Below are 72,089 nucleotides of genomic sequence, written 5' to 3'. Positions count from 1 at the left end.
GTTACAAAGTTACAAAAAAATCCAATTACATACTTTAAGCTATTTTAAAATGTACAATTAAGTTTTTATTGACTTTAGCCACCCTTTTGTGCTATCAAATAGTAGGTCATATTTATTCTTTCTATTTTTTTGTAACCATTAATCATCCCCAGCTCCTCCCAAGTTTCCCAATACCCTTCACAGCTTCCAGCGACCATTCTTCTACTCACTACATTCATGAGTTCAATTGCTTTGATTTTTCGATCCCACAAATAAGTGAGAACATGCCATTTTTGTCTTTCTGTGCCTGGCTTATTTAACTTAATGTTATGATCTCCAGTTCCATCCATGTTGTTGTAAATGGATGGATTTCATCTTTTTTATAGCTGAATAGTACTCCATTGTGTATATGTACCATATTTTCCTTATTTATTCTTCTGTTGATGGGCACTTAGGTTGTTTCCAAATCTTAGCTATTGTAAACACTGCTACAGCAAATGTAGGAGTGGAGATACCTCTTCAATATACAAATTTATTTTCTTTGGGGTATATACCCAGCAGTGGGATTACTGGATCATATGGTAGCTCAGTTTTTAGTTTTTTGAGCCACCTCCAAACTCCATAGTGATTGTATTAATTTACATTCTCACGAACAGTGTACAAGGGTTCCCTTTTCTCTACATTCTTTCCAGCATTTGTTATCTTTTTGATATGAGCCATTTTAGTGGGGGTAAAGTTATATCTCATTGTAGTTTTGATTTGTATTCCTCTGACCAATGATGTTGAGTACCTTTTAATATGCCTATTTGCCATTTGTATGTTTTCTTTTGAGAAAATTCTATTCAAATATTTTGCCCATTTTTGATCAAATTATTAGATTTTTTTCCTATGGAGTTGGTTGAGCTCCTTAAATATTCTGGTTATTAATCCCTTGTCAGAGGGGTGGTTTGTAAGAATTTTCTCTCATTCTGTCTGTTATCTCTTCACTTATTGATTGTTTCATTTGCTGTGCAGAAGCTTTTTAGCTCAATGTGATCCCATTTGTCCATATTTGCTTTGGTTGCCTATGGTTATGAGGTATTACTCAAGAAATCTTTGCCCACTCCAATGTCCTTGAGAGTTTCTTCAATGTTTTCTTGTAGTAATTTTATAGTATGATGTCTTAGATTTAAGTGTTTCATCCATTTTGATTTGATTTTTGTATATGGCAACACATAGAGACCTAATTTTATTTTTTTGCCTATGGAAATCTGGGTTTTGCAGCACCATTTATTGAAGAGACTGTCTTTTTCCCAGTATGTGGTCTTGGCAACTTTGGTAAAAATAAATTCACTATAGTTGTACGGATCTGTTTCTGGGTTCTCTATTCTGTTCTATTGATCTACGTGTCTGTTTTTATGCCAGTATCATGCTGCATCAGTTACTATAGCTCTGTAGTATAATTTGAAGTCATGTAGTATGATTTATCCCGTATTGTTCTTTTTTTGCTTAGGATAGCTTTGCCTATTCTGGATCTCTTGTTATTCCATATAAATTTTAGGATAGTTTTTTTTATTTCTGTGAAGAATGTCATTTGACATATTAATAAGAATTGCATTTAATCTGTGAATTGCTTTGTGTACTATGGACATTTTAATAGTATAGATTCTTCCAATCCATGAACATGAAATGTTTTTCCATCTTTTGGTGTCCTCTTCAGTTTCTTCCATCATTGTTTATAATTTTCATTATAGATATCTTTTCTTCTTTGGTAAATTCTAAGGCATTTGATTACATTTGTGGTTATTGTAAATGGGATTACTTTTTAAATTTATTTTTCACATTATTCACTGTTGACTTATAGAAATGCTACTGATTTTTGTATTTTGATTTTGTTTCCTGAAACTTTACTAAATTTGTTGATTACTTCTATCATTTTCATGTGGAATCTTTGATGTTTCTGAATATAAGATCGTATCATCAGCTAACAAAGACAATTTGAATTCTTTCTTTCCAATTTGGATGCCCTTTTTATATTTCTCTTGTCTGATTGCTCTATCTAGGACTTCCAAAACTATGTTGAACATTGGTGACACTGGGTAGCCTTGTTGTGTTCTATATTTTAGAGGAAACTCTTTCAGTTTTTCCCCGTTCAGTATGATAGGAGCTGTGTGTCTGTTGTATATCAGTTTTATTATGTTAAGGTATGTTCCCGCTAAGCCCATTTTTTGAGGATTTTTATCGTAAAGACATGTTGAAATTTATCAAATGTATTTTCAGCATCAATTTATAAGATGATGTGGTTTTTATCCTTTATTCTGTTGATATGATGTATCACATTGATTGCTTTGTGAATGTTGTACCATCCTTGCATCCCAGGGATAAATGCCACCTGGTCATGAATTATCTTTCTAATGTATTGTTGAATTTGGCTTGCTAGTATTTTGTTGAGAATGTTTGCATGAATATTCATCAGAAATGTTGGCCAGTAGTTTTCTTTATATGATGTGTCCTTGTCTGGTTTTGGTATCAGAGTAATACTGGCCTTGTAGAATAAGTTTGAAAGTATTCTCTCCTCTTCAATTTTCTGAAACATTTTGAGTATAACTGGTGTTAGTTCTTCTTTAAATGTTTGGTAAAATTCAGCAATGAATCCATTGGATCTTTAGTTTTTCTTTACTTGAAGACATTTTATTATGGCTTTGATCCTGTTACTTCTCATTGGTCTGTTCAGGTTATGCATTTCTTCCTGAATCAATCTTGGTAGGTTTTATGTATCTCAGAATTAGTCCATTTCTTCTAGATTTTGCAATTTATTAGCACATAATTGTTCTTAGTAACCACAAATGATCCTTTGAATTTCTGCAGTATCAGTTGTATTGTCTCCTTTTCATTTCAGATTTTATTTATTTGGATCCTCTCTTTATTCCTTAGTCTGGCTAATGGTTTGTCAGTTTTGTTTAACTTTTCAAAAAAAAAAACAAACAAAACACCCAACTTTTTGTTTTATTGATCTTTTGTATTTTTTATTTCAGTTTTATTTATTTCTTCTCTGATCTTCATTATTTCTTTTCTACTTATTTTGGGCTTGGTTTGATCTTACCATTGTAGTTTTTAAAGATGAGTCATTAGATTGTTTATTTGAAGTTTTTCCTTTTTGTAATTTAAACACTTATGACTATAAACTTCACCCTGATTACTGCTTTTGCTGTATCCCATAGGTTTAGATATGTTGTTTTTCCATTATCATTTTTTTCAAGAAACTTTGCAATTTCGTTCTTAATTTCTTCATCGACCCACTGATTATTCTGGAGGATATTGTTTAATTTGCATGTATTTGTAAAGTTTCCAAAATTCTTCTTAATATTAATTTTTATTCTTATTCCATTGTGGTCAGAGAAGATGCTTGCCGTTATTTTAATTCATTTGAATGTTTGAAGATTCTTTTTGTGACCTAACATATGGTCTATCCTTGAGAATAATCCATGTCCTGAGCAAAAGAATGTGAATTCTACAGCTGTTGGATAAAATGTTCTATAAATATTTATTAGATCCATTTGGTCTGTAGTGCAGATTAAGTTTGATTTTTCTTTGTTGATTTTCTGTCTGGAAGATCTTTCCAATGCTGAAAGTGGGATGTTGAAGTCTCAGCTATTATTGTACCAGGGCCCATCTCTTACTTTAGCTCTAATAATATTTCCTTTATATGTCTGGGTGCTCCATTGTTGGGTGCATATATATTTAAAATTGTGATATCTTTCTGAATTGACCCCTTTATCATTATACAGTGACCTTCTTTGTAGCGTCTTATAGTTTTTGCTTTGAGATCTATTTTGTCTAAGCACAGTGAATCTTGCTATTTTTTCTTTTTGAATTCCATTGCAATGCAATATCTATTTTCATCTCTTTATTTTCAGTCCATGTGTGCCTTTATAGGTGAAGTGTGTTTCTTAAAGGCAACAAATCCATGGCTCTTTCTTCATTCATTCAGCTTCTCTATGTCTTTTGATTGGAGAGTTTAGTCCATTTACATTCAATGTTATTATTGATAAATAAGGACTTTCATTTGCCATTTTTATTTGTTTTCTGGGTTTTTTTTTTGTGATCTTCTCTTCCGTCTTTTTTTCTTTCTTGTCTTTGTTTAGTGAAGGTGATTTTCTCTGGTAACACGATTTAGTTTCTTACTTTTTATTTTTCTGTATTCGTTGTATGTTTTTTGGTTAGAGGTTACCATGAGGTTTGCAAATACTATCTTATAAGATTAATTTAATCTAATAAAACCTTAGCACTTTGCACAATAAAACAAATAAAAAGAAATTTAAAAAATGTATGCTTTAACTTTGTTCCACCCCAATTGTTAACTTTTTGTTCTTTCTATTTCTATCTTATCATACTGACTAAATCTTGAAAACTTGTTGAGGTGATTATCTTTTATTGGTTCATTATTTAGTCTTTTTACTTAGGATAAGAGTAGTTTACACACCACAGTTACAGTGTTATTATTATTATTACATATTATTATTAAAACACATTCTGTGTTTTTCTGTGTACTTACTATTACCAGTAAGTTTTGTATCTTTGTGTGATTATTTATTGCTCAATAATGTCCTTCTCTATCTGACTGAAATACTCCCTTTAGTATTTCTAGTATTTCTTGTAGGCCAGATCTGGTATTGATGAAATTATTCAGCTTTGGTGTGTCTAGGAAAGTCTGTATTTCTCCTTCATGTTTGAAGGATATTTTCACTACATATACTATTCTGGGGTTACTTTTTTTCCTTCAGCACTTTAAATATGTCATGCCACTCACTTCTTGACTGTAAGGTTTCCACTGAAAAGTCTGCTGCCAGACATATTGGAGATCCATTGCTTGTTATTTGTTTCTTTTCTCTTGCTGCTTTTAGGATTATTTCTTTTTCCTTGACCTTTGGGAGTTTGATTATTAAATACCTTGAAGCAGTAATCTTTGGGTTAAATCTGCTTGGTGTTCTATAACCTTCTTGCACCTGTATCTTGATGTCTTTTTTGAAATTTTGCAGTTCTCTGCCATTTTCCCTTTGAATAAACTTTCTACCCTAGTTTTTTCTCTATGTTCCCTTTAAGTCCAATAACTCTTAGATTTGCTATTTTTAGGTTATTTTATCGATCCTCTAGGCATGCTTCATTGTATTTTATTCTTTTTTCTTTTCTGACTGTGTATTTTCAAATAGCTTGCCTTCAAGCTCACTCTTTCTTCTTCTTGACCAATTCTGCTGTTAGAGAACTCTGATCCATTCTTCCATTAGCCAATTGCAGTTTTCAGATCCAGAATTATTGCTTGATTCTATTTAATTATTTTAATCTCTTTGTTAAATTTATCTGATAGAATTCTGAATTCCTTCTATTTGTTATATTGAATTTCTTTGAGTTTCCTCAACACAGCTATTTTGAATTCTCTGTCTGAAAGGTCACATATCTCTGTTTCTCCAGAATTAGTTGCTTGTGTCTTATTTGGTTCATTTAATGAGGTAATGTTTTCCTGGATGGTGTTAATGCTAGTATATGTTCTTCAGTGTCTAGGCATTGAAGAGTTCAGTATTTATTGTAGTCTTCACTCCATGGGCTTATTTGTCGCCATTTTCCTTGCGAAGGCTTTTCAGATATTTAAAAGGACTTGGATATTGTGATCTAAAGTTTATGTATTTTAGGGAGCACCTCAAAAATGGTAACATTGTGATTTTTACAGACTGATAAAGGTACCACCATGATGGTCCTGAATATGACCCGGGAGAATTATCTGGATTACCAGGGAAAGACTCTCGTTCTCATTCTTTACTTTCTCCCAAATGTACAGTGTCTGTCTATGTTCTCAGTCACCAAAAGCTGGGGGTAGGGTGACACAGGCACCTCTGTGTCCCACACAACTAGGACTGCACTGAGTCAGATCAGAAGCCACCGCAGAACTGGGTCTACTCCAAGGCCTGCTGTAACCACTCTCTGGGTACTGCCTATGTTCATTAAAGGCCCTGCTGCTCTACAATCAGATCACAGCAGAGCCAGCCAGCCCTGTGTTCTACCCTTCATGGTGGCAAGGTCCTCCAAGTCCTTGGTGAGGGGTCCAAAAGTGCTGTCCAGGTGTCAGGGGCTAGAGTAAAAAAATCTTAGAAGTTTACCTGGTGTTCTATTGTGTTGCGGCTTAACTGGCACTCAAACCACATAATGCAGCACTTCCTTCTATTCTTTCCCCTTTCCAAAGGTAGAGACACCTCATCCCATAGCCACCACCACCTCAGGCCACAAGTTGTACTGCCAGAATACCACTGATGTTCACGTAAGGCTCAAGGTCTCTTCAGTCAGCTTGTCATGAATTCTGCTTGGCCTGGGACTCACCCTTCAAGGCAGCGGACTTGTCTCTGGCCTGGGGAAGTTCCAAAATGCCATCTGTATTAGTTTATTCCCACATTGCTATAAAGAACTGATTTGGACTGGGTAATTTTAAAGGAAAGAGGTTTAATAGACTCACAGTTCCACATGGCAGGGAGGCCAAAGGAAACTTACAATCACGGCAGAGGGGAAGCAAGCACATCTTTCTTCACATGATCCAGGAAGGAGAATTGCCAGGCAAAGAAGGAAAAGCCTTTTATAAAACCAACAGATCTCATGAGACCTCATTCACTATCATGAGAACAGCAGCATGAGGTAAACTTCCCCATGATTCAATTACCTCCTATTGGCACCCTCACGTGACTCATGGGGATTATGGGAACTACCACTCAAGATGAGATCTGGGTAGGGACACAGCTAACCCACATTATTCTGCTCCTGGCCACTCCCAAATCTTATGTCCTCACAATTCAAAACACAATCATGCCCTTCCAACAGTCCCCTAAAGTCTTGACTCATTCTAGCAATTTGTGAAGAAAAGAGGTCTAATTGACTCACAGTTCTGCAGGCTTAACAGGAAGCATGACTGGGAGGCCTCAGGACATTTAGCATCTTCTTTCATGGTAGCAGGAGAGAGAGGGGGAAGTGCTACACACTTTTAAAACATCGGATCTTGTGATAACTTACTCACTATCATGAGAACAGCATGGAGAAATCTACTGCCATAATTCAATCACCTCCCACCAGCTCCCCACAACTAGCATTGGGAAATACCATTCAGCATTAGATTTGGGTGGATACACACAGACAAATGATATCACTTTACCCCTGCCCGCTCCCAAATCTCATACCCTTTTCAGTTTCAAAACACAATCATGCATTCCCAACAGTAGCCCAAAGTCTTAACTCATTCCATCATTAACCCAAAACTCCAAGTCCAAAGTCTCATCTGAGACAAAACAAGTCCTTTCTGCCTATGAGCCTGTAAAATCAAAAGCAAGGTAGTTACTTGTTAGATACAATGGGGGTACAGGCATTGGGTAAATACACCTGTTCCAAATGGGAGAAGTTGGCCAAAACAAAAGGGTTACAGGCCCCATGAAAATCCAAAATCAAGTAGGCCAGTCATTAAATGTTAAAATTCCAAAATAATATCTTTTGACTCCATGTCTCACATCCATGTCATACTGATGCCAGAGGTGGCCTCCCATAGGCCCTGTAGCTTTGCAGGGTACAGTCCCCCTCCTAGCTGCTTTAACAGGGTGGTGTTGAGTGTTTGTGGCTTTTCCAGGTACATCTTGCAAGCTGTCAGTGAATTTACCATTCTGGGGCCTGGAGGATGGTGGCACTCTTCTCACACCATTAGGCAGTGCCCCAGTGGGGACTCTGTGTGGGGGCTCTAGTCCCACATTTTCCTTCTGCACTGCGCTAGCGGAAGGCTCTGCCCCTGCAGCAAACATCTGCTTGGATATCCAGGGGTTTCCATACATCCTCTGAAATCTATGCGGAAGTTCCCAAACCTCAACTCCTGACTTCTGTGCACCCACAGGCTCAACACCACATGGAAGCTTCCAAGGCTTGGGGCTTGCACCCTCTGAAGTAACAGTCTGAGATGTATACTGGCCCCTTTTAGACATGGTTAGAGCTGAAGCAGCTGGGATGCAAGGCACCATGTCCCAAGGCTGCATACAGCAGGGGTCTGTGAGTCCAGCCCAGGAAACCATTTTTCCCTAGTAGACCTCCTGGCCTGTAATGGGAGGAGCTGCTGAGAAGGTCTCTGACATGCCCTAATGACATTTTCACCATTGTCTTGGTGATTAACATTCAGTTCTTCATTACATATGCAAATTTCTGCAGCAGGCTTAAATTTTTCCCCAGAAAATGGATTTTTCTTTTCTATCACATCATCAGGCTGCAAATTTTCCAAACTGAATGCTCTGCTTCCCTTTTAAACATAAGTTCCAATTCCAAACCATATCTTTGTGAATACATAAAACTGAATGCTTTTAACAGCACCCAAGTCACATCTTGAATTCTTTGCTTCCTAGAAATTTATTCTGCCAGGTACCCTAAATCATCTCTCTCAAGTTCAAAGTTCCACAGATCTCTAGGGCAGGGGAAAATGCTGCTAGTCTCCTTGCTAAAACATAGCCAGAGTCACCTTTATTCCAGTTCCCAACAAGTTTCTCATCTCCATCTGATACCACCTCAACCTGGAATTCTTTGTCCATATTACCATCAACATTTTGGTCAAAGCCATTCAAGAAGTCTCTGGGAAGTTCTAAACTTTTCCACATCTTCCTGTCTTCTTAGCCCTCCAAACTGTTCCCAACTTTTCCTGTTACTCAGTTTCAAAGTTGCTTCCAAATTTTTGTGTATCTGTACAGCAGCACCCCACTAGCCAGTACCAATTTACTGTATTAGTCCATTCTCATGCTGTTATAAAGAACTGTTCAAGACTAGGTGATTTATAAAGGAAAGAAGTTTAATTGACTCACAGTTCTGCATGTCTGGAGGAGGCCTCAGAAACTTACAATCATGGCAGAAGGGGGAGCAATTATGTCCTTCATATTATGGCAGGACGAAGTGCCAAGCACAGAGGGAAAAGCCACCAATAAAACCATCAGATCACATAATAACTCACTCACTGTCACAAGAACAGCTGCATGGGGGTAACTGCCCCCATGATTCAATTACCTCCCTCTAGGTCTCTCCCACAACATGTGGGGATTATGGGAACTACAAGTCAAGATGAGATTTGGGTGGTCCACAGCCAAACCATATCACCATCCAAGAGTCGAGTTTTAGAATCAGGGACCCAAAGATCCCACTTGGTTCTTTATCACCCTGTGGCTGTGCTGGTACCTAAGATACAAGGCAAAGTCCCTTTTGCTTTTCTCTCTGCTTTCCTCAGTCTGAAGGAATTTTGCCTTGTAGCTACCACAGTTGGAAATATCCCAAGTCTCACCTGAATCCAGTGAGTCTCAGAGATTCACCTAAGGGCCTCAATGTAATATCCATATATCACTGCTGTTTCTTCAGGGACAAAGCTCTCTTCAGTTAGCAGGTGATGAATGCTGCCAGGACTGGGTTTGTTCTTAAAAGGCATCAGTTTTTCTTCTGGCTCAGGATGTTTCTAGAAATTTCATCTGGGAGCTAGGGCTTGGAATGGGGACTTCACAGTTGACCAGTGCCCTATCTTGCTGTGGCTGGGCTGGGATCCTAGAGGTGTACCACATTCTTCCCCATTCTTCCCTCTCTCCTCCTGGAGCAGAAGGAAGGGGTGTCTTTTGGAGCTGTGATTTGTGCAGCCTGGGCTTAGGAGAGGGGTGATGCCAGCACTCCCCTGAATACCCTAGCTGGTGTCTCATTATGTCATGTGCTCCCATATTCCACTATCTCTGCACCTACTTGAGTACTAGGAATCACCTAAGACTTGTAGTCCTTATGGTTTAGACTGCCTTTATATTTTACTTTTAGGCATATAGTGCCATAGCCCTTGGTGGCAAGGTTGGCAGGCACCCAAGTTCGGATGACTGGGATCAGTAATTCCCCTCAGGTGAGGGCTGGTTTAAGTGTTTACTCCATGGGTGAGCATCAGCTGAATTTGGTCCAGTTTCTTTTTCTGCTCTAACAGGACAGTGCTGAATTCATTGCATCACAATTGCTGTGCTCTCCCTCACCCAGCACCCGGATATGCTCTCTGCACCATGCTGCCACTGCTGCCAGGTACAGGGGAGAGATGGCATTGGTGATTCATAACTGTTGTTTTTTATTTTTATCTCATCTTCCAATGAGAATAATATCAGTACAAATTTTAAGAGATTAGAAAAAGAAACGGATAAATTTCTGGACACATACAACCTCCCAAGATTGAACCAGGAAGAAATTGAATTTCTGAACACACCAATAACAAGTTCTGAAATTGAGGCAGTAATAAATAGCCTATCAACCAAAAAAATCCCAGGACCAGAAAGATTCACAACTGAATTCTACCAGATGTACAAAAAACAGCTGGTACCATTCCTACTGAAACAATTCCAAAAAATCGAGGAGGAGGGATTCCTCCCTAACTCATTCTATGAAGCCAGCATCATCCTGATACCAAAACCTGGCAGAGATACAACAAACAACAACAACAACAACAACAACAACAACAACAAAACTTCAGGCTAATACCTTTGATGAAGATTGATGCAAAAATCCTCAACATAATACTGGCAAACTAAATCCAGCAGCACATCAAAAGGCTTACCCACCACGATCAAGAGGGCCTACTCCCCAAGATGCAAGGTTGGTTCAACATATGCAAATCAGGAAATATGATTCATCATAGACACAGAAATAAAGAAAAAAACATATCATCTGAATAAATGCAGAAAAAGCTTTCAAAAAATTCAACATCCGTCCATGTTAAAAACTCTCAATAAACTGGGTACTAAAGGAACATACCTCAAAATAATAAGAGCCGTATGTGACAAACCCACAGCCAACATCATACCAAATGGGGAAAAGCTGGAAGCATTTTTCTTGAAAACCAATACAAGACAAGAATACCCTCTGTTACCACTCCTATTCAACATAATATTGAAAGTTCTGGCCAGGGCAATCAGGCAAGAGAAAAAAAAAAGACACTTAAATAAGAGAGGAAGGACATTTAAATGAGAGAGGAAGTCAAGCCGTGTTTTTTTCTGGATGACATGAATATACAATATATATATACACATATGTATTAGCCACAAAATTCTTAAGCTGATAAACAACTTCAGCAAAATCTCAGGATACAAAATCAATGTTCAAAAATTGTTAACATTCCTACATACCAACAATACTCAAGCCAAGGACCAAATCGTGAACAAACTCCCATCACAATTGCCAGAAAAAATAAAAAAATACCTAGGAAGATGGCTAATAATGAAGGTGAAAGATCTCTACAATGAGAACTACAAACCACTGCTCAAAGAAATCAGAGATAAGGCAAACAAATGGAGAAACGTTTCATCCTCATGGATAGGAAGAATCAACATTGTTAGAATAGCCATAGTGCCCAAAGGAATTTATAGATTCAATGCTATTCCCAACAAACTACTATTGGCATTCTTCACAGAACTACAGAAAACTACTTTGAAATTCATATGCAACCAAAAAAGAGCCTGAATAGCCAAAGCAATCCTAAGCAAAAAGAACAAAGTTGTAGGCATCACCCTACCTGACTTCAAACTATACTACTGGGCTACAGTAACTAAAACAGCATGGTACTGGTACAAGAACAGCACATAAACCAATGGAACAGAATAGAGAACCCAGAAATAAGACCACACACCTGTAACTATCTGATATTTGACAAACCTGACAAAAACAAGCAATAGGGAAATGATTCCATATTCAATAAAGGTGCTGGGATAACTGGCTAGCCATGTGCAGAAAATTAAAACTGGACCACTTCTGTATACTATTTACAAAAATTAACTCAAGATGGATTAAAGACTTAAATATAAAACCCAAAACTATAAAAACCCTGAATGTTAACCTAAGCAATACCATTCAGGACATAGGAACAGACAAAGATTTTATGACGAAGTCACCAAAAGAAATTGCAACAAAAACAAAAATTCACAAATGAGATCTAATTAAACTAAGGAGCCTCTGCACACCTAAAGAAACTATCAACAGAGTAAACAGACAACTTACAGGATGGAAAAGAATTTTTGCAAACTATGCATCTGGCAATGGTCTAATATCCAGCATCTATAAGGAATTTAAACAAATTTATAAGGATAAAACAACCCCATGAAAAAGTGGGCAAAGGACATGAACAGACAGTTTTCAAGAGAAGACATACATGTGGCCAATAATGATATGAAAAAAATATATGATCAACATCACTGATCATTAGAGAAATGCAAATTAAAATCACAATGAGATACCATCTCACATCAGTCAGAATGGCTATTACTAAGAAGTCAAAAAATAACAGATGCTAGTGAGGATGTGGATAAAAAAGAATGCTTATACACTATTGGTGTAAATGTAAATTAGTTTGACCATTGTGGAAGACAGGGTATAGATTCCTCAAAGACCTAAAGATAGAAATACCTTGCAACCCGGCAATCCCATTACTGGGTATATAGCCAGATAATATAAAATCATTGTATTATAAAGACACATGCAGTGTATGTTCATTGCAGTACTATTCCCAGTAGCAAAGACATGGAATCAACCTAAATCTCCATCACTGATGGACTGGATGAAGAAAATGTTGTACCTATACACTATTAAATACCATGCAGCCATAAAAAAGAACAAGATCATGTCCTTTGCAGCAACATGTATGGGGCTGGAGGCCGTTATCCTCAGCAAACTAATGCAGGTATAGGAAACTAAATACCACCTATTCTCACTTATAAGTGGGAGCTAAATGATGAGAACACATGGACACATAGATGAGAACACCACACACTTGGGCTTATTTGAGGGTAGAGGGAGAGGATCATGAAATATAACTAACAGGTTCTAGGCTTAATACCTGGGTGTTAGTTTTTCAATGTGTTTTATACATTTATGTGCTCTGACATTGAGTATATACATAGTTATAATTGTCTTATCTTCCTGTCATTATATAATATCCTTCTTTATCTTTGGGAGTTTTGACTTAAAGCCTATGTTTTTCTGATGTAACTATGGCCACTATTGCTCTGTTTTGTGCACCATTTGCATAAAATGTCATTTTCAATCCTTGTACCTTCAGCCTATACGTGTCCTTACATCTGAAGTGACTCTCATGTAAACAGCATGTAGTTAGATTATGTTTTATTGTTCATCCAGCCACTCTGTCTTTTGATTGGGTTAGTCAATTTTCATTTAAAGTGATTATTGATAGGGAAAGACTTACAACTGCCATTTTGATAATTGTTTTCTGTTTATATTGTAGGCCTTTTGTCCCCCTTTGCTCTCTTTCTGTCTTATTTTGTACTTCATTGATTTTTTTGTAACATGATTTTGTTCATTTTTCATTTTTATTTGTGTATCTTCTATTTGGTTTTTCTTTGTAAGTACCACATGGCTTATGTAAAATATGTTGTAGTTGTTCTATTTTTAGCTAATAACAACTTCAATTGCATATAAAAACTCTACACTTTTACTTCACCCCAAACATTTTATGTTATTGATATAATACATTATATCTTTTTATATTCTGTATTAATACATTTTTATAATTATTTTTTCTTGCATTTGCCTTTTACCTTCTAAACCAGAATTAAAAGTGATTTACATACCACTATTGTATTATTACAATATTCTGTATTTGTCTATATATTCAACTTAACTAGCCAGCTTTATATTTTCATATGCTTTTGTGCTGCTTATTAGTATCTTTTTATTTCAACTTGAAAGACTTCCTTTAGCATTTCTTATAATGCAGATCTGGAAATGATGAAGTTCCTCAGCTTTTGTCTGTCTGAGGAAGTCTTTATGTCTGCTTCATTTTAAAGGACAATTTTGTCAGGTATAGTATTCTTCACTGACAGAGTTTTTTATTAGCAATTTGAATATGTTATCCCAACTGTTTCTGGCATTCAATGTTTCTTTTGCAAAATCTGCAGATAGTCTTATGATGATTCCCTTGTCCTCTTTCAGTTTTGACAAATTTATTATAATGTTTCTCAGTGCGTACTACTTTGGTTTCATTGTATTTGGAGGAGTTCTTGGGAGGTTTGTTCATTATTTCTTTCAATAGGTGTTCTGCTCCCTTTCTCATTTTCCTTCTGTTATTTTCCTAATGTTTATATTTGTTCACTTGATAATACCCCATAAGCCCTTCAGGATTTCTTCACATTTTTTTTTCCTTTTGCTCTTATGACTGGGTAATTTCCAATAACCTGTCTTCAAGTTTGCTAATTTTCTTCAGCTTGGTCAAATCTGCTGTTGATCCTTTCTAGTGAACTTGTTAGTTCATTTATTGCATTCTTCAGCTTCGAAATTTCTGTTTGGATCTTTTAAATATTTTTATCTCTGTTGAAATTCTCATTTTGTTTATGCATCATTTTACTGAGTTCATTGATCATCTTTATAAAGGTTATCTAGAATTCTTTGTCAGGTAATTCATATGCATCTATTTTTTAGTGTTAGTGTTGGAGATTTATTTTGTTCTTTAGATTAGATCATTTCTCCCTGTTTCATCAGGTTTCTCAGAATTTTGTGTTGGTATTAATGCATTTGAAGAACATCCTCCTCTCAGTCTTTATAGACGATCTTCTCCCTACTGGAAAAGCCTTTACCAATCAGCCTGGCTAGAGATTCTGGGGGCCTTTCAAAACTTTTCTGTGGATATGTATTATCTGAGATCATGTACGTAGATTCCTAGTTAGAGGGACTTGCTGATTTCTTTTCTTTCAAGTGCATATAGTCTCTTTTTCCCTCTGGTGTCTGCTGTATGTCAGCTCCTCTAAAGCTGTAGCACATGACCTAGCTCTTTTTCTCAGCTGCCCTTAGACATCTAGGCTATACTGGGTCCTATCAGTGCCCGGAGTTGGGTTAGATAGGAACTATTTCCTCAGGCTGCCCCCTAAAAACCTGATACATTGGCTACATATTGCACTCTTTTCTCTCCTGCTGAGGGAGGGGCCCCAAATCTGTATCAGCTTCTGTCTACTTATTCTACGGGTCTTCTGAAATAGCAGTACACCAAATAGCTATTTTTATATTGTTCTTAGCACCCCCACTCCAAGTCATCTAGAATAATTAGATCCCATCAGCACTTCCAGACAGGCAAGACACCAACGAGTACCCCAGGCAGTTCCCACCCCCTAGAAAGTCAGAATATTAAACATATGGTGTAGTCTTTTCTTTCCCTCCCAAGGGAGAGGCCAGGAACCTGGAATTTTCTCCCAGTTGTGTGGTGCTGTTGAGGGTGGACTAACATGAGAGGGTGCCACAAAATTTATTTCTGGATTTGTGATTATTGTCTCCATACAAGGAAAGAGAGGCTCAGGCTTTCTATTTTGCCATCCTGCTGACTTACTTGTAGCCATTTTAATCAGCCTTAAAAACTGATAATCATGTGTTAATGTGTGACAGTAAAATGAAGTCTTCATTAGTTTTTAAAAATTGCTTATATTTTTCAGTTTTTGCCTTACATAGTTTGATGCTAAGTGTTTTGGATCAGTAAGATTCATTGTAGAATTGAATTTTTAGCTACATAAAATGACCATAAAACTAAATGTCTTATTTAGTTTCATCTTATGTTTTACTTTGTAAACTATTAATATTTTAAGTATTTTTCTTTTTGTCATTGCCTAGTGTATATTTTTCTATTTGTTAATTTATAATCTTTCTAAATTTTTTCATAATCTTCAGTTTTATCTTATAAAGAGCACAGAGTCATAACTTTTTTCTATTTTAGAGCATTTACATTTCAATAGAGGTTTATCCTCCTTATATTTATTTTCACAACTAATATACTGGATTATACTTTGTATTTTGAAATCAGAATAAATCCTTTCATAGTATACCTTTTCACAATGTTTAGTTCTTGAATTCTAATTTTTGTCTCAGCTGTCAATTGCCTTTGAGATATTTCTCATACATTCTCTGAAATATGCCATAACAAAAGTGATTTGTGTTGCTTTTTTATGTTTGACTTGATATAGTGTTGTTATTGACTTCTATTCTCAAAATTTTGTAAAAAACATGTTTTTACATAGTTATACATGGACCTAGGGAACCACCGGCTGGCTTCAAAGGAGTCAATTTTTGAAATTATATAGAAGAGTATATAATATGAATATATGTTTATGAATAATTATTTTATTAACTTCTGAAACATGACCACAATCCCCAAGATATTAAGAATTACTGCTCAAGGTATTGTGTCAATGTCTTCTTGCTTCTTGTATGAGGAATGTTCTTCATCTTACTGATTTGATTTTATCCTGTGTCTATTCTGTTCATATTGCATCTATTTGCTACCTATAATACGAATTTTAAAATTTCTGTTATAATTTGTACTTCCCTGTATTATTTTACTATTTTAGTCAAATTTCTTTGCCTTTCTACTTTAATGTTGGTCTATTCTCTTCTTAAATCTCTCTAATAAACTCTATTTTATTGTCTACCACTGAGGATAATAAGCATATATATATTCTAAAACATTCATGCACTGCTTATCACAAAAATATTTTGAGATCTATGTTTTCTTCTGAGTTATGGTAAAGTTTCCTTTCTCTCTTGCTTCCAGATCTTTTCAGAAGCTCCATATCAGTTTTTAAAAATTCATGCTTGGTTCAGTAGATGTGAATCTAAGCATGATGTTTATTAGAAGATACAATAAGTGTGGTTTCTCTAATTTCCTTTACTGTCTACTTAGGGGCTGGCATCTTTCTCATTTCACAACTAGACAAGAAATTCAGTTCAATCAGGCCATAGATCAATTTGCAATTTATTTATTTATTTGGATCATATTCAAATAAATTTGGATAATATCTAGTTACAGCTCTCATTTTTTTTTTTTTTACTAAACTTGAGAATAAGATGTCATTTTAAATTGAAGTGTTTGCAAATCTTCATCCACAATACAAAGTCTCCCAGTGTTCTTCCAATCTTCTTCCTTGTTTACAATATTCTCCTTATAATCACATTCCAGTATGCACTTACCTTAATCCATTTCTCCTGTACTTCCCCAAACAACATTCCGGTATATGCGGGTTCTGAATGAAAGTAGAAACTAACTGGGGCTTGGCACAAGGGAACTCTAGCTCTGATTAGCTTAAAATATACTTTCCATACAACTGGAAAATAACTACCTGCATTTCTGGTCAGTTTAGTACTTCTTCCCCAGAGTTAGGTGAGTCAAATTTCTCTCCTCTCTCTGTGTGTGTGTGTGTGTGTGTGTGTGATCTCCAATGTCTGTTCCAGGTGGTTGAGAGTAAGGTATTGGTTACTTTTAGCTCATTCCCATTAATAACATAGTTAATTGAAAGTATGTCTAGACTGTGACCAAGGCTCTTGTATTTCTCTTTATCATTTGATTTTCTTCCATTTGTGTTAATAATGTTTCGATGGTGTAACTAGGCATAATTACCTTATTGCTATGCAAACATAAAACTTTTCCTGAAATGTCTCTGATTATCATTCCATTTATGTTATTTAATTTGTATCTGTCATTTTGTTTTGAATGTATATATGTTAAGCCTCAAGTCTTTATGTTGGAGATCAATTTAGCCATTAATGCTGTACTGCAGTTTGTAAAATCTCTTAATTTTTTATCTTCTTAAATCTTGTCATTAAGTTCTTGAGATATTTCAGATTATTTATGTTTCCATGTGAAATAATACTTTACAATTAGTTCTCCATTTTTCTGGAATTCCCACAACCTTGTTTTTGACAACTTTCAGAATGACTTATTTGTTTATACATCATTAGCTGATTTATTGGTCCATGAGGACTACTCCAACCCACTCCAAAACCTAAAAACAGAAATAAAACCTACAAAACAACCATAAAATAATAACAACAAAATGCCAAATTGGGTGATACTAAAAATGTGATAATAGCAACTTAGAGAGCATCTGCCTCTTGCCAAATAATAGACCTTATTTGATCATCATAGGCAATGTGTAAGGCAGGTACTATTATTGAGTACTTTACAGCCAAAGGGAGGTATAACAATATTAAGTACCCTTCCTCAGTTTATGCAGCAAGTGAATGACAGAACTATGATTCAGACTCAGATTGTGTGGTTCTTGAATCTACACTCTTAACCACTACAGTACACAGAGTCTCATTACATTTTATTTCTTCTCACTTTTCTGAGACTAAAAGTCTCAAATTTATAAAATAGCTACATAGAATATTATTTTATATAAGTTTTCCTTAGATATTTCATACACATAGATATGTGACGTGATATATGTCATTGCTGCTGTGTGATGGCATGGGGCAGGGCTGACACTGACTGGGATTTAAATAAATATGTAGTTCATTTTTGGAGTCCTATGGTATTTATATGAAATAAACCAATTAAAATGGTATCAGACATTGTGCTAGGCATTGGAGATTCACTTGTTTACCAAAAATGTATATTCCCTGATATTATGAAGCTTTTAGTCTTATAAAGTAGATATTGAGCAAATTGTTTTAAGTATTTTATAAAGTGAGTTCAAGGGCACAAAGTTATTATAAGTACTGGGTCTATACTTGTAAGTACTGGGTCTAAAGAAACCATTTAAAAAGGAAGACTACCTATCTGAGGGCTCAGGAAGATTTTCATCATGAAATGATGTCAATCATGAAAAGTGAGCAAGAGTTAATAAGGAGAATGTTGTGGAAGTTCCAAGTAAAGAGAACAGAATGTTCACAGTTCATGTCGCTGAAAAAAACATGATATATTCCAAAAACCATACAAAGATCACTATGGCCTGAGTGGAGAAAGCAAGATACAGAGAGGCCTAAAATACACTTCTGAAGATAGGAATTCTAATGTTTTGGGTCTTGCATGCCATGTTAAAAAATTTGACTTTATCCAGAGGGCAATGAGAAACATAGTCAGGCTGTAGGGAGAGAAATGGGGAATGATGCGTTAACATTTGTCTTTTGGAAAAACGGTCCTGTGAGATACTACAACTGTCACTAGTAAGAAGGAAGAAAGAGAAGTACCACAGGAACTGTTTGGGTCCTAGAAATACAACAAAGGTTATGCAACCATGGTTCAATTTTAGAGAACACAGAGAAAAATTTTTATGCCAAACGAAACTGTTCTAGTAAAATTGTAATTCTGCCCATGGATTTCAGGTAACATGCCAGTATCATGTGTAAATAATAAGCTACTGATATCCTTCTAGGAATGTAAGTAAACAGATATCATGTTACTGTCCATAGTGAAGATATAACTATAGCAGTGCCAAGTGAATAGTGAGGAGAAAATATGCTATAACTTTATGTAATCACTTACACATCGTTTATTTGGATGCAGTGGAGTCAAAAGTCAAAATTAAAATGTTGGTTACTAGGAGTTGACTGCACTCAGAACACATGTAGATCTTGTTAGCCTTCCATGTTTTTATTCCTGTACTCATCAAGCCAGAAGTTCAGTGGCTTAAAACCAGTTTTCTGTGTCAGCAATCCAGTCACATCTTGAGCAGTGAAACCTTAAATCTTCATGCTGCCTTCTACAGGTTCTCAAGGGACTTCATTACTTAGAATGATGCAATCATTCCGTCAAGCCCTTAGGAACTGAGAGTGATGGGGAAAAAATACCCAACTAACCTACTGAGTCCTTCTTATTCTTAGACTAGCACCATGAAATATTCCAGGTAGAATAACTGTCCTACTACCACAGAAACTTTACCACATTAACATTGTGAACTCAGCTGATATGAGGGCTAAAGGAAGTGGCTGTGCTTAATGTGTGGCAGCCAAAACTTTTAGATTCCCTCCTGAGAGTCCTCGATAATAGTAATAATTATAATGAAACTAGGCAACTATACATATAAATTCCTTCTGAGAAAAACTATAGATTTGTGTAAAATTATTCCTAGACATTTAACCATGTATGAGATAGAAATGTCTGACTATAATGATTTCTTATAGACATGATGGTAACTTTCAGCTAAGCAGTTAAGACTATATATTTCCCCAATGGCTTTTCTACATACTGTATATTGAAATGTATATTGAAAGTCAATCTTAGTTTATCAGCATCAGCAAAGAGGAATTGGCTATATTAAAAACCTGGTATCTTTCAGAGTTTATACTATGTTGAGTATAAGTCTCATTAAAATATGCATTGCCAATAACCTGATTGGGTACAGGCAGATACACATATTAAACACTAAGTACAGGAGGTCTGAAGTTGCCTGAGCAGTGCTTACATTTTTAAAAAAATTTTCTTTGTATTTTTAATACTTAGCATAGAGTCAGACAAATAGAAGACATTCAACAAAGTTTTGATGGACAGTACATGAATAATTGAACAAATAAATAAATGGACAAATAAAGAATTGAACTGCCTGAAATGATTTTCTGCATTCTCAAATGTCATTTTTAAACAAAATATAAGGAAAGATGTTGGAAGTTCAGTCCAGCTGGGCTGAGTCTAATAGATATGTTTTTCCTTTTTTCTGTTTTGTATCTTCTAACCTAAAAGATAATGGATGCAGCATAAATTGATGTGGAGGCTGGGAATTTGTGGCTGACAGAGAACAGGGAAGGAGGGCCTTAGTAATATTTTTATGCCTTTTGACATTATGTGACCACAGCAATATTTGAATCAATTCTAATTTTAAGTACATCAGCCAGAGCATGTTTTGGGGAATTAGAAAGCAGCACAAGTTCTCTCCCCTCCAATAAATCTACTTAGTGATGTGGGATGATCTCAGTATCACTTCTGTAAACTTGTTTTTATTATAAGTGAGGCTTTCCAAACTCATTTTTAGACAGGGATTCCCTTTTGGATTAGAAGAAAATTTTTAGCAGTCACCTCTAAAGCCTTTAACGTTATTTGATCTAGTACATCTATCTGACATCAACAAGGATAATAGAAAAAGCTTAAAAGATTCGCAGATTATTATGGAACACATTCTTAAAGTGTGATTTCTAAGGCAAAACTTATTATATGGATAGCATTGCCTTTTACCATATTTTACACACATGGAAGGCATTAATAAATATTTGTGATTTAAAATGTTGGTGTTTTCTGTTCATCATATGGTAAGATAGTACTTATGAAAGACAGAGTTTTAGGCTTTAGAAGATAATTGAATTGTGGCTACCTCAAAGTGAGTATGGTTCAAAGCATCCACACATTTGCTATCTAGGAAGTAGATGGGCTCTCTTCTCCCAATTTTGTCAGTTGATCCATGGATTAACCTTGTAGGGTCCACAAATAATATATCTTGGTGACTGTTAACCACATAGGACTTGAAGATGATCACAAATCTAGTCAGAGAACTCCCTGAGGAAACAGATTACATTTTTTGAGGTGTCATGTATTCAACCAGATGCAAAGTAGAGGCCATGGATTGGGATCTGCAACCCTTATTTCCCACAGAATGTTTTTAATTCATGGACTTATAAATTCAGGGACCGTGAGCAGTATTTGAGGCCCTTTGATCTGAGGCTGGAGCCAGAGCAGCTGGGATGTGGTAAGCAGTGTCCCAAGGCTGCACAGGACAGTTAGGCCCTGGGCCTGGCCCATGAAACCATATTTCCCTCCTAGGCCTCTGGTCCTGTAGTGGGAGGGGCTGTCTCAACAGTCTCTAAAATGCCTTGAGGTCTTTCCCATTGTCTTGGATATTAGCACTTGGCTCCCTTTTAGTTACGCAAATATATCTAGCAAGTGGTTGCTGGAGAGCTTGCTTTAATTCCTCTCCAAAAAAGTCTTTCTCTTATTCTATGGCAGACTGCAAATTCTCCAAACTTTTATACTCTGCTTCCCTTTTAAATATAAGTTCAAAGTTTAAGCCATTCCTTTGCTCTTGCATCTGAACATAGATTCTTAAAAGCAGGCAAGCCATATCTTGAACACTTTGCTGCTTAGAAATTTTTTCTGCCAGATACCCTAAATTATTACTATGGAGTTTAAACTTCCACAGATCCCTAGGGCATGAACAGAATGCAGCTATAACACATGTGAGCTTTGCTCCAATTCCCAATAAGTTCCTCATTTCCATCTGAGAGCTTGGCAGCCTGGACTTCACTGTTGACATCACTATCAGCATTTTGGTCACTACCATTGAACCAGTCTCTAAGAAGTTCTGAACTTAACTTAATCTTCCTGTGTTCTTCTGAGTCCACCAACCTCTGCTCATTACCCAGTTCCAAAGTTGCCTTCACATCGTCAGGTACCTTTACTGCAATTCCCTACTCCTCAGTACCAATTTTCTCTATTAGGTTGTTCTTGCACTGCTATAAAGGTGTATTAGTCCATTTTCACACTGCTGATAAAGACACACACAAGACTGGGAAGAAAAAGAGGTTTAATTGGACTTAAGTTCCACATGGCTGGGGAGGCCTCAGTGTCAGGCCTCTGAGCCCAAGCCTGCATGTATACATCCAGATGGCCTGAAGTAACAAGAATCACAAAAGAAGTGAAAATGGCCGGTTCCTGCCTTAACTGATGACATTATCTTGTGAAATTCCTTCTCCTGGCTCAGAAGCTCCCACACTGAGCACCTTGTAACCCTTGCCCCTGCCTGCCAGAGAACAACCCCCTTTGACTGTAATTTTCCACTACCTACCCAAATCCTATAAAATGGCCCCACCCCTATCTCCGTTCGCTGACTCTCTTTTCGGACTCAGCCCGCCTGCACCCAGGTGATTAAAAAGCTTTATTGCTCACACAAAGCCTATTTGGTGGCCTCTTCACATGGACGTGCGTGACACTCAGAATCATGGTGGGGGGCAAAAGGCACTTCTTACATGGCAGTGGCAAGAGAAAAATGAGGAAAAAGCAAAAGCAGAAGCCCCTGATAAACCCATGAGATCTTGTGAGACTTAATTCACTATCACAAGAATAACACAGGAAAGACCAGCCCCCATGATTCAATTATGTCCGCTTGGGTCCCTCATCCAACGTGTGGTAATTTTTGGAGATACAGTTCAAGTTGAGATTTGGGTGGGGACACAGCAAAACCATATCAAAAGGAATACCTGTGACTGGGTAATTTATAAAGAAAAGAGGATAAGTTGGCTTATGGTTCTGCAGGCTTTATAGGAAACATCGCGCTGGCATTGGCTTGGAATCTGGGGAGGCGTCAGGAAGCTTACAATTATGGTGGAAGGCAAGCGGGGAGCAAGCATATCACATGGCCAGAACAGAAGCAAGAGAGTGAAGAGGGAGGTGCCACACACTTTTAAATGACCAGATGTTGTATAAACTCAGAGCAAGAGCTCACTTATCATCAAGAGGATAGCCCAAGCCATTCATGAGAAATCCATTCCCATGATCAAAATACCTCTTGCTAGGCTCCATCTCCAACTCTGGGGATTACATTTCAACTTGAGATTTGGGCAGGGACAAATATTCAAACTATATCACCCAGCTGATTTTAAAAATTATTTTTTTTGTAGAGATGGTGTCTCACTATGTTGCCCAGGCTTGTCTTGACCTCCATATGTATGAGGCTCAAGTGATCCTCTCACCTTGGTGTCCCAGTATCATGGCATTACAGGCATGTGCCACTGCATCTGGCAGCCCTACATCCTAAGTGATGCTGCAGGATGTTGTTTTCAATGTTTTTATATCTGGTCCATGCTGAAGGTAGATAATGGTGAGAAGAATCTTATGTGCAAGGATATGTATTTGTGTGTAGGTGTATGTAAAGCAAACCATTGCATAAAACTATTTTGAACCTGAAAAGTATTATAAACATTTGAAAATAGAGAAATCCAAAGGAGAAAACTTGTGCATGCACACAGAGATTTTTGTTGTTATCGTAGCATGCAGAACTTCTATCTTAGAAATAGTTGTTTTTAAAAAGTCCTTTAGAAATATGAATTCTGGACAGCTGCTCTATAGCAATGATGGTGCTAAATTAAAATGACAATCTGAACACCCATTCACAAGACCCAGACCAAAATAGCATTGCAATGCAGAAACAGGAATGACTAAATGTTAGGAAAGCCAAATTTTCACATTTTGAGAAAAAAAAAAATTCATTATTTAGGAGCTGGTTTCTCTTGCCAGACTATGCCTCCTGAATCTTGTCTCTGAGGAGCATCTACAGAATCTGTGAAAGGTATATTGGGGCTTATTTTTGGTAGAGTGATAGAAAATTCAAAGGAATGTAAGGAATATGAATAAGGAAAACCTGGATTGGAATACATATTGAAATCTATGAACCTGAGTATAGGATACTCATAGATATCAGCTGAATGAAGGCAAAAGGAAAAGGATAGATGTAATATAAAAATGGTTGGATACTACAAGTCACCAGGCCAGATGAAGAAAATGCATAGTACATAAATGAAGATGACAAAACTAGCAGCAAGACATATTGGAGCCATAAGGGGGTACATGAATTGTCTGCATCTAATGGAAGCTGTCTTCACCAAAATTAGAATATGGCAACATATGCTGGAGTTTTCAAAAATGAAAATCTGAACTCTTCAGTTTTCATTGGTCTACCCAGAAGTGGGCATGATCACACACTCACCCAGGAATATTTAGATGTTGAGGCAAATGGAACAACATACTCGACTATGAATTTGAATAAAATACATTTAGTAGTCACAACAAGCTGAAGTGGAAGGGATAACTCAGAGGTGCAATGAGAATGCAACCAAAGGTAGTGAATTGGAGGTGCCTTCTGACTTCTTTTGTTATTAAGGAGTGAAGCTGGTGTAGGAGACTCCTAATGCTCAGATAGAGGTTGTGCTGTCTGAAATTCCTCCTATCATGCAGAGGCTGAGCGAGTCTTCTTATCTAGGTTGTTGAGGAGGCAAGACAGAGGAGTGGGGATCTAAAAGTTCTCAGTGGCCAAACATAAAAAATAGAGCAAGTCTTTGGCCCACTTTTTAATAAGGTTTTTTATTTTTGATTGTTGAATTGTTTAAGTTCCTTATAGACCCTGAATATTAGATCTTTATTACTTGCATAGTTTGTGAATATTTTCTCCAGTTCTCTAGGTTTTGTTTGCTGTTGATAGTTTCCTTTACTGTGCAGAATCTCTTTAATTTAATTAAGTCCTGTTTGTCAATTTTTGTTTTCATTGCAATTGCTTTTGAGGACTTATTATAAATTATTTCCAAATACTGATGTTCAGAATGATGTTTCTTAGGTTTTTTTCTAGAATTCTTATAGTTTGAGGTCTTATATTTAAATCTTTATTCCATCTTGAGTTAATTTTTGTATGTGGTGAAAAGTAGGGGTCCAGTTTCTTTCTTTTGCATATGGCTAGCCAGTTATCTCAGTACCATTTATTTATAGGGAGTTCTTTCCTCATTGCTTATTTGTGTCAACGTTGTCAAAGATCAGATGGCTGTAGGCATGAGGCTTTATTTCTGAGTTTTCTGTCCTGTTCCATTGGTCTACATTTTCATTTTTGTACCAATATCTTGCTGTTTTGGTTACTGTAGCCTTATAGAATAGTTTGAAGTCGGGTAATGTGATGCCTCTGGCTTTGTTCTTTTTGTTTAGGATGGCTTTGACTATTAGGGCACTTTTCTGGTTCCATATGAATTTTAGAATAGCTTTTTCTAGTTCTTTAAAAAGTGACATTGGTAGTTTGGTAGAAATAGTACTGAAACTGTAGATTGCTTTGGGGCAGTAGGGCCCTTTTAATTTAATTTAACATTGATTCTTCCAATTCATAAGCATGGAAAGTTTTGCATTTTTGTTTGGGTCATATATTATTTCTTTCAGCAGAGCTTTGTAGTTCTTCTTGTAGAGATCTTTCACTTCTCAAAAGAAGACAGATAAGAAGCCATCAAATGTGTGAAATAAAATGCTCCACATCACTAATCATCAGAGAAATGTAAATCAAAAGCATAATAAGATACCATCTCACCCCAGTCGGAATAGCTATTATTAAAAAGTCAAAAAACAACAGATGCTGGCCAGGCTGCAGAGAAAAGGGAATGCTTATACACTGTTTGTGGGAATGTAAATTAGTTCAAACACTGTGTAAAGCTGTGTAATAGTTTGGAGATATCTCAAAGAATGTAATACAGACCTACAATTTGACACAGTGGTCTCATTACTGGTTATTTATCCAAAAGAAAACAAATCATTCTACTAAAAAGACACTTGCACTCATATGTTCACTGCAGCACTATTCACAATAGCAAAGACATATAATTAACCTAAGTGCTAATCAATGGTGTATCGGATAAAGAAAATGTGACACATATACACCATGGAACACTACACAGCAATACAAAGGAATGAAATCATGTCCTTTGCAGCAACATGGGTGGAGCTGGAGGCCATTATCCTAAGCATATTAACACAGAAACAGAAAACCAAAAAACTCATATGCTCACTCATAAGTGACAGTTAAACATTAAGAACTCATGAACATAAAGACAGCAACAATAGGTACTAGAAACTATTAGAGGGAGAAGGAAGGGAAGGGGAAAACAATTGAAAAACTAACTCTTGGGTATTATACTCACTACCTTGGTGATGGAATCATTGATAGGCCAAATCTCATCATCACACTATGTACTCATGTGGCACACCTGCACCTGTACTCCTGAATCAAAAATAAAAATTGAAATTGTTAAAAAATAGAAAAATAAAAGTCACTATGAAAATTTTAAAACAAGAAATCTCAAATTGTCTTTAAAGTGTTTTGAGTATAACCTAAATATTAAAACAGACAAATGTGTGTACAAGTTAATGCATTTTAACATTGCTTTAATGAGGTAAAACTTACATGTGATAAAATGCATCATTTTTGAAAAATGTGTACATCCAAGTAATTACTGTCTCTGTTCAAAATATAAAACATATTCATCACCTGAGGAAGCTCCCTCTTGTTCTTTCCAATTAATTATTTTCACCTAAGCAACTGCTATTTTAATTTCTGTCACCATCTATGGTTTTGTTTGTTCCTGAACTTAATATGAATATAAGCAAACATTAAATACTCTTTTGTGTCCAAATCCTATTGCTTAACATAATGCTTTTGAGATTAACCTGCTATTGTTGCATATATGAAGAGTTTGCTACTTTATACTGGTGAATAGTATTCCTTGTATGAATATACCATTTTTTAAATTATCTTACTGATGGACATTTGGGTTGTTTCCAGTTTTTTGCTATTATGTATAAAGCAACTATAAAAGTATATTCTTATTAAAAGTAGAGCAAGCCTTTTTATCACACCCCCAAAATACATGTTTATAAATGATTTGAGAGCAATTGACCTTTTTGCCCTTTGATTTTTAGATAAAACTCAAGAGTCTTGGATTGGTTAGCTGGGAGATGTTCAAAATGAAAGTAACCAGAATAAGAAAACTTGAAATTATACTATTTAGGGTCAAATAAGTTGGATCTTTATCATAGGAAGAGAAGATTTAGTGGCTGCATGTTACCTCTTTTCAAATATTTAGTGGGATATTCTTTGGAAGAGGGAGTAAACTACTTCTGTCACCCTGGAGAATAGTCTTAGGACTAATGAGTCCAAGGGCAAATTTAGACTTACAAGAAAGATCAGTAATAATAATTATAATGGAGATGAAATTGGCTGCCTTTGATGGTAAAGTGTTCTTCATCCCAAAGCATATTCAAGCTGAGGCGGGCTGACCACCTGTTAGGAATGTTTTAGAATCAAATCATTGTTTGAATGGATAGTTGAGCAAAGTGAAGTCTAGGGTCTCTACTAAGATAATTCTCTAACCCTGTGTGTGTATTATTCTCTTTTTCCTGGTAAGTCTCCTCATGGATCCAATGACATTGCAGTTAATACTTTAATGACATCAATGGATAAATAAGAGCCATATAGTGCAATCCCCTATTTCTTCTACTACCGAGGAAGTTTCCACTGTCAGCTGTGTAACCAAATCAACTAGATTGGTGTTTTGAGCTATGAGCCAAGGATGGAGGAAGAGCAGAAAAAGTATCAAACTAAGCTGTAGTGCTCATTTATACCCCTTTGTAAATGAATTATTAGAATAATTTTTACACAAAAACTGATTTTAATGGAAGAAATTGGCAAGCACAGGAGAAAAGTAAGTGCCCAAAGGTAGGAGAAAAGAAGACAAAAAAGTTCAGGCACGGTGGCTCACGCTTGTAATTCCAGCATTTTGGAAGGCTGAGGCGGGTTGATCACCTGAGGTCGGGAGTTTGAGACCAGCTTGACCAACATGGAGAAACCCCGTCTCTACTAAAAAAAAATAAAAATACAAAATTAGCTGGGCGTGGTGGTGCATTCCTGTAATTCCAGCTACTAAGAAGTCTGAGGCAGGAGAATCGCTTGAACCCGGGAGGTGGAGGTTGCAGTGAGCCGAGATCTTGCCATTGCACTCCAGCCTGGGCAACAAGAGCAAAACTCCATCTCAAAAAACAAAAAAGAGAAAAAAGAAAATGCTGGCAATTTCAGAGGCGAATTATACTTACCAATTTGTCAGAATGTCTGTGGATAAGCAGCTGTCATATGCTTGGTTCCTCATCAGAAGGCTGAATCTTCTACGATTTCCAGCTTCTTAATCATTTTTACTCTGATATTTGACACTTTCCTTTGCTTTTCATTCTATTCACTATTAATACATCGTGTGCATCACTGACAATTAAGCTTCTGAGATCCAGCCCTGATTTGGTACAACCCTGCCACAACAAATCCCTCAAAGGCTCCTAATTATCTACTGAACTGAATTAAAAACTCATCGTTTGGTATGCAAGACTATTTATGGTCTTGCATCCATTGCTCATTCTAATGTTGTATCTCATGGCTTACCTTCATCTCTATGCCCCTCATTCCAGTTGAACTACAGGTTGCTTACTATAAACTCGATGTACTTTACTAACTCTATACATTTGTTCCTGCTGTTCTACCCATTTTTGTCTCTGTGTATAAAATTTGTACCCATATTCTATAAAAACTATCCAAAATACTACTTTGCCACTTCTGCCTTCGAGGTAACAATATTTACTCCTCTATCTGATCAATTAGGATACTATTTTTGCATCTCTTTTACATTAGTTATGTTTTTTCCTTTGTGATTTGCCTTTTAGTATTAAGTTGAACTTTGTGAAATCATTAACATTCAACCATTTTGGCTCACATAAGGAGCATTTATGTGGTTCAATCTAAGTAATATATGACTTATCTCTCCTAATAGACTATAAGCTCCTTGAATCTCCCAAAGTGCCTACCAAATGCCTCCTATAATCTTCTTCTCCAGCGTAATACTGTTTGTTGAAATGAATGACTAAATTATGTTCAAATTGAGTCTCAATATTTTTTAAGAATTCTTTGGTTGAGTCATTTATGTGGGAGATTTTTATCCTCAAGATTTGTAACTAAAGAGCCTCCCATAAAAAGGCTCTGGATAAACCTTGGCTGAATCAGAAAATACAATTCTATGCATCACTTAGTAGAGTTATATAATCATTAAAGGTAAATTCAACTTTGGGATTTTATGATTTTAGTTGCAAAATGCTCTTGGTGCATAATTTGCTGTCTCATGAGTTTATTTCAACTGGATTTTATATCCCATACAACATTCTTATTCTTTCAGGACTTGTGATATGGAGCTTTCTCCAAGAGGCAAGATTCACCTCAATTCTAAGCACAAACTGGCAATTTCTTTATATTTATTCCCTTTATATTTGCTATAGTGATCAGCATCCATTTCCTGATGCACCGCTCCATCTTAGTTGTATTTGTTTTTCAAGTACTTATGCCAGTGTCTATCCACAAAGACTTCAAATTGGTTTTTAACTCTTCTCTGTACTTTTAATACCTAACACAGTGCCTGGCACATCATAGGCCCTCAGTTAATTAATGCTTGCTAAAAGGAGGAAGAAAAAAAGTAAGTGAACATAGTGAAACCCCATCTCTACAAAAAATACAAATATGGCTGGGTGTGGTGGCATGAACCTTTAGTCCCAGCTACTTTCGGGTCTGGATTGGGAGAATTGCTTGAGCCTGGGAGACAGAGGTTGCAGTAAACCGAGTTTGCACCACTGTACTCCAGCCTGGGTGACAGAATGTGACTCTGTGTCAAAAACAAACAAACAAATACAAAAACACATGATTAAGAAGAAAAACAATCTCCCTTTGGAGAAAAAATTGTATTTGTGTCAATTAATCTTTTTTACTTCAGGTTAAAGGAAATTCCTCAAAAAGGGCATACCCCAGCCACTGGAGTGGCAATCCCAACAATGTAGATTAAACACACAGGCTCAGGCTTTTAAGTCAGCACCTCCAGTTTGCTTGAAGTGGAACTCTGCAAGCAGAAAAGATGCACAGCCTGTGTATAGGATATGAAACTGTCCTACTGAGATTTTATGGCTCACTGACATTACTTATCTTACATTATAAGATTAGAAAAGATCTTATAGGCTGCAAAACAAGAGTCTTCTACTTTCCTCTTCATGAAATTATGAATTGCTACTTTTTAAAGTGTCTCCACTACTTATAGCTAATATTATTCTCATTTTTTTTCAGCCTGGGTAAGATAGACATGATACATCTATCAATAAAGAAACTCAAAGAAAATATGGAAGCAATGGATATTAATCCTTTATACCAAGAGCTGCAATCTTTCCTTTTAATCGAGTAGACTCCGACTTCATAGATCAGACCCAATTCTTCAGCTTTTCTCATCCACACTGTGTTGGAATCTGTATTGTATCTTATCAAGGTAAGTTCATGTCACACTGGACTTCAGGCATTAGTGTATCCCAGAAATAGGAATATAAACCAGAATTGGAGAGGCATAACAGAGTCTAGAGCCAGAACAAAGAGATGTTGACAGTATTGGAACATAAGAAAAATAAAACAATAGAGTTTGAGATGAGGCTAAAAGTCAATACTAGTCAGGGACCCAAAAGCAAGGAAAATATACAAGCCAGATATTATATTCAAGAAATAGGTTAAAACACTGTAAATAATCTGTGGAACATTCATAAAGTACCAAAAATAGAAATTGACATAAAATTTGCCTCTAAAGTCAGTTTTACTATAGCCTATAACAACGACCAGTTTACCTGTGGTGAACAAGGCCAAAAAGGCTTAACTGTGCAGTGACTTGTCACACGTGAAAGAGATTTGGTTTGTTTCACAAATACATAAGTCCATTGTGTTATTCATTTACCCTCCTGACATTCACCTTAAATCCAGACCTTCATAGATTCATTGGTCTATGTATACTTTCTTTTGGTTTCTAAGATGAAGAATAAATGTGGCTGAAAATCAGAGCTAGTTACTCCCTCCCCTTCCTCAAATCAAGACTACCCAGGAGATTATAGGGCCTATCTACCATATGCCAGAAGTGACATAAAGTAACTTATTAAAAGCTGTCTATCCCAGAAAAGTAACAGAAATGTGTCCTTCATCCACATTAACTTTCAGAAGGGTGATAATAGCCTAGGCTCCATCTCATAGCTTGAAGTAAGAAAGGAAACATAATTTTTTGAGTTCCCATCATGTGGTAGGCACTGTGTCAAGCCTATTCGAATGCATTATCTCATTCAATCTTCACAGCCAGTCAAACTCTGTATTAATATGAATTAAACGTATTGTTTCATAATTGCTTTCATAGTGCTCATAGTCTCTAAGTCACTTTGCGATGGGCAATATTTACAAATCTTTAAAAAACAAGATTTAGATTAGCCTTTGGAACATGAAATGATGCCTGCAAACACAACATTGTTGCATTCCTTTAATGTTCTCATAAAAGCTGTTAAGCATAACAGAAGTTTGGGATAATTATTGTAGTAGGCTATATCCAATAATGTTGGAGGATTTCACAAATTTGGTTATTGCCAGTAAATGTTTGTGGTTATTTTTTTTGCATTGCAGTCATTTACTGGAGCTAAACATTTTTATCATGATATACTGTAGATAGAGACTAGAACTTTAGAGAGATGTATAGATTTGTCTGTAGGTATATATAAACACACACACTAACCAACACTTAAGCATAATATTCCCTTTCCAGAACAAATCAATGATAACATTTTTGCCCAATCCTGCCCACCCCAAAATATACACTAAAGAAAAACACCAGATGTGTAATCACATCAAATCTCCATCTCAGTTTAGATTTTACAAAGTACATGACATACTCTAATTTCTCATTCTTGTTACATTGCAATTTCTGGTACATATTACCTGAGCATTAAGAGATATTTATAATATGTTCTGAAGTACTGGAATAAAAGGCATGAGCCATTTCTACTCTTATTCCTTTTGTTTTGTCATAATTGTTTATCTAATTATGTTGAAATGAGTGCCAAAGATAACGGTTTGTGGAAAGTATTGAAGAAGAAAAGTTTCAGATAAATGTTAAATTGTTCTTTTTTTCTTAAATTGACTGCATGTCAAGGTTGCCTTTGGGATATATTTTGCTTGCTCATGTTTATCCTGAAAACCACATGACTATGTAAATTGAAGGAAGAATATAGCCCTTGAAGAGTTGAGGTAGGATCCTCAACTTAGTGCTTATGCTATCAAATTTTCCATTAGTCTCAGAATTTACCCCATGATTGGTGATTGGTTTAGTTTTCAGAATCTCTCTCTAGTATTCTGTTAGCAAAGATCGCTGCAGCACTTTAGCCAATGAGTGTCTCAGACTGATGTTCTTCGAACCACAGCTTTCTCCTAGGAAGGGAGGTGATGCCACATAATGGCTGAGAGTGTAAGCTCTGAACAAACTTGGACTTAATCCATTTCTAGACCATTTACCAGCTGTGCGACCCTGGGAAATTTAAGCTGTTTGTGATTCAGTTTCCTTATTTGTATAATATGATGAAAAATAGTAAATGTCTCATAGAGTTGTGACTATTAAATGAAAGAATCCATACAAAATATTTGGCACAATGCATGGCACTCATTGTATATGGAAGTGAGTGAGATCACTCACCCAAGGAAAAGTGTGCATATTATTTCTTTAAGAATATGTCTTTCTTTAATAGACGCAGTTTTGTGGGGGGCAAGAGAGATCTTTGAGGGCAGGGATTCGGTCTGGGGCAAGAGAATAGGCTAACTAGAAGGGATTGCATTAAAGTCCTATTTTAATGTCCTTATCTAAGGTATTGTATTCTCTTAGATATGTTATCAAGTAAATAGGTTAGGGTAGAATTAATTTGCCTTCATTTCTACCCCTTTGGTTCTTCATATGGCATTATGCATTCTATCAGTGTTCAGCAAATGTTATGATGACAGAAAAATGGAAATTTGAAGAAGAGTGCTTGGGTGTACTGCAAGAAATAACTCATAATACATGGCCAATAGTTGAATCCCAGAGGTTATGACTTTGAAGTCATCATAAATGTATTATATTAAAATAACTTTTCTCTGAAGGAGAAAATGTTGCTTCGCTCTGAAGAGGAGCACGTATTTCAACCTCTGCATGACAGTAAGCACTAGTTAAAAAAATAGAAGTTATGTGATCTCTATTGGTGAACTGGATTGAGAATCACAGAGTTATTTGTTACCATTGTCTGGTAATTTGTAGTTTTAGGGAGAAGACGCATTGAACACTGAAAACAAGTTTACAATTCTTTTAGCACAAATGTCTTTTGATCTTTCTTCCCCCTGTTGGAATATATCCCACAAGGACTATTAGTTGCAAAAGAAAAGCTATTTGCGAATAACAACAGATTAAAAGCAAAAATAAAAATTATAGCTGCATTCTTTACAAAGGCCCTCCTATAGCTCAGTTTTAGATTTTCAAAGTGAAATTTTCCAGAAAATGAAAGAATAGCTGACAGCTCTGTATCTGTAATGTTGTCAACTCTAGGGATATTTATGCATATATTAAATTTTAAAAAACTTTGAATATCTTGTGTAGTTTGCATCATGAGAACTACTTCAGCTGTAAGCCCTTGTAATATTGATTTTGCTATGCTATTACTCTATATTAATAGAGAAACTATGAGTGATACCTGTATCTTCAAATATGATTAGTATGTCTATTATTTTCATCAACTTTATGTTGAAGTTCTTTCACATATTCAGTATTACTACAAGTTAATAATATTTCAACTTGATGTCTGATCCTGGGAAAATAACCTGTCATTGTTCATTGACCCTGCTGACCATAAGAGAATCTCTTTCAATTAAAGAAATGGACTGTCTCTTCCATTGACCTAGTCTAAAGGTAGGCCTTTGAAAGTACATTCACTGATTTATTAATCTAATAAATATTTATGTATCACCAGCCATGTTTAAATCATACTTTTCAGTAAATGAGTAACTCTAATTCATGTCAGAATGTGCTAACTGCTATAAATGGTACAAATGGAATGCTATTAGAGTGAAGAAAGAGTAGTGATTACATTAGGAAAGGCTTCAATGAGAGTAGATTTAGAACTTCCTTCTAAATTTCTATACAATAAAATGTATTATTATTGGAATAAATAATTATTTTAGTTTGAATTAATTAAAAGTAACATCCTCTGGGAGAGGGAATAGACAGATAGTCAAAATGAAATCATGCAAAGGTTTGACTAAGGAATGTGAACTTTGTTAAATTAGTAATGAAGAACTACTGAATATTTCTGAGTACAATAATGTCATAATAAGTCCTGAACTTTAGTAGTATTTCTTAGACAACAATGAATTTCAATGAGGAGAAATTGGAGATGGAGGATTGTTGGAATAAAAATGTAGACCAAGATTTTAGCAATGGGATTGAAAAGATGCGGAAAAGATGATTAATATTTAGAGGAATATGAGGGGTAAAAGAGGTTGCGGTTAACGAAAAAAGCCTCTATTTCTCTTATAACTGATTAAAACTTATCTCCCCTTCCACTAGTGTCTTGGACTATCTGGTAAACCCTCTTTTTAACACTACAGTACAATATCCAATGTTACCCTGTGAATGTAGAGAAGACGAAGTTTCTAAACTGTTTGGCTATTAATTTTAAAAGAGAAACAAATGACTACCACCTGGGAAAGCCAAGCTTTCTTTGTGATATTCTGATGATCTTGCTCAATGATGCATTTTTTTTCTCTTGTAGCTTGTTGGCTAAAATGGTTTATTATTTTATTTCTATGTAACAAATGAGTAGAAACATTTTAGGTGCTACAATCTTTATTACTTTCTAGAGGACTCTTAGCGAAAGAGATTATATAAAAGAACCAACCAACAAGAAATAGTAGAAAATGCCACTTTGTTTCCCTCAGTAAAGGCCAAAATGGCAGAAATATAATCAAATCAAATGGCATGACTTCAAATTATGTGCCTCCTAAATAAAATTTTATATCTTTCTTCCCCCAACAGCAGGTCACAACCTCTTCATTTCCTTTCACATAATTAAAAAGCCCTCAACATGCAGCCAGGTGTCCCTTTTGTTCAGCAGTTCCTTAAAGTACAGTCGCTTAACTACAGGGACTGAGAAATGCATTGTTAGGCCATTTCATCATTGTGAGAACCTCACAGAATGTACTTACACAATTCTGGATGGTAAAGCCCACTAAACTCCTAGGCTATGTGGTATATAGCCTATTGTTTCTATGCTACAAACTTTATGGCATATTTCTGTACTGAGTATTGTAGGCAATTGTAACACAATGGTCAATATTTGCATATCTAAATATATCTAAACCTAGAAAAGGTACAGTAAAAAGACAGTATAAAAAATAAAGAATGATACACCTTTATAGGACACTTATCATGAATGAAGCTTGCAGGACTGGAAATTGTTCCAGGTGAGTCAGTGTGTGAGTGCTGAGTGAATATGAAGGCCTAGGACATTACTTTATACTGCTGTAGACTTTATAAATGTTGTATACCTATGCTACACTAAATTTATAAGAGTCTTTCTTCAATAATAAATTAACCTTAGCTTACTGTAATGTTTTTGTTTTATACATTTTTAATTTTTTAAAATTTGTTGGCTTTTGTAACAACACTTAGCTTAAAATGCAAACACATTGCACAGCTGTACAAAAATATTTTCTTTATATCCTTATTTTTAAGCATTTTTCTACCTTTAATTCTTAATTTCTTTTCACTTTTTCAACTTTTTTTCTGTTAAAAACTAAGACACATAGACACATACATTAGCCTAGGCCTACCCAGGGTCAGGATCATCAATATCACTGTCTTTCACCTCCACACCTTATCCCACTGGAAGGTCTGCAGGGCATGGAGTTTTCATGTCCTATGATAACAATGTCTTCTTCTGGAATACTTCCTGAAGGTCCTGTCTGAAGCTGTTTTACAGCGAATTTTCTTTTATAAGTAGAACAGGTACACTGTAATATAATGGTAAAAAGTATAGTATAGCAAACTCATAAACCAATAACATAGTTGTTTATCATCATTAAGTACTATGTACTGTACATAATTGTATGTGCTATACTTTTATATGACTGGCAGCACAGTAGGTTTGTTTTTACCAGCATTACCACAAACATGAGTTGTATAACATGAGCATTACCTTGTAGTACCATGTTACAATGGCTACAATGTCAGTAGATAATAGGAATTTTTCAACCCCATTATAATCCTATGGGATCACCTACATCTGTGTGGTCCACTATTAACTGAAATGTCATTATGTGGGATGGGGCATTACTTGGATTTGCTGAGGGATGTTAATTCTACTTTTGGACATAATCAAATCATCCCTCTTACTTTCTAACTCATTGCTTAATAAGAGTGTCAATATATACGCTTGAAAAACCAGTGCACAATTGAGGACTTTCTAGTCCAGAATGATGCACCAGCAGTACATGAAATTCTGGGATTTTTCTGGAGGGTTTTAAGTATTTTTAGTTTTGAAGGCCAAGCTCTGTCAGTAATAGGGGCATGGACTCACTACAACCCAGCAGTTATACTATATTTCCTACTGCTGAAGTACTAAACGACAAATTAAAAGTCTTGCTTAGTGTTGTCTCTAAGTTGCACTTTCCCTTGTGCATATTCAGCAGCACCAGGAGACTAATATCTATTTCACACTCCAGTTCGGAGCAGCCTAGCACATCCTACTCCCTCCACCTGTGAAATGTGTTGCTTTGGTTGGTGCTTTGTGATTTTGTACCATGGATTACTTATGCCAATATTGGGTGTTGCCTCTAGTTCCTACCAAAGTTCCCTTAAACCCATTGCTCCTTTTTTTTTTTTTTTTAACATAATTACCTTGACTTCTAGTGAAAGGGCTATAATTCACATAGCTAATAAAGTTGTTAAGCTACAGTATAATATTTATCCATCTTCATTAAAGAGGGAGCAAAATAATAGGGTTGTTTAATGGGCAAGCTCATTGCAGCCACTTTTCCAAGAAAAATGCATTTATTTACGTTTGCCTTAGTGATTTAGACATGGAAAAATAGTAGAGAAGGTAGAGAGACAAAAAAGAGTAAGATGTGAATCAAGAAGTGAAGGGATTTTTCAGTTACATTCCCAGCCCGTGGAGATTGGGCGGTGATGGGCAATATTGTCAAAGGAAAAGTGATACGAGACAAAACTGACGTAAGAATTAGGCCTAAACATTCAAAATGACCAGATGGGACTCCAGTATGGGAACAGCAATTATTGTTTTTAGCTCCCCATCATCTAAACTAATTCCTGAGGCAATTGTTTAATTGGTAGTGTTCAGTTACCAATTTTTTTTTTTTCCACAGTCTCACTTTGTCACCCAGCCTGAAGTGCAGTGCTGTGAACTTGGCTCACTGCAATCTCTGCCCCCTAGGTTCATGCAGTTCTCCTCCTTCAGCCTACAGAGTAGTTGGGATTACAGGCGTGCACCACCACATCTGGCTAATTTTTGTATTTTTAGTAGAGATGGGGTTTTGTCGTGTTGCCCAGGCTGGTCTCGAACTCCTGGCCTCAAGTGATCTGCCTGCCTCGGCCTCCCAAAGTGTAGGGGGATTACAGGCATGAGCCACCGTGCCCATCCCCAAATTGTTGATATCAGTAGCAAGCTGTGGTATCTGTGCTCAGTGATAGCAGCAGTGGTATCTTCATGGAATCAGTTGTGCACCATGATTTTTGGTGGTATTCCTGGATAGGCAGTCTCCAAACCTAGCACTCCATTTTGTTCTTAGATTAATCAGAGTTGGCATATGTTTTTCTGGGAGGGAGAAGGGACTACAAAAGAGTCTTCTATGTGGTCTGCCTCATGTAATTCAGGCTTAGAAGGAAGGACTTCTCCAATTAATGAAGGGATTGTTCTTCATTAGTTGCTCACATTTTCACACAATTCCATCATCCGAAACAATATTTCTTTTGCTATCTAGTTATGTTCCCTATTTTGTACCCTAGCATTGAGTGGGGGAGTAGGAAGTCTCTAAAAAACCTGATAAAAAGAAACACATAAAATGTTTATTCCATCTGATACTCAACAAAGTGAACAAAAATAAGCAATGGGGAAAGGACTCCCTATTTAATGAATGGTGTTGGGATAGTGGGCTAGCCATATGCAGAAGGATGAAGCTGGACCCCTACCTTTCACCATATACAAAAATGAAATAAAGATGGATTAAATATTAAATGTAAACCTCAAACTATAAGAACCCTGGAAAGAAACCTAGGAAACATCATTCTGGATTTTGGCCTTGGAAACTAATTTATTACTAAGTCCTCAAAAGCAATTGCAACAAAAGCAAAAATTGGCAAGTGGCACCTAATTAAATAAAGGACTTTTGCACAACAAAAGAAACTATCAAAAGAGTAAACAGACAACCTACAGAATTGGAAAAAATATTTGCAAACTATGCGTCCAACAAAGGCCTAATAACCAGAATCTATAAAGAATTTAATTCAACAAGCAAAAACAAATAACCCCATTAAAAATGGGCAAAAGACAGGAACAGACACTTCTGAAAATAAGATAAATAAGCGGCCAAGAAACATGAAAAATATGCTCCATGTCACTGCTCATTAAAGAAACCTAAATCAAAACCACAATAAGCTACTGTCTCATACCAGTCAGAATGGCAATTATTAAAATGTCAAAAAGCAACAGATGCTAACCAGGCTGTGAATAAAAGGGACTGTTTATACACTATTGGTGGGAATGTAAATTAATTCATCCACTGCGGAAAGCAGTTTGGCAATTTCTCCAAGGATGCGAGACAGAACTACCATTAGACCCAGCAATCCTATTATTGGGTATACATCCAAAAGAAAACAAATAGTTCTACCAAAAAGAAATATGTACTCTTCTCTTCATCACAGTGCTGTTCACAATAGAAAAGACATAGAATCAACCTCAGTGCTGATCAATGGTGGGCTAGATAGAGAAAATGTGGTACATATATACCATGGATTACTGCATAACCATAAAAGAGAATGAAATTATTATGTCCTCTGTAGTAACATGGATGGGGCTAGAGGTCATTACCATAAACAAATTAACATAGAAACAGAAAAGCAAGTACTGCATGTTCTCACTTATGAGTAAGAGCTAAACATCTGGTATTCAGGGACATAAAGATGGCAACAGTAGATACTGGGGACTGCTAGAGGGCAGAAGGAGGATGGGGGCAAGGATTGAAAAACTAACTTTTGGGTACTATGCTCAATACCTGAGTGACGTGATCATTCATACCCTAAACTTCAGCATCATGCAATATACCCAGGTAACAAACATGCACATGTACCTCCTAAATCTAAAATAAAATTTGAAAAAAATGTTGTTCATTTATCCTCAGCCTGAAGTTAGGAAACATTGATCTGGAATAATACTAATGAATTGTAATAATAATTATGTTATGAATATCAGCAATAGGTAAAAAAGAGCTAATATTTATTGTGTATTTCCAGCTATTGGAACAGTCAGTGTCTTTTACTTGCTTGTCCCATTTAACAACAACTTTAAGAGGTAGGTTCTGTTATCATTTCTATTTATAGTTGAGGAAACTGCAGGTTGGAAAAGTTAAGGAACTGACTCAGAGTTACTAAGTGGAGAAGCTAGAGTTAGACAGTAGATCTGTTTGATTTGAAAATCCAAGCTTCTGACAACTCTACCATCTTCAAATAAGAAGGATAGTAATGTGTTTTGTTATGTGTATGTGTCTTACAATACATGTTTATGAAGAAATATTAGGTAGAGGTAAAAGAATAAGGGGAAGTAGAAATGAAACTAGTAGTTTTATGTGCCAGTCACCTGTTGCTTTATATCTTTATCTCTTTTTATCTTTTCAACATACCAGAGAAGTATAATATACACTAATTTTTAGAAAACTGGGGTTCAGAGAAATAAAGTAACTTGCCTAAGGACACAGAGCCCATAGGTAATTAAGCCAGAACACACCCTCTTGTATGTCTGAATAAAATAGAAAATGGTGGTTATTACTAGTCTTCATAAATGTTTTATTTCTCATGTGTCTACCTTGAGAAATTGCTCAGGTTATCAAGAAATCCAGCCTTGTTAATGCATAAACTTGCTTGGTATTTTTTGAACCAAAAATGGAATTTAGTTATTAACTTTTACTTTTCATTAAATACCAGGATTTTCTGGGGTAGGTAGAGTGTCAAATATGGTAGCAATTTTGCCTTATTACAAAATAAAAAATAAGTAATACAGAGTTTAGAGTATTCTTTTGATTATACTGCATTTTTTTTACTTTTATTTTAAGTTGAGGGTTGCATAAGCAGGTTTGTTACATAGGTAAACTTGTCTCATGGGGGTTTGTTGTACAGATTACTTCATCACCAAGGTATTAAGCGTAGTACCCATTCGTTATTTTTTCTGATCCTCTCCTTCCTCTCACCCTCCACCCTCTAATAGGCCCTTGGGGGTGTTGTTCCCCTCTATGTGTCAATGTGTTCTCATAATTTAGCTTCCACTTATAAGGGAGAACATGCAGTATTTGGTTTTCTGTACCTGTGTTAGTTTGCTATGGATAAGGACCTCTGGCTCCATCCATGTCCTTGCAAAGAACATGCTCTTATTATTTTTATTGCTACATAGTATTCCAAGGTGTATATGTACCACAGTTTCTTTAAAAGGTCTATCATTGATGGGCATTTATGTTGATTCCATGTTTTTACTATTGTGAATGGGATTGTAATGAACATATGCAGGCATGTGTCTTTAAAATAGAATAATTTATATTCCTTTAGGTATATACCCTGTAATGGGATTGCTGGGTCTAATGGTATTTCTGTCTTTAGGTGTTTGAAGAATCACCACACTGTCTTCCACAATGCTTGAACTAATTTACACTTCCACCAACAGTGTATAAGCATTCCTTTTTCTCCACAACCTTGCCAGTGTCTGTTATTTTTTGACTTTTTACTAATAGCTATTCTGAGTGGTGTGAGATGATATCTCATTGTAGTTTTGTTTTGCATTTCTGTAATGATCAGTGATGTTGAGCTTCCCTTCATATGATTGTTGGCTGAATGTATGTCCTCTTTTGAAATGTGTCTCTTCCCATAATTTGCCCACTTTTCAATGGAGTTGCTTTTTTCTCGTAAATTTGTTTAAGCTTCCTATAGATTCTGGATATTAGACCATTGTCAGATGCATAGTTTGCAAAATTTTTCTCCCATCCTGTAGATTGTTTGTTTACTCTGTTGATAGTTTATTTTGCTGTGCACAAGCTCTTTAGTTTAATGAGATCCCATTTGTCAATTTTTGCTTTTGTTGCAATTGCTTTTGGTGTCATGAAATCTTTGCCCATGCCTATGTCCTAAATGGTACTGCCTGGGTTGTCTTCCAGGGTTTTTATAGTTTGGGGCTTTACATTTAAGTCTTTAATCTATCTTGAGTTAATTTTTATATATGGTGTAAGGAAGGGGTCCAGTTTTAATCTTCTGCATATGACATTAAGAGTTATTCCAGCACTATTTATTGAATAGGGAATTGTTTCCCCATTGTTGTTTTTGTCAGGTTTGTCAAAGATCAGATAGTTGTAGGTGTGTGGTCTTATTTCTGGGTTCTCTATTCTATTCCATTGCTCTATGTGTCTGTTTTTGTACCTGTACCATGTTGTTTCATTTACTGTAGCCTTGTAGCATGGTTTGAAGTCTGGTAGTGTGACATCTCCAGCATTGTTCTGTTTGCTTAGGACTGCCTTGGCTATTCAAGCTCTTTTTTGGTTCCATGTGAATTTTAAAACAGTTTTCTCTATTTCTGGGAAGAATGTCAATGGTAGTTTAATAGGAATAGCATCAAATCTGTAAATTGCTTTGGGCATTATTGCCATTTTCATGATATTGATTCTTCCTATCCATGATCATAGAATGTTTTTTCCATTTGTTTGTGTCCCGTCTTATTTCCTTGAGCAGTAGTTTGTAGTTCTCCTTGAAGAGGTACTTCATGCCCCTTGTAAGTTGTATTCCTAGGTATTTTAGTATTTTTATGGCAATTGTAAATTGGAGTACATTCCTGATTTGGCTCTTGGGTTAACTGTTGTTGGTTTATAGGAATACTAGAGATATTTGCACATTGATTTTGTATCCTGAGACTTCACTGAGGTTGTTTATAAGCTTAAGAAGCTTTTGGGCTGAGGCTATAAGGTTTTCTATATAGAGAATTATGTCATCTGCAGACAGGGATAGTTTGACTTCCTTTCTTGGTGTTTGGATGCCTTTTATTTCTTTCTCTTACTTGGTTGCCCTGGCAATAACTTTCAATACTATGTTGAATAGGAGTGGTGAGAGAGCATCATTTTCTCGTGCAGGTTTGAAAGGGGAATGCTTCCAGCTTTTGCCTATTTGGCATAATATTGGCTGTGGATTTGTCACATATGTCTCTTATTATTTTGAGGTATGTTCATTCAATACCTAGTTTATTGATAGTTTTTAACACAAAGGAGTGTTGAATTTTATCAAAAGCCTTTTCTGCACCTATTGAGAAAATTTTGTGGGTTTTATATTTAGTTCTGTTTAAGTGATGAATCCCATTTCTTGATTTGCATATTTTGAACCAAACTTGCATCCCAGGGATAAAGCCTACTTGATCTTATTGCATAAGCACCCCCTGTTTTTTTCCCAGATGGAGTTTCACTCTTGTTGCCCAGGCTGGAGTGCAGTGGCTCAATCTTGGCTCACTGCAACATTCACCTCCTGGGTTCAAGGGATTCTCCTGCCTCAGCCTCCAGAGTACCTGGAATTGCAGGTGCCCGCCACCATGCCTAGCTAATTTTTTGTATTTTTAGTAGAGACGGGGTTTTGCCATGTTGGGCAGCTGGTCTTGAACTCCTGACGTCAGGTGATCTGCCCACCTTGGCCTCTCAAAGTGCCGGGATTACAGGTGTGAGCCACCTCACCTGGCCTGCATAAACTTTTTGATATACTGCTGGGTTCAGTTTGCCAGTATTTTGTTGAGGATTTTTGCATCAAAGTTCGTCAAGGATATTGGCCTGAAGTTTTCTTTTTTGTTGTATCTCTGTCAGGTTTTCGTATCAGGATGATATTGGCCTCATAGAATAAATTAAGGAGGAATCCATCCTTTTCAATTTTTTAGAATAGTTTCAGTAGGAATGGTACAAGCTATTCTTTGTACATCTGTTAGAATTAAGCTGTTAATCTGTGTGGTCATGTGCTTTTTTTGTTTGGTAGGCTATTTATGACTGCCTCAATTTCAGAGCTCATTATTGATCTGTTCCGGGATTTAATTTATTCCTGGTTCAGCCTTGGGAGTGTGTATGTGTCCAGTAATTTCTTCATTTCTTGTAGATTTTCTAGTTTTTGTGCATAGAGGTGTTCATAATATTCCCTGATGGTTGCTTATATTTCTGTGGGGTCAGTGGTAATATCCCCCTTTTTGTTTCTGATTATGTTTATTTGAATCCTCTCTTTTCTTCTTTATTAGTCTAGTTAGCTATCTATTTTATTAGTTTTTTTCCAAAAAAGAAAAAAACAGCTCTTGGATTCATTTATCTTTTGAATGATCTTTCATGTCTCTATCTCCTTCAGTTCAGCTCCGATTTTGGTTATTTCTTGTCTTCTGGTAGCTTTGGAATTTGTTTGCCCTTGGTTCTCTAGTTCTTTTAGTTGTGATGCTAGCTTGTTAACTTGAGATCTTTCTTTATTTTTGATGTGCCCATTTAGTGCTGAAATTTCCCTCTTAATACTGCTTTAGCTGTGTCTTCTTGTTTTATCTGTTCTCAATAGTTTCAAATAATTTCTTGATTTCTGCCTTAAATTCATCATTTACCCAGAAGTCATTCATGAACAGATTATTCAATTTCCATGTAATAGTATCATTTTGAATGAATTTCTTAGTCTTGATTTCTTTTTTAAAATTTATTCTTCATTATTATTATTTATTTTTTCCATAGGTTATTGGGGTACATGTGGTGTTTGGTTACATGAGTGAATTCTTTAGTCGTGATTTGTGAGATTTTGGTGCACCCATCACCTGAATAGTATACAGTGTACCCTATTTGTAGTCTTTTATTCCTCTCCTCCCCCCACCCCCCTATCCTTCCCCCCAAGTCCCCAAAGTCCATTTTTATCATTCTTATGCATCTGCATTCTCATAGCTTAGCTCCCACATATCAGTGAGAACATACAATGTTTGGTTCTCAATTCCTGAGTTACTTCATTTGTAATAATAGTCTCCAATCTCATCCAGGTCACTGCAAATGCTGTTAATTCATTCCTTTTTATGGCTGAGTAGTATTCCATCATATTTAGATATATACATATATGTACATATATATATAAAATATATAAAAGTTTCTTTATCCACTCATTGATTGATGGGCATTTGGGTTGGTTCCACTATTTTGCAATTGGGAATTGTGCTGCTATAAACATGTGTGTGCAAGTATCTTTTTCATATAATGACTTCTTTTTCTCTGGGTAGATACTCAGTAGTGGGATTGCTGGATCAAATAGTAGTTCTAATTTCAGTTGTTTAAGGAATCTCCACAGTGTTTTTCATAGTCATTTGTACTAGTTCACATTCCTACCAGCAGTGTAGAAATGTTCCCTGATCACCACATGCATACCAACATCTACTGTTTTTTAATTTTTTTGATTATGGCCATTCTTGCAGGAGTAAATGATATCATATTGTGGTTTTGATTTGCATTTCCCTGATCATTAGTGGTGCTGAGCATTTTTTCATATACTTGTTGGCAATCTACAAATGCAACACAATCCCCATCAAAATACCACCATCATTATTCACAGAATTAGAAAAAACAATTCTAAAATTCATATGGAACCAAAAAAGAGCATGCACAGCCAAAGCAAGACTAAGTAAAAAGAACAAATCTTGAGGCATCACACTACCTGATTTCAGAGTAAGCTATAAGGCCATAGTCACCAAAACAGCATGGTACTGATATAAAAATAGGCATATAGACCAATGGAACAGTATAGAGAAAACAGAAATAAACCCAAATACCTACAGCCAACTGATCTTCGACAAAGCAAACAAAAAAAATAAAGTGGGGAAGCAATCCCCTTTTCAACAAATGGTGCTGGGATAATTGGCTAACCATATGTAGGAGAATGAAACTGGATCCTCATCTCTCACCTTATACAAAAATCAACTCAAGATGGATTAAAGACTTAAATCGAAGACCTAAAACTATAAAAATGCTAGAAGATAACATTGGAAAAAGCCTTCTAGATACTGGCTTAGGCAAGGATTTCATGACCAAGGACCCAAAAGCAAATGCAATAAAAACAAAGATAAATAGCTGGGACTTAATTGAACTAAAGAGTGTTTGCACGGCAAAAGGAACAATCAGCAGAGTAAACAGACAACCCACAGAGTGGGAGAAAATCTTCACAATCTATACATCTGACAAAGGACTAATATCCAGAATCTACAATGAACTCAAATCAGCAAGAACAAAACAATCCATCAAAATTGGGCTAAGGATATGAACAGACAGCTCTCAAAAGAAGAAATACAAATGGCCAACAAACATATGGAAAAATGCTTAGTCTTGATTTCTAATTTGATTGTGCTGTGGTCCATGAGACTGTTTGTTACGACTTCAGTACTTATGCATTTGCTGAAGAGTGTTTTACTTCTGATAATTTCATCAATTTTAGAGTATGTTCCATTTGGCGATGAGACGAATGTATGTTCTGTTGTTTTTGGGTGGAGAGTTCTTTAGATATCTGTCAGGTCCATTTGATCCAGTGCTGAGTTCAGGTCCTGAATATCTTTGTTAATTTTCTGTCTCCATGATCTGTCTGATATTGTCAGTGAAGAGTTAAAATTTCCCACTCCTATAGCATTGGAGTCTGTCTCTTTAAAGGTCTCTAAGAACTTGCTTTGTGAAATCTGAGTGCTCCTGCGTTGGGTGCATATATATTTAGAATAGTTAGATCTTCTTGTTGAATTGAACCCCTTAAAATTATGTAGTACCTTTTTTTCTCTTTTTTAATCTTTGTTGGTTTAAAGTCTGTTTCATGAGAAACTAGGATTGCAACCCCTCTTTTTTCTGTTTTTTATTTGCTTGGTAGATTTTTCTCTGTTCCTTTACTTTGAGCCTATTTGAGTCATTGCATGTGAGGTGAATCTTTTGAAGACAGCATACCGACGGGTTGTTGTTCTTTATTGAGCTCGCCACACTGTGTCTTTTAATTGGGGCATTTAGCCCATTTACATTTAAAGTTAGTATTGATATGTGTGGACTTGATCTTATCATCATGATGTTAGCTGGTTATTTTGCAGCCTGGTTAATGTCGTTGCTTTATAATGTCATTGGTCTGTGTACTTCAGTGTGTTTTTGTAATGGCTGGTAATGGTCCTTGCCATATTTGGTACTTCCTTCAGGAGCTCTTGTAAGGCAGGTCTGGTGGTAATAAATTCTCTCAGAATTTGCTTGTCTGAAAAGGGTTTTACTTCTCCTTTGCTTATGACACTTAGTTTGGCCAAATATAAAATTCTGTGTTGGAATTTCTTTTCCTTAACAATGTTGAATATTGGCGCCAATCTCTTCTGGCTTGTAAGGTTTTAGCTGAGAGATCTATTGTTAGTCTGGTGGGCTTCCATTTTTAGGTGATCAGACCTTTCTCTCTAGCTGCCTTTAAAATTTTTTCTTTCATTTTGACGTTTGCAAATATGATGATTTTGTGTCTTGGGGATGATCTTCTAGTGGAATATATTACTGGGGTTCTCTGCATTTTCTGAATTTGAATGTTGACCTCTCTAGCTAGGTTGGGGAACTTCGTATGGGTGATATCCTGAAATATGTTTTCCAGATCGGTTCCATTCTCTCTATCTCTTTCAGGTACACCAATCAGTCATAGATTCAGTCTCTTTACATAATTTCATATTTCTCTGAGGTTGTGTTCATTCCTTTTCATTCTTTTTTTCTCTGTTCTCATCTGGCTGTCTTGTTTCAGAAGGCCAGTATTCAAGCTCTGAGATTCTTTCCTCCACTTTGTCTATTCTGCTATTTGTACTTGTGGTTGCATTATGAAATTATTGTAGCGTGTTTTTTAGCTCTATCAGGTCAGTTATGTCCTTGTCTATACTGGCTCTTTTGTCTATCAGCTTCTGCAATGTTTTCTCATGATTTTTAGCTTCCTTGCATTGGGTTACAATGTACTCCAGTAACTCAGTGAACTTTGTTCCAATTCGTATTCTGACTTCCACTTTTATCCTTTCAGCCATCTCAGCATAAGCCCAGTTCCTAACCCTTCCTGGAGAGATGATGTGGTCATTTGGAGGAAAGAAGGTACTCGGGCTTTTTGAGTTTTCAGTTCTTGTGCTGATTCTTTCTCATCTTTGTGGGCTTATGTACTCTCAATCTTTGTGATTGCTGAATTTTGGAATGTTTTTTCTCCTTTTATTCTATTTGATGACCTTGAGAGTTTGATTGTGGTATAAGGTGGATTCAGCCAACTTACTTCATTTCTGGAAGATTTTAGGGGGCCGACATTCACCTCCCAACTCCTGGACTTTGTGCTCTAACTCTGGGGGACTTGTATTGAGCCCTGACTTTTTTCTCTGGCTCCTCAAGTTTTGGAGTCTACTGCACAGAGGGACTGAGATGTGGCAGCAGCAGTAGAGTGCCAGCAGATGCAGGGGTGTCTGCCTCCCTGCGGGCATTAATCACAGTGGCAGAGTCAAGGCAGTTGTCAGAAAATGGGGCAGGAGGGGGTTTCCTGCTGGTGACTGTGTGCACTGTTGCAATGGAGGTGGTGTTGGCTTGAAGTAGGGTGCTGTCCAGCGTAGGTCTTGGTGTCTTCTCTGTGCCCTGCAAGCAGGAGTGATGATTCAGGATGTGGGAGGATTCCCTGTTCTCCGCGCAGCATTAGTGCAAGGGCAGGGCGCTGTCAGGGGTAGGTTTTGCTGGCTCTGTGTCCAACAAGGCTCTGTCTGCAATGTTGGTTGTTGGGGGTTAGGGTGGCATACTGCACTCCTGCGTGCTGGTGGGGCAAATAAAATAAATCTTGTTCATGCAGACACGTGCCAGCAAAGTGATGTGGGGGGTTGCTGTGGGCTTGGGGAAGCTGCAGTTTGGAGAGGTACTATGCAGACTGGTGCGTGGCCATAGGGGCTGCCTCACTGGAGCTCTCCACCAGTCAGGCATGAACCACTGGTACAGAAGCTATGAGGTGGACCCCCAGGCACACAAGACTGCCCTGTAAGCAGACATGACCAGGCTGGGGCCTTGGGAGAGGCCAGCAGACCAAAGAGTGCTCAGGTTGGGCCAGCTCCATCTGATGTGCGTGACCACCCTGCGGACATCATGTCTGACAGTTCCCTTAGAGCTAAAGTCTGTTATTGAAGCAAGTTGAACCTAGAGGGATAGCCATGCTCTACTACAGATGCTCCTGCACCAAACCCTCTTGGCTCTGCATCAGCTGGCTTGCTGCCTTTACCACTTTGCTCCTCTCCTGGGGACTCCACCTGAGAGAGATGTGGGTCAGCAATTGCTCAGAGCAATCATCCCAGGATGGAAAGTCTGTGCTGTGGGCCCAAAGCCAGGGGTTTTCTGCCTGGTGATGAGCAGTGGGGGATGTTTGGGACTCATGGGAGATGGACTAGCCTCCTCTCCTTGGGGCAATTGCAGCTTGTTGGAGATGTGGATAAGATACTTAGGGTCTTTGCTTCTTCGTTAGTCTGAGGGTGGTAAGGACAGTTCCACTGCAGAGACAGTGGCAGAGAGGCTGTCAGTTGTCCCTGGAGGCTCTGTCCAGGGAGTTGCCAAGTTGCTATTAGCTTCATATCTCTGGTGGGGGGTGGCTAGAGGCCCAGGCCTGGAGGACCTGCCCAGTGAGGAGGTACGAGAGGGCCCCCATGTAAGAGTCTGGCCACTTTTCCGTAGAGCTGTGGTGGTATACTGGGGGTCCACTCCATTCCCTAGTCTCCTGGGATTTTCCACTACCTGGAGGTATCACCAGTGAAGACTGCAAAATGGCAGCCTGCTCCTCCCTGTGGGTGCTCTGTCCCAGGAAGGCACGGGTGTTGCTGGCCTGAATGCACCTGTAAGAGGTGGCAGAGGACCCCAGTTGGGAGGTCTCACCCGGTCAGGAGGAACAGAGTTTGGGACCTGCTTAAAAAATTAGTCTGGCCACATTTTTGTAGAGCAGCTGTGCTGTGCTTGGGGTCCACTTCAGCTCCTGAGACACTCCAAAGCCCAAAGGCTGGAACAGCTAAGTCACCAAAACAGCAATGATGGTGGCCCGACCCTCTCCCTGGTAGCTCCATCCCAAGGAGGTCTAAAACCTCTGTCAGCCAAAGAGCACCGGTGGGGGTCGCTGAAGACCCCTGTTGGGAGAGTCCACTCGGTGAGGAGAAATGGGATCAGAGACCTGCTTAACAAGCAGTCTGGCCACATTTCTGTAGGGCAGCTGTGCTATTCTGGGGTTATGCTTCCACCCTCAGTTGGCTTGGGCTCTCCAAAGCCTGAAAGCTGGAACAACTAAGTCATCCAAACAGCTCACAGGGAGCTCTCTGACTCTCCCTCTGAGTGCTCTGTCCCAGAGAGTTTTCAAATCTCTGTTGACTGGAGAACATTGATGGGGGTGGCTAAATGCCCCGGTTGAGAGGCTCCACCCAGTGATGAGGAATGGAATCAGGGACACACTTAAAGAAGCAGTCTGGCCACATTTCAGTAGAGCAGTTGTGCTGTGCTGGGGGATTCTTTCCATCTCTGGTCAGCTTGAACTCACCAAAGCCCGAAGGCCATAACAGCTAAGTCATCCAAACAGCAAAGATCTGGGCCTACCACTCACCCTGGGAGCTCCATCCCATGGAGGCACAATACTGCCATCTGTAGCTGACTGGAATTCCAGGCGAGTGGGTCTTATCCGGTGAGGTGCCATGGAAGTGGTGCCCATAGACCACTGCTGCTTGACCTTCTGGATTCAGCCTCTTTCCTAGGGATATGTATGGGAGTCTAACCTCCCACTTTGCCCTTTTCCAGAGGTGCAGTTACTTTTGCTGGGAAGCCTGGAAAACAAGAGCATCTAAAACTTCCAGATCTCTGTGCATGCCTGAGCGGCTGCTCTGCCAAAACTCCACGTAGCTCTGGGTGGCAGACTAAAGGCCCTGGTGGAGTGGGTTCACATAGAGATCTCTTGATCTGAGGGTTGCAAAGATCCGTGGGAGAAGCATGCATTTTTGGGGACACACATTCACTCACCACTTCCCTGGGTGGGGAGATTCCTTTGGCTCCCTGCCACTCCCAGGTGGGCCATCATCCTGTGGTGCTTTTCTTTATTCTCCATGGGTGAAGTTATTTATTTGATTAATCCCCATGCATGTACTTGGATGATTCCGTTGAAGGTGCTATATTTACTCACCCCTTCCACTCTTCTCTGTGAGAGCCACACACACTAGCTGCTTTTAGTCGGCCATCTTAGCCACCTCTTTTGTTAATTGTTTTCTGGTTGTTTTGTAGATCCTTTGTTCCTTTCTTCCTCTCTTGCTGTCTTTCTTTGTGATTAGGTGATTTTCTCTAGTGGTATGCTTTGATTTCTTGTCTTTTATTTATAAATTTTATTTTAATCTTCATACTAAATTTATAAATAATTTATACACCACCTTTACAGTATTAGACTGTTCTGAATTTGACCTTGTACTGACTTCTACCAGTGAGTTTTACGCTTTCACATGTTTTAGTGTTGCTATTTAGCATTTTCTTAAAATTAAGCTTGAAGAATTCTCTTTAGCATTTGTTGAAAAACAGGTCTGGTGGTGATGATATCCTTCAGCTTTTGTTTGGGAAAGTATTTATTTCTCCTTTATTACTGAAGAACAGCTTTTCCAGAGAAAGTATTTTTGTTGGCAGGGTTTTTTCTTCATCATTTTGAATATATCATCTCACTCTCTCTTGTTCTGCAAGGTTTCTGCTATGAAATCCATTGTGGGTTACCTCCCTGTGCCAAAGTGAGCAGTAGCCAACACATCAGGGTGGGAGTCTTATTATAAAACCGAGGGTGATGAAGAAGCAGAAGAAGAAGAGGACCTTGAAGCAACTGAATACTAGAAATATTCAGGAAGAGATAGTTTAATTTGTTTTGGTTGATGCCTCCAGGGCTATGTTTGAATCTCAGAGTGAAGGTGAGTTGACTCCTTTTGACATGAGCATCCAGTGTATCCAAAGTGTGTACATGAGTAAGATCATAAGCAGTGATCGAGATCTTTATGATACTGAGAAAGACAAAAATTCAGTGAATTTTAAAAATATTTACGTCTTACAGGAGTTGGATAATCCAGGTGCAAAACAAATCTTAAAGCTTGACCAGTTTAAGGGGCAGCAAGGGACAAAAATGTTTCCAAGACCTGATGGGCCATGGATCTGACTACTCATTCAGTGAAGTTCTGTGGGTCTGTGCCAAACTCTTTAGTGATGTCCAGTTCAAGATGAGTCATAAGAAAATCATGCTGTTCACCAATGAAGACAACCCTCATGGCAATGACAGTGTTAAGGCCTGCCGGGCCAGGACCAAAGCCGGTGATCTATGAGATATAGGCATCTTCCTTGACTTGATGCCCCTGAAGAAACCTGGGGGCTGTGACATATCCTTGTTCTACAGAGATATCATCAGCATGGCAAAGGATGAGGACCTCATCCTTTGAGGAATCCAGTTCACTTTGAGGAATCCAGCAAGCTAGAAGACCTGTTGCAGAAGGTTTGTGCCAAGGAGACCAGGAAATGAGCACTCAGCAGGTTAAAGCTGAAGCTCAACAAAGACACAGTGATCTCTGTGGGCATTTACAATCTCATCCAGAAGGCTCTCAAGCCTCCTCCAATAAAACTCTATCGGAAAACAAATGAACCAGTGAAAACCAAGTCCCGGAAATTTAATGTTAATACCGGCAGTTTGCTTCTGCCTAGCGCTACCAAGAGGTCTCAGATCTATGGGAGTCATCAGATTATACTGGAGAAAGAGGAAACAGAAGAGCTAAAATGGTTTGATGAACCAGCTTTGATGCTCATGGTTTTCAAGCCCTTGGTAATGCTGAAGGAGCACCATTACCTGAGGCCCTCCTTGTTCACGTACCCTGAGGAGTCGCTGGTGAGTGGGAGTTCAACTCTGTTCAGTGCTCTGCTCATCAAGTGTCTGGAGAAGGTGGTCATAGCATTGTGCAGATACATACCCCGCAGGAACATCCCCCCTTATTTTGTGGCTTTGGTGTCACAGGAAGAGGAGTTGGATGACCAGAAAATTCAGTTGACTACTGCAGGTTTCCAGCTGGTCATTTTAACCTTTGCTGATGATAAAAGGAAGGTGCCCTTTACTGAAAAAGTCATGGCAACTCCAGAGCAGGTGGACAACATGAAGGCTATCATTCAGAAGCTCTGCTTCACATACAGAAGTGACAGCTTTGAGAACCCCGTGCTGCAGCAGCACTTTGGGAACCTGGAGCCCTTGATCTTGTATTTGATGAAGCCTGAACAAGCAGTGGACCTTATATTACCCAAGGTTGAAGAAATGAATAAAAGACTGGGCTCCATGGTAAATGAGTTTAAGGAACTTGTCTAGTCACCAGATTATAATCCTGAAGGGAAAATTACCAAGAGAAAACGCAATAATGAATGTCCCAGAAGCAAAAGGCCCAAGTGGAGTATTCAGAAGAGGAGCTGAAGACCCACATCAGCAAGGGCACATTGGGAAAGTTAACTGTGCCCATGATGAAAGAGGCCTGCCTGGAGTACTGGCTGAAGAAGCAGGAGCTGCTAGAAGCCCTCACCAAGCACTTTCAGGACTGACCAGAGGCAGCGCCTCTGGCTGCCTTTTCCACACTGTGGCCAGGCTGACTGGCCTTGTTCTCAGCCAGTTAAAACATGTTTCTCCTAGGCTGGGCGCGGTGGCTCACGCCTGTAATCCCAGCACTTTGGGAGGCCGAGGCGGGCGGATCACGAGGTCAGGAGATCGAGACCATCCTGGCTAACACAGTGAAACCCCATCTCTACTAAAAATACAAAAAATTAGCCTGGCGAGGTGGCGGGCGCCTGTAGTCCCAGCTACTCGGGAGGCGGAGGCAGGAGAATGGCGTGAACCCCCGGGGGGCGGAGCCTGCAGTGAGCTGAGATTATGCCACTGCACTCCAGCCTGGGTGACAGCGAGACTCTGTCTCAAAAAAAAAAAAAAAAAAAAAAGTTTCTCCTGAGCTAGGAAGAGTCTGCCCAACAGAAGTCAAGGGACTTTATGTTTATGAGGCTTTCGGTTGTCATGGTGATGGTGTAGTCCTCCCACTTTGCTGTTCCTTACTCTATCATCTGAATAAAGAGCCCCAACTTTGTACTATTTAAAAAAAAATGAAAACAACATTGCTAGCTTTATTGGAATTTCCTCATACGTAATATGTTTCTTTTCTTGTGCTGTTTCTAGAATCCTTTCTTTGTCTTTGATATTCGATAGTTTGATTCTGTTTTTTTCTTGGTGATTTCTTGTTTGGTTTGAATATAATTGGAAACTTTTCACCTTCTCGTACCTGGATATTTACATCTTTCTACAGATTTGGAATGTTTTCTACTATTACTTCTATAAATACATTTTCTGGCCCGTTGTCTCTCTCTTCTTTTTATTTTAGTCCTATAATCTGAACATTTGCTCTTGATGTTGTATTATAAATCTCATAAGCGTTTCTCATTTGTTTTTATCATTTTTTTCTCCTCTGATTATATATCTTCAAATAACCTGTGTTCAGGTTCAGAGATTTTTTCTTTTGCTTGAACAGTTCTGCTGTTGACACTCTATCACACTTTTCATTTTGTTCTTTTTATTTCTGGCTTCAGAATTTGTTTGATTTTTAAAATAATTTCAATCTCTCTGTTGAACTGTAATTTTGATCATTTATTGTTTTCCTGTTTTGTTGAATGTTCCTCTGTATTTTCTTGAAGTTCACTTAGCTTCCTTAAAACAATTATTTTGATCTTGTTGTCAGGCAGTTTATACATCTTCATTTCATTAGGATTGGTTATTGGCACTTTATTTTGTTCATTTGGTAATATAGTTTCCCTGACTTTTTCTGATCCCTGTGGTCCTGCACTGGTATCTGCACATTTAAAAAATTTGGAACGTTTTCAGTCTTTGCAGATGGACATCATCTGGGAAAGTCATTCACCAATCAGCGCATCTGGAGATTCTGGGAAGGCTGTATGGTAGAGTCTGTGGATGGGCTGACTGTTGAAGTACTTGGACTGTCTGGGCTGATACCTGAGTCAGCGGGTGGGCATTTATTGTGCCTGAATCCACAGGATTGGACCTGGAGCCTGAATTCTCTGGGTTGGTCCAGTTGATTGAGTCCATGGTGGGTGATCCTGGAGCCTGGGTCCATGAGGGCATGCCTGAAACCTGGGTCCAGTGAGATGGGTCTGAAGTTGGAGTTTACAGGGATAGGCCTTGGTCCTGGGCCCATAGGGGGCGCGTCTGTAGCCTGGATCAGCATGTGGTTGAGTCTTCTGCCTGATTCTGAGGGAGCTGGCCTGAAGCCTGAGTCTACAGGGGCTGGTCTTTTGCTGGGGCAAGCCTCGAGCTTGAGTCCATGGCAGTAGGCCTGGGCCCTGGGTCCATGGGGTGGTCTGGAGCCTAGTTTTGCAGGGGTGGCCTGGAGTCAATCTGTGGAGGCTGGCTTGGCAGAAAGGTCTACTGGAATGAGCCTGGATCCTGGATTCACTGGAGCCTGGGACCACTAGGACTAGCTGAGGGTCTGGGGCCTGCCTGGTGCTTGGGAAGTCATGGGGCCTGGGTTTGTGGGGGCTTGTCTGGATCCTGGCATCATTGGTGGTGATCCAGTTCCCAGAATCATGAGGACTGGCCTGGATCTTGAAGCTGTGGAGACTGGCCTGGGACCTTGTTATGTGAGATCTGGCCTGGAGGCTATGTGTGGGTGCTGGCCTAGAACCTCAGCCCACAGGGAGAGTCCTAGAACCTGGACCTATGGGGACTACCCTAGAGACTTGGTATGGCTGTGGTGGCCTGGAGGTTAGATCTGCAAGGGCTGATCTGGATCCTTGGGATGCTGGGGCCAAACTGGAACCTAAGTCCACACGGGTGGTTTTGGAGCTTGGTTTTTGAAGGCTGGCGTAGCACTGCAATTTATTGGAATGAGCTTGCACCTTGGGTCGGCTGAAACATGGGGACACAGGAGATGGCCTGAAGAGTGGTGTTGCAGGGACTGGCCTGGCTCTCTAGAGCCTCTGTCTGCAGGTGTTGGCCTGATGTCTGAGGTCAGGGGTGCTTACGTGGTGCTGGGGTGTGTCTGAAGCTCAAAGCTGTGTATTCCAACCTGACTCTCGGCTGGTCTGGAGCCTGTGGCTGCAGGGGCTAGCCTGGTTCTGGGTGGGCCTAGAGCCTGTATACAAAGGAACTGACCCGGAGGCTAAATTCACAGGTGCCAGCCTGATATCTAGGGCTGTGGGGGCCTTCCATGATGCTGGGATAGATATAAACTCTGAAATCACAGGGGCTGGCTGAGTGCTGGGGCTGGTCTGAAGCCGAGGGCTGCTAAGGTTGGCCTGGCAGTGGGGCAGGCCTAGAAGTTCAGCTCATGGATACTGGACTAGAGTCTGGGGCCATGAGGTCCTGGCACTGGGTTTTATTGTGGTGAGTCTTGTGTTAGAGTCTGAGGCAAAGTCCAATGCTCACTTCCTTCTTTCAAGAGGAGGGTGTCTCTAGCCATGATGTGCTGCCTGGAGTTGGGGAAGAGGTTATAATGATAATGAAAACTGTTGTTCCTATTATCTTGAATATGTTTTTCTTATTTCTTTGCTATTCCCAGATGCTGTAATCTCTCACCTGGTTTCCTTAGCTCTTCGGAAGTTATTTTTGCATATGTATGGTTGTTTACACTGATGGTTTTGTGGGGAGACAAGAGATCGAATGTCCTTTTTGGCCATCTTGCCAACATCTGCTTCCAGATTCATTTCTAAACTTTAGAATTAACAAATGCAATATTCTTTTTTTCTCAAAGTCAAGGAACGAATCATAAAAGACTATTTGCACCGTCTCTCTTGTGCATGCTGTCATTCTTCGCTCTTCTTGACTCCCTGGCTAAAGTGGAAGATATTATAATCCCATCTTTTTGCTTGATGTGTGCTCTATTTTCACATCTGATGTTGGTTGATGTAATTGGAGAAGAAGAGCTGTGTGATGATTTAAAGTGTTGACGACTTGATTGAACCATTCTTAAGTAAGGAAAAAAAGAGAGAAAAACAGACACAGGACACTCCTGAAGAAAATAATCATTATAAAGGCTTGCAAATTTGGGAATTTTAGTTTTGTGGTTCAATTCACAAGTTTGGCCATCTCACCCTCAAGAATGAGAGCTAACATCTCTTAACCACCCACAAGTTAATGCTGAGAATTCTCTCATGTAATTCCTGAATAGCTTTCAAATCGCTTGGGTTTTGAAAGGTATAATTAAGTTATTATTCTCCTTTTCTTTGTCTACCAGCTGTCGGAAGAAAGAAAACAAGATTTTTTTTTTATTTAACCAGTGAAAGTATTTGCTAGATTTAAAGACAAATTTTTCCTTTATATATTAAGAAAAATGTTCATAGCTCTTTAAATAAAGGGATGATTGATTTACAGCTAGATAAAATTTTAAACGTTTAAGCTGAGAAAAGTCAATGAGAAGATTTTCAATTATATCATTTTCTAAAAATGGCTTTTTGTGAATTAGCAAAGCTTGAAATTGGGGTGAAAACCTGTGAGGTAGTTCTCAACCCTTTGCCATCAGGCCTAATATATACCTATGTTAGCATATCATTATTGCCACTTCATGTCCATTTTACTTCTCCACATTGTAAAACTCTTCTTTTGGAATTTTTGATTTTTTTCCCCACTGATTGTGAGAAGTTAGAGGTTTTGAAATGATTCAGTCTTACTGATTGATATTTTATTTTTAAATTTCTCCTACCAAAATGACAGGTTTAGTTTCCCTTTAGAAAATGACTGTCTTATAAACCTTATACATTTAAAATGTTGCTTAATTAACAAACATTTATTGAGTATCAGATAATTTTAAAAGTTTCCTACTTGGGCGGGGATGGGTCATGGAGAACCTCTGCTAGGGCAATGCAGAAGGGAAATGTGGGGTCAGAGACCCCACACAGAGTCCCTACTGGGGCACTACCTAGTGGAGCTGTGAGAAGAGGCCACCGTCCTCCAGACGCTAGAATGATAGATCCGCCAACAGCTTGCACCGTGCACCTGGAAATGTCGCAGACACTCAATGTCAACCCATGAAAGCAGCCAGGAGGGAGGTTGTATCCAACAATGCCACAGGGGCGGAGCTGCCCAAAACCATGGGAACCCACCTCTTGCATCAGTGTGACCTGGATGTGAGACATGGAGTCAAAAGAGATCATTTTGGAGCTTTAAGATTTGATTGCCCCACTGGATTTTGGACTTGCGTGGGGCCTGTAACCCCTTTGTTTTGGCCAATTTCTCCAATTTGGAATGGCTATATTTACCCGATGCCTGTACCACATTGTATTTAGGAAGTAACTAACTTGCTTTTGATTTTGCAGGCTCATAGGCAGAAGGGAATTGCCTTGTGTCAGATGAAACTTTGGACTGTGAACTTTTGAGTTAATGCTGAAATAAGAATTTGGGGGACTGTTGGGAAGACATGATTGTTTTGAAATGTGAAGGCATGATATTTGGGAGGGGAGCAGGGGTGAAATGATATGGTTTGGTTGTGTCCTCAACCAAATCTCATGTTTAATTTCCATGTGTTGTGGGAGGAACACCGTGGGAGGTAACTGAATCACGGGGGCAGGTCTTTCCCATGCTGTTCTTGTGAGAGTAAATACGTCTCACAAGATCTGATGGTTTAAAAAAGGGGAGTTTCCCTGCACAAGTTCTATTCTCATGTCTGCCACCATGTGACACATGCCTTTCACCTTCTGCCATGATTGTGAGGACTCCCCAGCCATGTGGAACTGTAAGTTCATAAACCACTTTCTTTTGTAAATTGCCTAGTCTCAGCAGCATGAAAACGGACTAATACAGGCTTGATGCCCACCAATGCCATATATTAATGCGTGCTCTAATATTTACTCTTCTTATTACCCTACCTTTTCCCCTTTTCCCCTTGCCCTTGCTATCCTGAAGTTGTACATTCCAGTACTATTAGTAGCATAGAACTCTTGCCTCAGACTTTACTTTCTGGGAACCCAGGCTACGAAAGGGTAATCAGACCTAATTTTTCTAAAAGTGCAGCAATCCTACACAGACTTCTAATTTTCCTGTAAATTAGATGAACATCTGTGGTGGTAATCAAGGTTGTTCATAACTATTCCAGACCTTATCATTCTCAGCACATGGTAGGATTGCACTTTTCAGTCCCCTTGAAGTTAAGCATGGCCATGTGACTGTTTGTAGCTAATGAAATGTGAGCAGAACCAACATGTATCTTTTCAAGACAAACACTTTAATAACCAGTACGTAATCTTCACATTTCCTTCCCTCTGTTACACTGATGAAACAGAGTCTCTGTTGGGGTGGGTTCCTGAATGACTCCAAAAAGCAGAGCCTCCTGACCTGTGTTGTACACGTAGCATGAGCAAAAATTAAAACCTTTATTGTCTTAGGCCACAGAGCCTTGAGGTTTATTATTCCCCTCACTGTTCTTGTTTACTGATACAGTATCTTCCTTTCCCAAACTGGAGGAGACCATACATCAGATACAGAACTTTGATACCTTGTTTTCTACGGCTCTATCTATTTAAAAACACTGCTATTGTGATTCATGGTGAATTCTTTTCACCAGCTTTGGAAATTACCGGAATAAGCTACTCAAACCATTTCCATGGATGTCTCAAACAAAGAATACAGGAATATTGCTGGCATCAATGAATATTTTCTCAATCACTCTGAAATAGGCTTCTAAATTACTCTGTATTCCTCGACAAATTATTGACATTAAAGCCTCCATTAAAAGTAAAACCCAAAATTAGATTGTTTTGGGGCATGTCTTGATTTTCAATGCAAGAAAACTTACATGATAAAAGCACATGTAATAAAAATTTCTTCAGGAGATGAAACTGTCAGGTAGATCTCATGATTGCATTCAGATGAGTGAAAGTCATTTATGCTGACAATGAAATGAATGAAAAGCTGCCTTCAGTGGGAGAATTGGTCCCAATTAAAGTCTTATAGAAGGCTCAAAAAATTTGAAATAAGATTTAATATCTTAATTGAGCAAAACACTTGTCTTACCTCGTATTCATTGGTACTGGTATTTATTTTTGACTCACATGTAATTAATCAGATTAAGACTTTTTCTCTTTTGGCTTCCTCTGTCCTCCTTTTCATCACTATTTAGCCTCCAAGTAGTTCAAAAGTACCCTACCACCTTCTTAAAAGAAAGTAATAGCAAACACTTTCATAGTACTTACTATGTTCCAGACAGTATTTTAACCACACTTGAATACTCACAATAACCCTGTGAATTAGATATTAATATTATCTCCATCCCTATTTTATAGTCATAGAAACTGAGGCTCAGAAATTTTGAGTCTCTGGTATAAAGTAGTCACATAGTTACTGTTTTAGTCCATTTAGTATTGCTTTCAAGGATTACCTGAGGCTGGGTAATTTATAAAGAAAATAGCTTTATTTGGCTCATGTTGTGTAGGCTGTACAAGAAGTATGGTGCCAGCATCTGCTTGGCTTCTGTTGAGGGACTCAGGCTACTTCTACTCATGGCAGAAGACAAAGTGGGGTCAACTGTGCAGAGATCACATGGTGAGATAGGAAGCAAGAGAAAGGGAGTGGAGGTGCCAGGCTCTTCTTAACAACCAGCTCTCATGGGAACTAATAGAGCAAGAACTCGCTCATTACTTTGAGGATGATATCAAGCCATTCATGAGGAATCCACCCACATGATCCAAACAGCTCCAATTAGGCCTCATTTCCATCAGTGAGGATTAAATTTCAATGTGAGATATCGGGGGATGGATGAATATCCAAACTATAGCATTTATTAAGTGAATAAGCCAGATTTGAAACTCAGACAATGTGTTCTGTAACCATACTTATCGTCCTCTAAGGGTTTTAATGTAAAAGCCAGAAGTAGCACAGCATGTTATCAAAGTGAGAAATCAATTTATTCCTGGGAATGCAAACTAAAAACCTTAATGGCCACGCATATAGTGTGTCTATGGAAAGTCTGGTACAGGTAGTGGGGACCAATGAGACCTGTGGTGAATGCTAGACTAAATATCCTGCCTAAGTTTAGTCAAAAGAAATGTAATTTTTAACCTCAGCTTTGTCTTCCAAATTCCATCTAATGAATGCCCATATTGTTGTCTTCAAGTGTACTCAGTCTACTTAGAGAGGAGAATCGAAGGCCACAGTTCTGCAATCTTCTGGTTCTATTTCTTTAGGGTGACCTAATGATACAAACTAGAGTTAGAATCTGTCAATAGTAGTTTACCACAGAATAAATTTTAAACCCATCTGGTCAGTGTGTTTGTGTGTGCATGTGCACATGCATGCACTATTTTACAGATCAGAAGCAAGTTCTTTTTCCTTTGTATTTGTATATGTGTGTTTCTGATTGTTCTTGCCTCTAATGAAAGTTAACAATTGGAGTTACAGTAATTGCATTTTTTATAGTTGAATGGAATTTTAATTAATGATTCTTAGTCACTCACAGGTGGCTGCTAGAACATTGATTAGCATTTTTTGTCTTTCCCTTTTGTCTCTCTGTAAAGTTTTCTCCAATTCATTTGGGAAACAGGACCATACATTATTCATTCTGAAGTGTACTAATTTGATCAACCTTTTTAGATAATCCTGGGTCAGTTGAAATTTAACTTATGGGGCAACTGCCTATAGAAAGTCACACAAATTTTCCCCATTGTTATGTCAGTGGGCCAAAACCCCATTGGAAAAGGTCAATCCCTAGAGGTGAGGAGGATGGTAAGTACCTGTGCTCATTTATTCCAAAATATAGTGCCAATCCATGTAGCTTAGGAACTGGACAGGCTTATTTCTCATAGGTCAAAACACGTCATCACTTAGCAATAGCTTCTGGTTACTACTGATCTGGCTTGGACTTGAACAAATGACTCAGTTTAATGACTCTCTCTCCTATCATCTATTTGTGTGTCTTTTGCCTTCTATAGAAAAACAACTCAGCACACTTCCGTTCAATTTTATGTTGTATTTATTTACTAACATACTCCTTATATAAAAATCTCCCAAGTAAGAGTTGCTGAACATTTTTTATATTGCATATTGAATAAGAGGACTTTTTTGTTTTGTTTTGTTTGCTCAAGTCATTCAATAGTTTAACACAGCCTGGAAAACACAACTAAGATTGGTTTTTATTTTTGGTTTTGTTTTCAGACAGGATCTCACTCTGTCACTCAGGCTGGAGTGCAGTGGTGCAATCGTATCTCACTGCAATCTTGACCTCCTGGGCTCAAACAATCCTCCTACCTCAGCCTCCCAAGTAGCTAGGACTACAGTAGCACATCATCATGTCTGGCTAATTTTAAAAAATTTTTTGTAGAGATAGGGTCTCACTATGTTGTCCAGGCTTGTCTTGAACTCCTGGCCTTATGTGATCGATCCTCCCCCTCAGCCTCCCAAAGTGCTGAAAGTACAGGTGTGAGCTACTGTGCCCAGCCTAGAGTTGATTTTAATTGTGACACCCTATGTTTCATAGCAAAAGCTAATCCTGTAACAAATAGATTAGAAAACATTAAAAATATTTTGTATGAATGTTTTCTCTTTGGAGCACCTCAAGGCATGAATGTAAATCTTGTAGAATAACAGCAATTTCTGCCAAAACAGTGCATTGGTTCTTGACATGTCTTCCCTCACAGGGGGGTGGTGTGTTATGCACTGTCAAATACAATTATCCAGAACAATGTAATCATTGGCAGTTGGATTATTTGATACTTTCTGGAGCAAATTTTATTTTTTCTTACCATTGGAACCCTAATTTACAGATCCTAGGGGGCCAATAGTATAAACCTATCAATCATCCATGGAGACAAACAAGAAACTTCTACTTTCAGATTAGTTTTTACTATAATTCAATTGTTACCTTAGGTAATTTTCAACGTATTATTTAATTTTAGTTAAAAAATACTGAGTTCGATACACCTATTCATAGATTTTGTTTTCTGTTATCTCAAGGACAATTAAGAAGTGTTAGCAAGAATAGGAAATCATGAAAATCACTTGCACAGATGAAGTAACTATGATAAACAAAAGTCTCAGACGCTCTCCAGCATCACTTGGTAACTGAGTGACACCATGAAAGCTAACTGAGTTCCAACTTCTCAGTTACTAGCACTATACCCTGTCTACTTACTCCCTCTGTTACAACTACTATATTTCAACAATATTTTGAGTAACTGGATAATGAAAAAGATTTCCTTAATGATTAAATTTAGTTTTCTAATGGCCATGGCTTCCTTTTTAAAGGACTAAAGCAATAATTAGAATAAGAATCAGCTGTTCAAGAAGAGTTGCAAATATATTAAAGAACTGTTCCACTGTAAGTGACTTTAAGAACAAACATTGACTCACCAATGTGAGAGGGATATGAAAAAATGAAGATTAAGAGAATATAAATTGAAATAAGAATGTGTTTGAAAAAGTAAACATGAAAAAGCATTAAAGGAGTTGGAATTATCTAATCAGAAGTTCAAAAGTTATGAGATATTGTTTATGAAGTTTGCAAGAACAAAATGGTTCATTTTAAAAATGATGATCATACAATGAGCTTTGTTTTCCTGAATACTTGAAAGACAAGGAAATTTAGAATTAAGGGAGAAAATTACTAGATTATATTAATAAGAATTTACTGACATCCCATAGTGTGGTAGGCAGAGTTCTAAGATAGCTCCCCCAATTTTTTTCCTCTGTGAACTGTGTAATTTCCTCCCCTTGAGTGTACGTGAAACCTGTGATAAGACAGAATTTTCTTTATTATATTACGTTACATGGCAAAAGGGATTTTGCATAAGTAATTAAGGTCTCAATTTAGTTGACTTTATGATATAAAAATGATTCAAATGAGCTTGACTTCATCATATGAGCCCTTTAAATCTGGGCTTAGAAGTCAGACTGAGGAAGTCAGAGATTTGAAGCATGAAAAATATTTGGTGCACTGTTGATGGCTTGAAGAAAGAAGGGGCCATGTGGCAAGGAATATGGGTGACCTCTAGGGGCTGAAAGTGGCCCTGATTGATAGCCAATAAGGAAATGAAGATCTTAATTCTACACACACAAAGAACAAAACTGCCAATAAGAAGAATGAGATCGGTAGAAGAGTTTTCCTCATAGTCTCCAAATAAGAACTCAGCCTGGTCAACACATTGATTTCAGCCTGTGGTATCCTGAACCAAGCACCTGATCATATCCTGCTGGATTTTTGATCTATAGAAACTGTGAAATAATAAATTTATGCTGTTTTAAGTTGCTAGTTTTGTGAGAATCTATTATGCAGAAATAGAAAATGAATACACAGAGTATGTAGTGGTGAAATTACTTAGAAAACACATAGAAAAGCATACCATGTAATCTACTTGGAGTGAAAAAAGACAAACATCTACCAAATTAGTTGAAATAAAACACCTACAATTGTTTTACTATGGGAAATCATAGCATTTCCCTTTGGTGACATTTATGAGGTGGATGAATAGACATCCATCTGTTTGTATCAGTTGGGGCAAAGCTTGTCTGAGAGTTAGAGCTGGAATTAGGACCTTTCAACAATATCACTCTAAAAATTAGTTTGCAGAATTTATATTGACCACAAATAAAATCTCTAGGATTATATTTTTCTTCCTGAGTAAAATTTGTCTCCGCTAGTTGTTCTCCATTTGACCTTCAGATTCATTCTTCACTCATCTCTGTCACACTCTGTACCTTGGGAGGCTGATCCCAAATAACTGTCCTTTCAGATCCCTTACTCTCCAGTTTATATGGGCTTCAGTCAATGGGGGTCAACAAGAGATTGGAAAATGGAGGTAGGGTGAAGCCGAGGCAGGGAAGGAGAAGGGAAGAAATGCCTCTACTTCACTTTACTTTCACCTTCCAAACACGCTTGTAATTGAAACTATTTCTCTCTGACCTAAGAGTGCTACTAATGTCCCACCATTATTAGAGTTGGAGTGCCCCAGTATTTGTTGTTTGTACCCTTAATCCTGCCCACACCCTTATAAGTAATACCCTCATTAAAGCATGTTTATTTAAACCATCTGAATGAATTCTGTCCCCTACCAGGATCCTGAATGCAACACCATCCAGGCCAGTTATCAGCTGACTGATTTTTGTCTTCTCAAAAATTGTACTTGGCTGTTCTTTGAAGGCTGATAAGTTAAAACACATCAAGATGCTGAGTTTTGGTTTTCAGTGCTGCATCATCAGGCGGCAGCAGCAAAGATGGTTGGAGATAGATGTTTCTAGATTTGAGTTGGCAAGGCTACTCTTCAAAAAGACTGCTTAATTATTTTTGAAACTATAAGCTGGAAATGCTTATTCCCAGCTCTGATTTTTTTTTTCTATGTAGAAAGTTTTACTAGTCATATCATTCCTGACTTTTCTTTTCTTCTAACTCATTCCTCTGCTGGACACATTTAATTGGTAAATTTGAAACCAATGAATTGAGCAAGGTTTATTCAGCTTCTGCTTTTCCCTAGGTAGTTGGCCTTCCTGCAAAGTGGATGCATTCTCCTCTGCTCCCACGTGGGGACACTTCTCCCAGTCCTCTTCTGATAAGATTGGGTGGGAAGGGCAAAGTAATTCTGAAGTTAAACACTAAGAAGCTGTTTAATTTTTAAACTAAGCTATATTCTATGAAATAGCTTTTACAGGAAATTGAGGTGCTGAAGAAGTATGCTATTTATTTGGACTACTCATGAACCCCAGTAGTTCCTTTGCCTGATCACTGGCACCAGATAAAGCTTCCTAGCCCAAATGGTCTTTTATATTTTTATTTTTTTCCTTTAAGTCCCCTTCAAAATGATCAGATATGTCTATTTGACGAGCTATATGTGTAGATAATAGCAAGAGAGGACTTCTTACATGCTTTTAAAACAATGATTTTTCTATAAAATAGGTCTTTTATAAATAACAAAGATGTGAAATTTAGTTAATAAATCTAAAGCAATCACCCATTAAATCCAGGAGTAAAGAAATACAAAGATAATTAAGTAGCTTTCATTCTAAATTATAAAAAGCACATTTTAAACAAATCACAATTAGGTTTTCAAATGACAATAAGAAGCAATTTCACAACAGGAAGTTAGAGGCCTGGCAGGTAGCAGAAAAAATGGAGAAAAAGTATTGAGGAAGGGGATCCTTCTTTATTACAATTTTCACAGCTACTGGCCTGGTAATTGCTTTAATTTATTTAGTATTTAATTTTGGAGAAACTTCTGTGACAGGTTATGTTATCTTTATTTTTACATTTTAAATACTGGGAATAATTTTCTTGCTTACTTCCAACAATCCCATCTTTTATAATAATCAGATTTTATGGAGTCATCACTTGCTTCTTGCAGGCTTGTGACATTTTCCTGCCCTTTTATAGACGTTCTGATTTTTGACACTGAACACTTTTGACCTAGTTAGTTATAACTTTCTCTGGTGCCTAATTTTCTGCAATGTTCCCTTTAAACTTTTGACCCTGTTTGGGGATGGTAGTGCTTATATTAAGTACAGAATTTGATAATCACAGTGTAGCATTCAGATATTTTTGTTACTACTCATCCCATCAGTCTATTGCTTGGGGCTTTTTTTCCTCTAATGTGGATCATCATTGGAAGTCTGTGCCATATTGTATCTCATTTTGAACTGCAGAACTGAGAATGTATCATTATGTACTGAAATTCTTGGACTCTTCTCCTGAAACCTATTCCATTTCATCTCACAACTGCATTTATTATACCGTAATGTAATTACATACATCATTCTTATGGGGATTTGAAATGTTCACTTTAAGTGTCTGGAAGCGGTAGAGATATTTTCACCAAGGTTTTAAAAATAGTTAAAGCTATCAGCATCTAAACATCGTATACCAACTTACGACATAGACTCTATGCTTAAATAAGAGTAATACTTCACAGGAAGGACAAACAAAAACTGAACTTTTGTGATACTGCCTGTAGCAGAGGGTTTGCATGGCTTACTGCAATTTTTATTATACAGCACTGCTTACATCCTTAGAGATTTGTAGCATGTGGAAGCGCTTTTATCCTGACTTCCTGTCTAATAATCTAAAGAACATCTGACAATTGCAGAGAGCTTTGCATCCCAAAGGGCTTTACAAACTACACATGTGCTGGAATTAACTTACCTCAACACTGAAAGGCATCTTGCTCTGGTGAATGAGTCTAGGGAATCTTTCATGACCACAACTAGCCAGACCTTTGAGTTCATGACTCATTCTAGAGGCAAAGGCAATGCATACTTCAATTTTGCAACCGTTTGACTCTGCACTGTGCATAAAAGAAAAAGATCACGTACTCAAAGTGGATAACAGCACCTAGAAGATAATTTTGGAAATAGATCAGCTCTCTCTTTGTATAGGAGGTTTGTACAGACCTTAGGGTGGATATGACTATGATGTCATGCACCTTCTCTAAAGCAGTTGCTTCACTAGATCATATTTCTATATAACCTTTTCCTTCTTCTGAAATACAGTCCTATTTTTAGAATCAGGTGGCATGCCAGTCACCATAAATCCCATCCCAGCTTTATTACCAACTATCTTTTAAATTTTGGCCCCTATGCCCACCCCACTCCTTTGTATTTTAAAGCAGTTGTAAGTAGGGAAATCTTAAAAATGAGGGGAGATATTAGTAGTGGTTAGAGTTACTATTTATTGAGCACTCACTTTATTAGTTAAAATAACACTAACTGCTATAACAAATTTAAGAGTTCCAATGGCTTCACACAATAGAATTTGTTGCTCTTGTAAAGTGCAATAGGTGAGGGAATTAGAGAATGCTTGATCTAGTAATTTTAAAACCCAGGTTATGGGGGGCTCTTCCACTTTCACCTAGTGGCACTGACTTCCAGTTAGCAGCTACGGAAAGAATGAAGGATTTTGCAAGAGGTCTTTATAGGCCAGACCTGGAATTGGCATACATTATATCTACCTACATTACAATAGCCACGACTTCATAAAATTATCATCCTTCAGTGTAATTTGAGGCTGAGAAATATAGACTAGATGTCTGCCTAGGAGGGTAGGGAAATGGATTTGGTGAACAGAGATCCCAGCTCTGCCATACTTAGTATGTACCAGGTATGTGTTAAATACTGATTTTACTTACATTATGTTTATTCCCACAGAAGCTCTACAGGAATGCTTTTATTATACTCATTTAATAGATACAAGAAAATTGTGGCTCACATTGGTGATACAACTGCTCCAGAATAGTTTAGCTTGTAAGAAGCAGAGCTTGAATTTGTACCGAGATCTGATGCCAAAGTTTATGTAAATAATCAGGTTCAAGTTACCTGCAAATAGTTAAGAACATGTGCTTAAATATATTATCTTCTTCAACACTCCTTCCCTAGAATGGAAGCTTTGTAACTTTCTTTGATAACCTATACCAATGTCTCATCATTTGATGGTTAAAATGTTCTTCCTTATGTGTTATATAAAGCACATTTGGTACTACTTATTTTAGAATATGTGGAAAAACTTGAGGAAGAAAATATAAACCTCTCACAATACTACTACCCAGCAACAATCTGTTGATATACAGTGGTATTTCTGGTTATTTAAATACATTTTGTTGTACAGGATTAAATCCTACTATACATATTGCATTTCAACACACTTCTTTTGTAAACTGAAGAGCCTACCATGAATAAGTCTCCATTTCATAAGATATGCTTCCAAAATATCACTTTTTACTAATAATGACTGCAAAATATTCCACTCTTAGCCTGTGCCATAATTTATTCTACCAATAACTTCTGCACATTTCAGTTGTGTACAACTTTTTGAAAATTTTTAAAGACGCTGATATAAAGATACTAAATGATATCATGCATATTTTGCCTCATTTTAAAGATGAGGGTGACATCTGGTCCATTTTTGGTCTTATATAATTTCTCCAAGATCGGCACATTATTTGCATATGGATTTCAGGTATGGTGAGATGTGAGATAGTTTTGATAAAAGTGTTTTGGGAACCTTAGAGAAAATTAGGCTATTAATCAAGTTTCTTTTAGCACAAAGAGGCATAGAGAACTGAGTTAGTTGTGAGAATTTCTGTGAAAAATACAGAATGAAAGATGCCTTTTTACAAAAAAACAATTTAATGTCATGTAGCTTTATAAAGTGGATCAATATCACTAACTTGCCATGGGTAGAAGAAGCTAATTGATTTTGCTGCCACCTGTGAGCTCAGGTAAGCAGCAGGCCTCATACTGCTTACTGGCTGCCTTGACAGGGTATGTGTTTGTTTAGCATTAGCAAACTCAAGAAAAATTATCTTAGTCTCACATTGCTTTATTACTCCTAATGGCTTTTTTCAACAAACAATTCAGCCCTGTGGAACAGACTGGATGACTAATGTTGTCTGTCAGCACAGACTCTGGCAGAATGCTGTTTTCAACATCAAGGGAAACAGTTTCTAAGCTGTCCATGGAATGCATGACGCCACAGAATGCTTGTCACTATGGGGTTGACACCATTTGAGTTAGAGATAGACCGTACTCCCAACACATTTAGAATATGACCAAACCTACACACACACATGCACGCACACGCACACACACGCACGCACACTCACAAGCACACACACAGTTTACTCCATGAACAGAGATTACATCCTCACAAGTGTAATCTCTGAGGTAATGGAAATACTTTCTAATCCAGTAAAGTATCAGAATATTCTCACATACTGTTGTCAGGGAGGGCATGTAAATTGGAACAAACTTTTAGAAGGCAATTGAGAAGTATTTATTAACATTTAAAATATACTATGCAATAACCCAGCAGTTTTACCTATAAGATTCTATTCTTAGACAAAAATTATAGCAAAACAGATAAGTAAAAATACTTATGTACAAAGGGAGCTACTAGAATATTGTTTGTAATAGCAAAACAAAATAAAACAAAAAAACAAACAAAAACTAGTAAGAACTTAAATGTCCCTTAATAGAAGAATGATACAGCTATTCAGTGGAATACTATGTACCATGTCCTTATAACAGAGCGAAATAGAGCTATATGCGCTGATCTGGATCTATGTATGTAGATCTGGCTGTCTACATCTTATTGTTAAATGGGAAATGGAAATTATAATATGATCCCATTTTTGTAAATAAAACAAATATTCTTACATATCTATAGCTAAACATGTCCATGTTTATATTAATGCCAATATAAATATATTTTATGCCTATAAAATCGTAGAGAAAAAACAAGAAGGACAAAAACCAAACTGGTAGCAAGGCTTTCCTTTAGGGGGTAAGAATGAAAGAACTTGAGCTGTGGGGGTCTGGGTTTTACCACACATACACATACAAACTTAGCATATACATACATACAATACCTACCTACATACATACATCATTCATAAGCCAGAGTATTTGATGAGAGTAATCAGTCCTTCTGGGTGAATAGAAACTAATTTTTTTCCTCAAATAGTAGAAAAAATTCTGATAGTTGTACTTTACAACTAAAAGGGATTAGATATGAGCTCAGTAAAGTACTAAATATTAGAGATTGCCTATTTGAATTACTAACTGGGATTTCCTTTTGAATGATAGTGACTATAGAGAATCACAGATTCAAACATTTTGTTCCAATACTTAGTTGCTGTGAACGAAGCTCATCACTACTGCAGGAAACATCAAAAATATCATGTGCAAAATATACACAATTTTTACTTACCAATTAAAAAATAAAACACAAAAGTACAAAGCAAAATACCACAGGCAGAAAAACTACTTTCTGGGGCCAAGTGATTACATCTTGGATGGCCCATCCTACATACAAAAGTTTAATACAATTGTCCTGCTTTCTTGACACATCACGGAGATAGGCTGGCTTACTTTCATTGCTAGTGTAGACAGATGGAGTAATAGAGATGACTTACAGATAAACTATAAGTACACATATGGTCATGTATTTATTGGAGAATCTCAATATGGATCTTCGAGTCCTCATAAGAGTGATATTTGGGAAGGAATTTCCCTAGGGAGATGTCATCTTTCATTTAGATGTACAAAGTGATTAGATATAATTGAACTACTATTAATAATACTACTGACAGTTAAACTTGATTGAGGGCATTTTATGCAGTGAAAACACTATCTGAAATAACTTATCACAGCTGTATGAAATAGTTGCTATAATTATCCCTAACTCATAGACGTGAAAATAGAGCTTAGAGAAGTTAGGTAACTTGTCAAAAACCACATGGTAAATTAGCAGTTAAGTAGGATTTCAAACCTAGGTCTGTCGAACTCCAAATCCCGTGCCTTTAATTACTGAGTTCCTTATATTGCTTCAATAGTAGGTACATTATTTGATGGCTATGAGGGATTAAATATCCTTTCACAAGTTGACAGAGGGATCTGAGAGCAATTTATAGCATTGTTTTTATATATTTTGATTAACACTTTGGGGACATAAGTGATGAATACTCTAGAAATTGCTTCCTTTATGTTTGTATAGTTATCATTTCTACTATAAAGAGATGTTCCAGGAGGATTTACATAGTGTTTTGGCTCTCATTAACTTAACTTTTAGTCAGCTACATTTAGAAACCATTTAAAAGCCAATAAATGGGTAGCTTTATTGAAATAAACTAACAATCAAGTTTGGAAATAAAAATCTTGGTTATAATTCCAGGACTGCCATTTACCCAGTTGGACAAGTCACTTAACTTCACTGAACCTAAGTTTACCTGTCATAGTTAATATGGTTGGCCTGGCTGGTGACATTTGTCCTTTCCCTTTTTTGCCAGTTTCTAACCCTCGATATACTTAGAACGTTCATTTTGTCTCCAGATTCCCATTCCATCCCTCTATACCTTGCCTTGTGCCTTGGAAGTCTGATCTTTATGATTACATTAAAGGACTTGTCTGCCTTCTGGCTTCATTTTAGATTAGGACAATGGGGAAGACTGGAAGAAGTTCTATCAGATGAAGGGAAGACAGTGAGGTTAGGTTAGTTATTCTTCATCCTCCTTTTCTGTGCGGTCACCGTGGACTAGCTGCATCTTGTCAAGAGGCCTCATAGCTGCTTCATCTCAATGTTGTTGTCATCATCCACTTCTCTGGCCTATTTAGACCTAAAAGTGGCTCTCTTCACCTCTTACTAGCCCCAAGATTTTGCCTTATCCTTTCTTGTGGTATTCCCCATACACTGCTCATATCTTTGGAACTACTCCCTCTTTCAAACTCTCCTCAGAATATCCAGTTCATGTGATCTGACTGGTTTTATGCCCAGATTCTGATTGATGCACATGTACATCTCTCTGTAAATTGTGTGCTCAGTTAAAGAAGATGCTTTTTTCCAGAGAAAAGTTAATTGCTTTTAGATTAAGTGTAAACGTGTAACAGATATTTATTTTTTATTGATTCATAATATTTATACATATTTATGGGATACATATGATATTTTGATACATGTGTAGAATGTCATGATCAAATCCGGGTATTTAGGATAGCTAACACCTCAAACATTTATCATTTCTTTGTGTTGGGAACATTTCACATGTTCTAGCTATTTTGAAATATATAATATCTTGTTGCTAGCTGTAGTCACCCTTCTATGCTAGTGAACAGTGGAACTTACTCCTTCTGTCTAA

At 37.5% G+C, this 72,089-nt stretch overlaps 1 pseudogene; it reads left to right on the top strand.

The window, feature by feature from the left end:
- Positions 1-51,617: 51,617 nt before the first annotated feature.
- Positions 51,618-52,914, top strand: LOC100580673 (annotated as a pseudogene).
- The last annotated feature ends 19,175 nt before the right edge of the window (positions 52,915-72,089 follow it).

This window comes from Nomascus leucogenys, chromosome X (assembly GCF_006542625.1).
Source record: "Nomascus leucogenys isolate Asia chromosome X, Asia_NLE_v1, whole genome shotgun sequence".
Lineage (NCBI taxonomy): Eukaryota > Metazoa > Chordata > Mammalia > Primates > Hylobatidae > Nomascus > Nomascus leucogenys.
This window is presented reverse-complemented; position numbering and strand designations above follow the sequence as displayed.